The 72,089-nt window shown below is 47.8% G+C and overlaps 1 long non-coding RNA gene across 1 annotated transcript; it reads right to left on the bottom strand.

The window, feature by feature from the left end:
• Positions 1–33,811: 33,811 nt before the first annotated feature.
• Positions 33,812–50,590, bottom strand: LOC117018609 (uncharacterized). Its single transcript, XR_004422262.1, has 3 exons — positions 50,438–50,590; positions 35,609–35,765; positions 33,812–34,685 (listed from the first exon to the last, which is right to left on the bottom strand). It is a non-coding gene; the product is annotated as an uncharacterized LOC117018609 (long non-coding RNA).
• Between the last annotated feature and the right edge of the window lie 21,499 nt (positions 50,591–72,089).

The raw sequence follows: 72,089 nt of genomic DNA, 5'->3' as shown, positions 1-72,089 counted from the left end.
TAGGTTTGTCAGGCAGACAGAACAGGAGGACCCTGGAGGATTTTTCTTTCCTGAGAAACCAGGAGAAAGCAAAAACAGGCCTGTCCCCCTGGGTGGGGGTGGGAGTAAATGCATTTTCAGCAGCAACATAGACCGGAAACCAGAATAGTATTTGCAAACAGGTTACCTGCTCTAGTTCTGTGATCTTCCATTTCTGGTGCTGGTTTTCCCCCTCGTTAACAGCCCAATTTAATTTCTTGCCTCACCTGCATGGTAAAAATAATTACATGCAGATATTAAACCTGCACTAAGAGTCAACGTATAGAGATATTCCGTCTTTGCTTTTGGTCATCACAAGCCTTCGCAGCCATAAATAGAAAGCATTGAGATACTTCTCTCTGTAGACAGGCAAGTGAAACTTGTCACTAGCCTTGTAGCTGGAGAGAAGCCTTTGTATATCAACGCACGTCGAGGATCAGGAATTCAGCTAAGGCTCGAACATGGATTTCATGGAGTCGAGAGCCTGTTTGCTTACTACGTGAAGGGTGAGCACATGAATAAATGCTCTCACTTCGGATGCGGCTTCAATGGACACCAGGATTCTTCTTCATTACCTAGAGCTCAAGCCCAAACCAGAGAGGGGCATAAAGGGAAGCCTGGTGAGGCACTGCCAGCCCCAGGGCCGGACCCCGTCCACACAGCAGTGTCACTGCCCTCTGCTGCAGCAGCTCCCCCTGAGATCCATTCGAGGACTTGGGGTTGAGGGGCTGGTTTCATGGGGAGGGACAGACAGTGGTCATTTTCATGGGTGTCTTTCTAGCTCCACCCGGCTGGGTTTGGAGCATTTGAAGAGGCACTTGCAATATCAGGCCCCACCTCAGTGATTTGGAGCTGGCAGAATCAGCTGAGCCTAAGAAGCCTGCTCTGGCCAGAAAAACTGCCACTTAGGAAACTGGTTTTGAGGATTTTTAAGAGCAACTTGGGGTTTGCACTAACGTTTCGATGGTCATGATAGGACGAACTACCTCTCGCACCTTCCTGGTGCAGGCGGTCGCAAGGTGGACCGGCTGACGCACACACATCTTTGGGTAGTCATATTTCAAGTTGTGCCAACTAGACACATTGTGGATTAGTCAACAGGTTCATGGTTTTTATCTCTGTAGCTTGTTCTACCGGTACAACAAGGCTTCCCACTGCAAGATGGAGAGAGGAAGAACACCAGCTTTGTGTGGAAGACCACACACATTTATCCTGTGTGTGTGTGTGTGTGGGGGGGTGTATATGTGTGCGTGCGCTCGCGCATGACCCGCACAACATCCCAGGAGGCCACAGGGACAGCTGCCGTCATTCCCACCTCTCGTATGAGCACCAGCCATTCAGGGTGACTGGGCCAGGGCCATGGGGCTGACGAGGGGTGATGGTGGACCTAGGATCCTGCAGGTCCTGGGGGCCACCTCTGTGGGGGACCAGGTGAAGAACTACAGGGGACACTCAAAACCCCTTCAGGCCTCCTTGAAGAAGCCCAGTTTGGACGCCAGTAGAAAAATCTGATGACTGCCGAGTGCTTGTGCTTAGATTTCCTGCTGGTCCTTTTGTATTTACGCAAGAAGGCATCTGTTAAAACCACGAATGTTCTTTCTTTCCACAGAGTGAGTCCTGGGGCACAGATGTGTGCTGACGTCACCATAGCACTTCCATCTCCTTATCTGTGACCTGAGATGTAAAGGGAAAGTTTCTGTCACTTGTCTGCAGAGAGGGGCCGTGGCACTCTAGCGGACCAGAAGAAGGGGTGACGATGGGGATCTCTCCAAGATGTCCAGGCCGCGGGTTTGGTGCCCAGGCCTGGCTGCATGCTCTTCCTTCCAACCAAGGGTTGGCTTGTCAAGCCCCTGGCTGACCGGGGGACCTGGTGGCCTTAGGCAAGCACACACGTCTCCGATTGTCTCAGTTTCCCCATTTTGGTAGATGACATCTCTAACACATTTAGTGATTCCACAACTGAGAGCTATGGGAGAGAAACGAAAAAATAACTAGTCACCCAAGGCCATGCAGAGCAGCGCTGAAGGAAGAGTATGGTGGCAGATGCCATCAGCATTCTTGGGGGGGAAAGCACTTACTAACTCTGCCATTGAATGGGCTGCTCCCCAAAGTCGGCACCGCTGGACCCAGGGCTCAGTTCCCACGTATTCTACGTGTGTTCAGAGGTATGATCAAGCTACATAAGTATGGATGGTCAGTTATATAAGTGCTGGTTCTCTAACGTGTGGCCTCTGTGAGCCCTGCTCTCCATGCACTGTGTGCTCTGTGAGGACCACGGCTGCATCTTGGGGTCCCCCCAGGTCCTCCGTAGAACATTGTAGGACATGGCCTTATGGGGAATTACCGAAAATCTCTTCTTGGTGGACGGACATTGAGAGAAGGGATAAAGCTCCGAGAGGCACATAGTCTTAGCTGCACAGTCTGAACTCAGGGAAGTCCCTACAATCAGCTCCAATACAGCTCCTCAGACAAGCCAAACTTCGCCTTAAAGACGGCTGGACGTGCATGCGGCCTCAGAACCACATGGACCCACCCAAGCAGTAGCAATCCAACGCTCACCAGCCATCCACCTTCCCAGGGAGGAAAGGCCTGCCAGTAGACCAGAAAGTGACCCATTCAGTTGGACTGCTTAGTCACAGCCCAAATCTGGAGCACTGAATTCTGCTAACTGTGGCTGTTATTGCAGGGCTGAGCACATTCGCGTCACTTTATGTGCAATAACAGTGAAGAGACTATTTTTTTGTTTTTAAAGATAATGAGAAAAGTCTCTAATATTTAGCTAGAATGTATCCTTGTGGCCGGTGTGGATTTTTAGCCAAGTGATACTATATGTATGTAATCAGGAAAAGGCAAACATGTACATTATCTATGTCTCCTCATAACTGCATGAGATAACATAAAACTGCAGGAAGTATTAAGCAAAAAGGATACAAGCCGTCTAGTCAACCTCTTGTATGCCCTCCCCTGCCTCGCTAGGAACACCCTTCCGCAGATTAGGGTGGGCAAGCGGTGGACACACACCTTGTCACTACTGGGCCACCTTTTCCCTGCTGGGCCAGGCTCCTGTTCACCGAGTCACCGACCTCCTTAGAGTCTGTGGCAAATCTGCTGGAGTTTACCTCAGGCTGGTGCAGTGGCTCCAGCAAAAGCCACAGGCTGGCTTTGGCTGAAGGAAAGTGGTCCAATGTATGCACATTTAGTGGACATTCCCGATGGGCAAAATCCCGTGGAGGGGAATGAGACCTTAGGGAGTCCACAATCAAGCAGGGGTCAAGAAACAGGATGGAGACCGCCTGCCTTAGTTCTTGGGAGAATGGCGACCTGTGTGTCCCGTGATTATGGAGAATGGTGCCTCATCTCCAGGTGGGGACTCCTGCCCTGACCTGCCAGGTACTGTTGGGCAGGGCCTGGTTCTTGTCAACGATACCCCCAGAGGTGTTTATTGTACACCCTGCACCACAGTCCATGGCAGTTCTGCTCTGCCTGGCCCAGGATGCACTCTACCTTCCTGAGACTCAGCTTTTCCAAAGGAGCAGGGGGCAGGGAGGAGGGGGTCCCAGGCACACCCAAACCCAGAGAAAGTCCATCCCAACTCCCAGGGCACAAGCTACAGTTATGTCTTAGGCCATACTTGAGGCTTCCTAAAGAAATGTGTGGATCAGCTCAATGAGACCTGGGAGATGGTCCAACTTGAAGGTAGGGAAGCCATCCTGCACTGCGGCCCTCTGCAGACCACAAAATAGGGCTTCTTACTGAGAACTCATCCCTCAGAGTGACTCTACGATGTGTCTGCTTCCTCCAGGCAGCCTTCTTCGCCATGTGGGCACACCTATTGGTGGCTCTGGATAGCCCAGGACGCAGCCTTCGGAGCTCACAGGTGTCCTTCCCAGCATGGGCAGGGCAGCCCCAGTCTTGCTTCTCCGGAGTCATACAGGCCCCAGAGTGGACGGTCAGGAAAGCCTGGGACCTTTATCGTGCAGAGAAAGAATGGAACAAGCAGGACCAAGCAACTGCCCGCCAGAAGGAACCAACAACAACACAACTCCTTACTTACACTGTGTGTGCTTTACAACCTCCAAAACCTTGTCATTATGACAGTCACAGTCAGAGAACGCACACCACTGCTGACGTTCACAACCAAATCGCCAGAAACATGAAGAGAAAACAAAAAGAACCACCGCGCACCAGAAACAAACCAGGCAACTCTCCATGCTCCAGCTTTTCACTGCAAACCTGGCTCTGACCACGGCAGCCTGGAAGACACGCTGCGTCCATTCTGAGAAGGACGACGATGAGAAGAGAAACCCTCTGCCACCTTCACTAATCTGATTCTTTCACCATCGAGGGGGACATGGTAAGACCTGAAGGAGAAGGAAAAAACAAAAGAAAAGAAAACAAAGAACACAAGCAACTAGCAAAAGCTCAGACAGTGCTGGCCTGGTGCTGAGTCATGCATTTAATGACCCAGGCCTGTGGCCTTACCTGGTGACAAACAATACAAATCCAGTAGTCACTGTTTCTGGTATCCTCACTAGTGAACAAATACAAGAACTGGTCTACTTGTATATATTTACATCTCTAAGATTCATTGGAACTCACAAAAATATTAAAACACTAACTGGTAATTACAATCACAAAATTAGAACAGCATCGTAGACAATGCTTTCAAATTTTAAATGGAAAAGCATTCTCCCAATGCCTCTTTAGATGTGCGATGGGTGTTTTGGGACAGGAAGGGACCTCGACCTGGACTTTAAGCCATGTGCAGGTGGCCAACAGCACTGGGCCTGGGGCCTCAGCAGGGGTAACCCTCTCGGCCTTCTTACTTTGTCCTCCTCTCCATCCTGGCTTGTCTCTACCCACTGTCTCCCTGCATCTTTCCAGTTCCTGATTCAGCTTCTTTGTGCCCTCGGATCCTTCACAGGATCCTTCCCTGCCTCGAGCCACTGAGGAAAACGTCCCTGTGAACCCAACTCGGCCCCTGTGCCCAGAGGCCAGCTGTATCTCCTCAGTAGTGGGAGCCAGCCTTCACTGGACAGGGGTTAATTAATACCCACCCTCTGCCGGGCCCCCGCCCACCTGGAGAGATGGGAGAGCATCAGTGCCTGCTTCCAGGGAGCTCCCAGTCTCGAGGACAGAGACCGAGAATGAACGAATAGCCACACGTTCCTGTGTGATAACTGCCCCACAGAGAATCAGGCAGACACAGGAGAGAGCAGCTGGCGGTCAGCGAAGGTCTCGCTGGAGAGGTGACCTTTCAGCTGGGTGACAGGAACAGCCAGCTCTGCAAGCCTGGGATTCCCAGAGGAGGGAAAAGCTGGTTCAAGGCCTCAGGGCAGGAATGAGCCTGGCATGTGAGAAAGAGCAAGAGTGATGTGGGAGGAGGGCGGCAGCCTGGAGGACGCGCCGTGTCCATTCTGAGAAGGGCAGTGACGGGTTTGCTGTACAATTTCAGACACCGTTTTGATTGTTGTGTGGAGGAGGTGTCTAAGAGGAGCCCAAGGGAGAGTCCCAGAGAGAGAGGGGGCTCCGACAGTGGCTCCACGGGGACCACTGCTGCCTCAGGGCACAACACTTGGCGATGCTCCATTTAGTTTGGTGTGTCACAGACCCAGTCAGTGCCACCCCATATGTCATCCTCGGAGCGCTGCGACCACAGAGCTTGATCAAATCCAGTTGAAGACAGATACGCTGTACCACAAAGACCACAGGCCCTGAAACCCAGCAGGCCTGGTTCGAGTCCTGTCTTGGCCACTTTCTCACTCAGCCGTTCTGGTCATGTGGCTCAGCTCCGCAGAGACTCAGTTTCCTCATATGTAATATGAAGACAATTGTTGCCTCACAGGGTCGTGTGTGAACTAGTGTGTTATCTCACCAGCACAGAGCCTGGCACACAGTAGGTCATCAACATGGTCTTCAGTGGGAGTGGCTGTAATGGTGGTAATAAAATAATACTCATTCAACAACTATTTATTGAGTGCCTCTTATGTGCCCAGGACGCACCAGTGCAAAAAATAAATCATCCTGTGGAACTTACATCCTAGAAGAGAAGACACACACAAAGGAATAACCATTTTTTTATAAAGTAAATTCATAGTTTGTTAAAAGATAATAATTGTTATAGAAAAAAAAAGGAGCAGAGTAACGGGGTGGGAGTGCTGGTGCTCTAAGCAGGGTGGTCAGGGTGTCCTCTTGGTAAAGGCGACAGTTGAGCAAAGACTTCAAGGAGGAGAGGGAGTGGGGATCTCTGGGGGACAGGCGGTGAGGTCAGAGGGTGCAGCCAGCGCACAGCCCTGAACAGGAGAACGCCTGGAGCGTCTGAGGGCCCACAAGGAGGTCGCTGGTGCTGGTGGGGTGGGATGTGGACAGAAGAAGGTGACGTGAGGAGTGGTGACTCACTCAGCTTGCAAAGGGCCTTGCAGGCTGCTGGAAAGACAGAGGTGGTCACGCTGAGGGCAATGGAAGCCATCAGAAGGCTGTCCGGAGGGATAAGATGCCACTCGGGTTCTACCTGGACCCCTCGAGCTGTGGAGTTGAGACTGGGCTGTAGAGGTGAGGGCAAAAGGCCAGTTAAGAGGCTGTTGCAGTAATTCCAGGCAGGGGTGATGATGGTCAGGGTAGGTGACCGTCACGAGGTAGTAGCAAAATTAACAAAACAGTTTCATCCTAGTTTTCAAGTATTATCTTCAAACGTGGACTCAGTCATTGAGTGCCCCTCGGTCATTTCGGGCTTTAAATGCCCTCACAGCAAAGAAACCTTTTGCCAGAAGTGTCCCTCGTTTAACACAGGATGCACCACACGGTCATTTCTTGACTTCCTGGACCCTCCTGTTTGACTTGGCCCGGTGGCGCCAACACTGGGCACCAGCCATGTGGGCAGATATAGCCAGGCCTGGCCTGACAGGTGAAAGTCTGGCTGATGGAAGACAGGCAGGCTGGCTTCAGGGGTGAGACTGGCAAGAGGGAAGAGGCTCACCCATTGAAGAAGGAGGCCACAGAAGAGCGAGACACTTTCCCCTACAGATTTCTAGAGGGCGGGACTCGAAAGCGATTGTCAGAATAGTAATAAACACTGCCACTCACTGAGCATCCCCCTGTGCCATTTTGTGTCCTCTGGTCTCACCACAATTGTAAGGCGTGGGGATTGTCCCCACATGAGGAATGAGCATCAGACTGCTCTCAAAATATGTCAAGGAAACACGTCCCGCTGTGTGGAGAGAGCTTCTATGCCAGACCAGTGTCTGCAGAGCCTGATCCCTCCCTTACGGCAGCGCCTTCAAACGGCTCCCACGTCGCTGGCTGATGTGGGAGTATGTCAGAGGGTCTCAGCTCCCTTTTCCAAAGAGAATCAGGAGAAGGAGGCTTGTCCCAGCCTGGCCTGGGCCACAGCCCATAGAAGCCTGTGTCCACTTGCCCTGGTTTCTGCGTTGGTGACAATGGGCATTTGAGTCTTTTCTGATTCCCTTAGGTTCTCAACTCCTCAGGGAAGGACTGAACCATTTATCTCTCGTTTCCGGTTTGCTCAGCTCCAGGCTCTGCGCTCTGCACCCAGGGGCACTCAATGGCTGCTATCGACTGGCTGACCGAGGCCCTGTCTTCCCACACGAACCATCTTACGCAGCTTTGACTGAAATGCTGACGGAGTCAGTTAAAGCCAAATAAGCAGCCTGGTCGATTCTCATCTCCCTCCCCAGCCCCGTTCCAAATGCTGCCTGGAGACGCCTGGGCCTCCTGTACTTCTGTGGGAATTTGTCAGGCGACCCTAGTTCTCCAAAGTGAGCCAGCTCTGGGCTTACGATGGTCCTTTTCCCACCATGCTATCGGTCTTCACCTGACAAGTATTTTTGAACACCTGCTCCCTGCCAGGCAGAAAGAAACAAACACAATCTGACTCTCTCTGTCCCTTCTCTGTCATTCTGGCAAAGGACAGGAGAGGAAGGTGATTCTTAAAATGAACAAAAGAGGTCTGTGATTACCCCCAAATTTACTTATTTAGTGCATTTGCAGACATGCGAGCAGGTATAGACTTCATTAGGAATGTAAACTGGATGCAACATAGGTCAGGGTATGTTCACGGGCTTGGACCTTCTCAATCCAGAAATCCTACTTTGGGGGAATCAATATTAAAAGGAAAGAGAAAATAAAATACACAATACATTTGCAGTGAACACATTAAATCTCTCTGATACAAACTGATATTGGCTGGCTTTGGAAGGGAACTGGTATCTGGGGGACATGAGTGGGAGGGAGACTTTTACAATAAATTCTTTGGAATATTTTAAATTTTGATAATATGAATAAATTGCTTATTTAAGAAATTGATACAAATTTTAAAAAGCAAGACCAGGGAAAGCAAAACCACAGAGGCATGAAATAATCCAAGCTCTAGACCACACTAACAAGTGATTCCCCTAAGACACATGCCATCCCAATGACAACCCTGTCACGTTCAGATTCAGGTGGCATTTGCCACTTACATTTTCTGTAGGGATCAACTCTTTAAGAGCTGGCAGATAGGTGCTTGTCTCAGGCTCCATTAGGCACAGACCAGACTGTGATCTTATAGAAAAGAAAGTGGTGAAGAGAAGGTAAGGGGACTGACCTTGAACTGCTGTTTGTAGCAACAACGGGGCAGACCATTGCACCTCCAAATGACCCCATCATCAAATTAGTCATGAATGGACCATCTTGACCTGGACTATTCAGTCATCCAGGAGGAGACTCTAAAAGCAAGGAAAGGAAAAAAAAAAACAACAAAGTGAGAGGCAAGGGAAAGAAGTCAAGGATCTAAAGGGAAGGTGTGGACGCTCAGTGTAGGGGTTGGAAGTGCTAATCTCACCTACCTGGTGGCCATCCTCCTGCCTGACCCACCTGAAGTCAAAGGGGGCTTTAAAAGCCTGCAGGCGAATTCCTGAGCCTTAAAGAAGAAACTCCCTTCAACATCGAGTTCCCACGCTGCCACAAGAGGACTGGCTTTTCCACCCGCCTGAGTCCCATACACGCACTGGAAGCAGACAGTTCTACACGGAGAACTACCTGGTGGTGAGGACAGGCGAGGAAATCTTTGGCACCCTTGGCATGTGGCCCAATGCCAAGAATAATCATGACCTGGACTTCAAGGAGCAGCTGTGTGAGCTGTCCTGCTCCACCAATGACCGGATGCACTGAGACAGTGCCTGGTTCCTCCCACCCAGCCAGGTAGGCCTTAGAGGGGCCCACGGGTTGTGGCACTCTTAGGTGGTTTGGGGGTTCCCCCTTCCTCTCTCTCCCTCAGAAGGGGGTTTTAGGGGCCTGGGTCTGGGTGGGGGGGTGGGAGAGGAAGGGCAAATCGTGACTGTGTTTTTCACAGCTTGTTTTTGTATGGTTGCATTTTCGCTTACAGCTGGGATGCCTCAAAAAACAAAACAAAACAAAAAGCAACAAAAAAAAACCTCCCTCATAGCAGCTAAGGTCAGAGGCTCTGGCTGGTTCCCACCCCTCCGTGGATGCTCCCCATAACCCCAGCTCCTTCCACCCCTTGTGAGAGAGTGCAACCTGTGAAGAGGGAAAAAAGGACTCGGTGGGGAGGAAATATCCCCCAGAAAAAAGGCTCCTCTTCCTTTCTTCCGGAAACTGTCAGCTTCAAGGCGGTGTCACTCATGAGCTGCTTTCCATTTACAGATAAAAAGAGAGTGGAGAGAGGAGAGAGTGAGAGAAGCAGCACAGATGTGAATTACTGGGGGATGCTGAGTGGCTCCCCTACTGAGCCTGTCGCCATGGCAACACACTCTGGTTATGGACCACTTTGGGAGGGGGTGCAAAGAACTGCAGAGAAACATCACGAAAAACAGCAGAGAGTTTGGGTCGCAGCTTTCTGTATTTCTGGAGGCATTCTTTGTACAGATGCATTTTTATCCTGCCCCTGGCTCTCCCCTGTGTGTTCAGCAGTCGTGGAATGTGTCCAAAACGCTCACACGTTCCAAATGGAAGGCATTTTCTTGTCTTGTTTTCCACCCTCACACCTTTCCATCATTTGGAGCACTCTCTAAGCCTGTCTTCCCTAAGAAAGCAGGAGCGCATTGGGTGTTTGCTCCAAACATGCTCTATTCAACTTGTGTATTCAGTATTACTGTATTTAACCTTGCAACTATAATATGGATTTACTAAATTTCCCGCGTCTATCATATTTATACTTTGATATAAGTCCTCTGAGCAACTTCTCTTTGTTCTGCATTTTCATTCCCAGTGTCCACTCCAGAGTGCAACCTGTGAGAAGGCAGAGATCCGTGTCTGTGATGCCAAGAGCATGGTCAAGTTTGTAGTGGGGGAAAGGGCAGGGGAGGAGCAGACGGCAACCTCACTGCAGTCACAGATCTTAGACATAAAGAGGCCTCAGTAAGAGCCTGGTCATCAAATATATTAAGAGGTTGCCCAAATTCTTCTTGAATACCTCTAGACATAGTTACCTCACTCCTTCAGGACAAGGCCTATTTAATTATTTAGCAATTTCCTTCTGAAAATGCTCAAAGTGCTGGTTATCTCATGGGTGGGATTGTCCTCTTGTGCCATCGGGCCCCTCAATGATATAGTGAGCAACTGGTAAAAGGAAGGCGTCCTGCATTTCATTTACCTCTTGCATGAATTCCATTGAGAAGTGTATTATTATCCCCAATTTACAGATGAGAATAGTGAGGTTCAGAGAGAGACATGCACAAAGCCACTCACTGAGCATAGTGAGCTGAGATGGAAGCTGCACTGTGCCTGACTCCAAAAGCCACTCAGCTCTGCCTCCGGAGTAAGGATGATGATGAAGCAGCCGGTTTTCAGCCAGTGGGAGAGGGGAGAGGAGGAAGGAGCCTCTCTGCCAGCCCTGACTTGCTCCAAAAGCCGAGTTTAAGTGGTGCGGGTTGGAGCTCCATGTCACCGAGCAGATTATTGCTGTGCCATTTACATGCCGTCTCACACCGACCTATCACAAATCAGAGCAACAACAAGGGTGGGCAAGAGGGAAGCATAAGGGGCCAAAGACCATTCGCCTGGTCCTCAGTTTATGGTCCTACTTGAGAAGCTGGGGCTTAAACAGACGGTCCTTGGCAGCCATTGCTGTGTTACAGCAGGTATTGGCCTATACAACAGTAATGACACCACCACTAACTACCATTTGTTCAGCGTCTATATACATCAGGACCCATCTCAGATGCTTTATAGTCATACTTTTATACAACTGGCTGCCAAAGTTAAAGTGATTTGCCCAAGGTCTGTAGCTAGGAAGTAGCAGGCCTTCAGCCAGGTGCACCTGGCTCTCAAACTCGTGCTCTTGTAACATTGCACCAACGCCCTGACCCATCAGTTCATTTGACAAATATTTACTGAGGACCCACTATGCAGGCATTGTTCTGGGTGCTAGGGATACACCAATAAATAAAGCAAAGATCCTGGACCTTGTAGAAGGTCAGGGGGAGTGCTATGGAAAAAAAAAACAAAATCCAGAGTGGGAGATGAGGGACCAGGAAGGCTGGACAGGCAGGTGGGGCCGGTGGCGCAGGCAAGTTTCAACAAGGTCAGGTGGGCCCACGAGCAGGTGAGAGCAGGGCGAGCTCCGCGAGGGTCTCAGCCAGGACCCTGTCGGGGGAGAGAGCTCCAGAGAGAAAGGTCCTACAGTGGGAGTGAGCCTGGCTTGTGGACTAGGGAGGCGGGGGCGGTGGGTAGCAAGGAGGCATATATGGCTAAATGCATACATGGCCTATATGCAGTGAGATCAGGCCTTCAGGTAGAGAGATGGTGGAGGCAGGCCTGATGATTTCAGCCATTTCCTGGTGAGCCAGAAGCCTCACCGGGATCTGAGCAGGTGTTGTGATACCTGCCTTACGTTTTCCAATGTTCACTCTGGCTGCTGTGTTGAGGGTAGAGTGTAGAGTCAAGGACAGAAGCAAGGACACTCTTGGAGGCTGCTGCTGCACTCCAGGGTGAGGTGTGGTGTTTCAGGGTGACTGCACTGGAATTGGGAGCAGTGGCCAGATTGTGGATATCTGTGGAGGAAGTAAGTGGGATTTCCTGACAGTTCGAATGTGGGGTATAAGAGAAAGCGAAGTCAAGGTTTGGGGCCTGAACATCTGGAAGAAAGACGCTCCCACCAGCTGAGAGGGGCAGGTGTGGGCGGGAGGGGCTGGGAGGGCGAGGAGCTCAGTTTCAGACATGCTGTGTTTGAGGTGTCTGTTAGCTTTGCGGAGATGTCAAGAAGGCCTTGGGGTATATTTTAAATGTGGGAAATATCTTAGAACATCTATAAATAAGTATGACTTTTAAGATTTCAGGTGTAAGCTTCATTCACTATGGGAACAAAAACAGATATCAGATTTTTTGTTCCCCATAAGACGCCTCATGCATTAAGTGCCATAATATTCGGTGCAACAGAAATTCCTGGCCTGGGTGGACAGGGGTAAAAGGAGAGGAAGCTGGTCTAGGATTAGTAATTTTTGCTCCAGATAATCAAAAGCTGGCTGAATGCATTCAAAGAAACCTTATGTCTGAGGAACAAAGTGAATTTGAAGTCAGTAATTTATGTAAATGGAGAATTCAAATCTAAGTATAGATCTGGAAATAAAAAGCCTGATAAGCTTCACATCAGGTTAACAAAACTCTGGGACCTAATAGTTAACCAGAAGTTAACCAAAGGGCCCAAAGGTGAATTATTGGTGATTCTCCCCTAAATTATAAAGGAATCAACCGCATAAGTGTCCTCTGTTTGCTCCTCTCCAGATTTACTTAGAGTGTTACCTAATTTCTTGGCCAATTACTACAAGTCTCCGGAAAAGGACAGGGTTGTCATCCAATGACTGGAGCTCCTGTTTTAGAGAAGTCCCCACCTGCAGTGCCTTTCCTCTCTGAACCTGAGCTGCCCACGTGCCTTCTGATAGCTCTACTTTTTGATGGAAATGAATCTCGTCGTTCAGTTGCTGGGAAATCACCAGCCAGGGCTGTGAAATTTTGAGTATGAAAAAATCATGAAGACAGTGAGAGTAACGTGCACAATCTCAGCCTGAGCAGAGTTCAGCGAGTTCCCATAAAGTGCCAAGAAGAAGCGCTTCATGGCAAGGCACAGCTGAGACTGCCACGTGACAAGCAAGGCTTCCAGCCTTGTCGGAGAAACTGGGGGCCCTCATCGTGGAACCACTGTGTAGACATCTCAACGCTCTCCGTTTCTCCTGGGCTCTGGATTCTGCTGATAAAGTTCTCGTCATTATTGCCAGTAGCATTTATGATTAAGCGCTGGGGTCTGTGTGCATTGAGTTAAACAGAGACAGCCCCCAGCCCTTGTGGGCACTGGCACCCTTTTTTTTGGAAGAAGAGTGGCTGGGAAACACCTTAGTACTTCATCTTGACCCTTTCACACACAATAGCGGTAGCTTCGCTGTACTTAAGCGGGCAGCTCCTATCGCTGTGAACCAGCTTAGAACACGGAAGTGGGTGTGTGAGCTTCTAAAGAACCAGGGGCACTGCTGACAGAGGGTGACGGATGTCAGACCACACACACACGCACGCACACACACACAACGCACGCACGCACGCATGCACACACATACACACAAAGCACAAAACATTCCATTGAGCACCAAGTGTCCACTGACGTGACTCTCATTACTGCCATATTTGGAAACCAATTAAACCTGTTCCATTTGATAAACATTACATATATATGCTTTATATCTGACAATAACTGTCTGACTGCATATCTCTTTGCTCTCCAGACTATGAATCCCTTAAAGACAAGTATGGGACTTCCGACTTTGTAGCCACAGCAGGAGGCCTTCAGCCTGGTACACAGTGGGTGCCCAAATGAACATTATGGACTGAACTAGGAAACTGTGGCACAGGTCTTGTCCCGGGTCATTACAAGACCCAGGTCTGGAACAAGCTCAGACTTTCCATTTGCAGACCAGTGCTCTTGCCAGAGGGTCGATGAAAGCTTGTGCGCCAAACTCTGCATGACCCACAAAGAATTTTCTCTAAGCTCATTTCTAAGAAGGGGCCAAAGACTAGGCGTCTTTTTCCGCTGGGAGTCAGGCCTTTGTGTGTCTGCCCAGTGGATACAGCTCGTCCGCCATGAAGGCTGCAGCCCCTCATCATATGTTTGGAACATCCTGGCTCTCGCTGCTCCCTGAGCGGCAGGATAAATGTCAGAGAGGAGGGAACGCTCCTGCACTCACCGGCAGACTGCATTCTACTCATTCTGCTAAGGCTCAAGCTTTGAAAATATCTCTAATTTTGTTTTCATAGCTTGTTAACCTTTTCCTTCCCAAAACAATGCCCGTGTTTGTTTTGGCTTCTCTCACGTACTGAGGACGGGTATGAGTTGGACGCACAAAAGCATTTTTTCCCTTAATCTCATTACAAGGGGCCTCAGTCCTGCATTCTTCATGGGCTCGCTTGCTGTGAAGTGATTTCCTCTTGGAATCCGTTTCTCTTTGTGAGGCTGGGAGAGCAAGTATGTTTGGTTTTGTAGGGAAACGGAGAGAAAACAAAGACAAAGACAACAAAAGTAAAAACAAGTAGAGCTGTGATGTACTGGGAGTTCTGATATAAATGGACCCAGCCCAAAGTTGCTGCAATTTAGAGCACCAAGACCCAAATTCTAATTTGAATGAGGATAGCAGACTGAGGTCACTCATCTCACTGTTGTCTCTTACCTACCTGAGTCTGTAAAGTGCGGTGAACAAAGGGGCCAGTGCTCTCACAGCTGGTATTTCTCATGTGTGTTCCAGAATCTCATTTTGTTCTCCCCCCCACCCCGCCCCGAGTGGAACTGGGTAAACTTACAAATAACAACACCAACAAACCAGTCGGCAGTAGCCTGAACCACTGACCAGGGACGCCGGTGAGGGCAACGCTTGCCCTGTTGCACATGGTAGGAACTATTGAACAATGTATCTAGATGCATTCATGCTATCATATGGAACGGAAAAACATGCCTTCACCTTTTTGAGGCCCACATTTCACTTTCCACGGTAGTTAGAGAAATGGTGCAACCCAGCCTTGGAGAGGCAGTGTGGGCAGTGGTCAGAGCAGGTGTCTTCCTGGGACTGAACTCCAGCACCTTCTCTTATCTATAGGATAAGGTTAATAACAGTACCTACCACTGGGTACTGGGTACAGCTAGCACCCTTCCTCTCCCCTGAAGCATAAATTTGGACATGGACTGAAAGAGAAGAAACATAAAACACAAAGTCCCTGCTCGTCAGTAGCTTAGAAGCCAGTGAAACTTACAAATATAAAAGAAGAGGATGCAGCAAATTCTTGACAGCATTTCCCATGTACTCACACATTTTTCTCCACTGTCTCTTTATTATATTTCATGTAAAACGCGTGTGGGTGAGGAAAGGATTCTGGGAGGCTCCAGCTTCCTCCAGCCGCTTATCAGTCGCCATTAGTCTTGGAGGCTCACGGCCCCCCTGTGTGCCCCTGTGCTGAGGAGTACCTCATCCTGCCTCCAACAGCACTGCTGACAGTTAATTGAATTCCAGAGCTAACGTTCTTCTTCCTACCTACAGCAATTCTCACAGCTCAGAGCTCAAGATTGCTCTAAGCAAGACTGCTGTGTTTATGAGAGAGAGAGGGGGTGCCCTTTTCCAGTGATTGAAAGGTCATGTTTATAGGTAAGATTTCATTTCTCTTTGACTTTCAGTCTTAGAACTTATGCAAACTTGGTCCAGGAGAAAATGGACCAGACGGTAATTATGGCCAAAGATTGCTGTTAGTTTCCTACTCCGAGGCAGAGGGCAATGACAGACCAGCGTCTTTATACTCCTAACCTAGATGCCATAATCACAAGCAGCTGGCCCTTTTTAATAATCTTTTATCTTCCCAGCAATGACCAAAGGCGGTCATAATTTTCCGAGTGCCTGGCTGCTGTTTAGGACAGTAATTAATGCATGTGTAGAGAATTTTATTGAGGAAAGATTGATTCCTAGTGTCCCTTCACAATGTGTATATTTCAAGGGGAGAGTGACTATGCAAAGCGAGGAAGACAATTATTTCTATTCAGAGCATCAAGTATTGGCCAATTGGGTTGATTGGTCTAAGGTCTAGTGAAAGTCACACTGTCATGAATTAAGGATGAAGCAGGTAGTAAATGAATGGAGATGGCAGGAGATGATTCATTCCAGTAGTTTAGCAACTGTCTTAGAGATCATGGGCACACAAAAACAAACAAAACTTTTTGGGAGATTCCAAATTTGGCAACGGGGTCTGGGAAAGAGACGCCCAGCATGGAAGCATCAGCCCCCTCCAGATGGTTCTTCAGAAGCTCTGTTACACAGCAGTGGTTTCTCTTGGTTGGTCATTGACTCATTCTCTCTGGTTCCTGCTTATACAGGATTCACCTGAGGCCAAACGACAACATAGGCCAACTTAGCTGTCCCCTGCTGAAGTCCTCTTTGTTTCTAGCAGGGCCCAGGTCAATACACAGGACACAGCCTGCCTGGGCCTGTCTGTCCCGAGCTGAGAGCTGACCACCTCAGGCAGCAGCCAGAAGCTGTAGGCCTGGGAGTGAGTGGGCAGTGGGACGCCAGTCCGTGGTCTGGCAGAGGCACAGAACGGCAAGTCTCACACCTTGCAGGAAGACTTAGGGGTCCCTCCCAGTTCGTAATGCAGACAACTCCCTTTCTGACTATGGCCCGGAAGACCAGAGAAGGACACTGGTTTACACTAGCAGAAAGCTTAATGAGCTCCATCTTCAACCCTCTCCTGTTTCAGAAGAAAAATCTGACACATGTGTTCAGAGTAGAACTCCGAATTCAATCCCTATTCTGATTATTCTAAGCCCTCTCAGACCACAGGCCAATGGTGTGTTGGGGACGGGATGGGAAGGAGCTTGGGAACCAGCCGATTGGTTTGGTAGCTCTGGTCTTCTAGATACTTCTATCCAGTAGAATCCTCCTCCTTATTCTTCAACAACAGGTTGAAGAGATTCATTCAAGAGCTGCAGATTTGATTCCTGGCTAATTAAATTTCCTTTGGAAGGTTCTTAACTCCTTTGGGTCTTGGTCTCTTCCCCTGAACAATCTGGAGTAGTAGTGATGATGATGATGATGATGATATAATAATAATAATAATAATAATAATAATAATAATAATAATTAGTAATAGCAGTAATACCTGACTTGCTGAGCTGTCAGGATCACCGTGAGGGTCTAATGACATAATGAAGATGAGCTCACTTGAAAGTGTAAAGTCCTCAAAAGCGCCACGTAGTGTATTGATGATAATAATTTCACTGCATTTCCATCCCTTAGGAACAAACAAGCAAACTCTATTTCTATGACTTATGAGAAAGGCTCTCTCTCTGACCTTTATACTCTGGGTGTTTTGCGAGTCACATGAGTTTGCCACCTATTGGGCATAAAGACCACCGTTATCGGAAAGTGGGCTGAGTCCTGACTCTGGTATCACCCTCAGTCTGACCTAGTCAAGTCCCTTACCCATCTGAGTTTCAGTTGTTCTCCTGAAACACTGATGTGATAATTCAGAGGCGGCCAGACATTTTGCCTCGCACAGGGTAGACGCTAACTTACGCTAACAGCACCCCAGCACCACGTAAATGTTTGATAGGCCTGTTATGTGTGTTTGAACCTGCTCACAGGTTTCCTACCGTGTTTCCCCGAAAATAAGACCTAACCGGAAAAGAAGCCCTAGCATGATTTTTCATGATGACATCCCCTGAACATAAGCCCTAATGCGTCTTTTGGAGCAAAAATTAACATAAGACCCGGTCTTATTTTCGGGGGAAACACTGTAGTTGGGCATTGCCGGCCCTCCATGGTCTAGCCTGTCCTATCTTCCCAGCATTTCTCACGCTCTGCTCCAGACCTATCCACCTACTACTTCCAACCATGTCCTGTGCTGCCTCGGCGACTTGGGTCACCTTTCTTCTGAGCCTGGAATTGCCTTCCTTTTCTACCTCTGCGTCTCCATCTCTGCCTCTGTTAGGCCCTATGCTGTTGGTCCGTCATGGCCTCCCTGTATCCAAACCCTCCCAGTGTCTGAGGCCGTGCGTTTGCTCCTCTACTGCGGGGGGACCCCCCTGAGCTTCTCAGAGTTTTCATAGCCCCTCTTCCGAATTTCCTTCACACCACATTTCACTGTCTGCCCTGTTTGAGAGATTCACGGGCATGTCTTCTCTCCTCTCTAAAATAAATATACTTGCTGAATGAATGGAGAAATGTGTTTCCTCAGAATAACTGATTTATGTTTGTTGCTGCCTTCATAATTAGTTTGTAAGTCTTAACAGGCAGGGGCCACATCTTATCCACAAATCAAGTTCAACTAACTGACAGGATCCAGTGTGACATAGCACTGGGTGAGGTGCTCCAGGGTTGGGACAGAATATGGAGACACATGCCTGCCCTTGAGCTCACAATTTAGTTGGAAAGCAACAACAGAAAAAAAGAAAAGAAAAAAATAGGACTAAAAAACCCTAATGTCCATTAACAGGGAGAAGGGTAAAAAACAAAATTATTGTGTTCATGTGATTAGTACCCCTTTGCAATAAAATGAACAAACTACTGACACACTCAGCACTGATGAATCTCAAAAACATTATGTTGAACAAAAGAAGCCAGACACAAAAGACTACCTACCACTTGACTCCGTTCCCATGACGTTCCAGAAGAGGAAAAACTGAGCTATGAAATGGAAGTCAGATCAGTGGTCACCTGGGTTGTTTGGTGGGGGGTGGGGGTGGAGTGGGGCTGAGGGCAAAGGGGCCCGTGGAAACTGTCTGAAGTGAGGGGATGTTTGCATCCTGGTGGGTGGTGGTTACATGTACACGTTGGTCATCAAACTGCATGAACTTCAATTCTGTGCCTTTCACTGTATGTAAATTATACTTCAATTAAGTTGATTTAAAAATTGATAGAGAACTAAACAGTACTTTAAATGTAAACATAGTAGTTCCCCCTTATCTGAAGATTTGCCTTCCGTGGTTTCAGTTACCAGCAGTTAACTACGGTCCAAAAATATTAAATGGAAAATTCTGAAAAAAAAAACAATTTGTAAGTTTTAAATAGTGTGCCACTCTGAGTAGTATGATGAAATGTCCATGCTGTATACGCTCCTCCCCGTAGGTCCCTGAGAGGCCATTATCAGATAGACAATCCCTGTGTCACAGTGCTTGTGTTCATTATTTTATTTAATGACAGCCCCAAAGTCATTCACATACTTTTATTACAATATATTGTTATAGTTCTATTTTTGTTATTAGTTATTGCTGTTAATCTCTTACTGTGCCTAATTTATAAATTAAACTTTATCATAGGTATGTATGTATATAGAGGAGAAACAGTCTACATAGGGCTCGGTACTATCCACGGTTTCAGGCATCCACTGGAGGTCTTGGAACACCTCCCCATGGGTAAAGAGGGACAACTGTAACAGCTCAAAATGATAACGGAAGAGATGTAGCAAGTCATGATTAATAGTAAAGTGTAATTATATAGACAATAATTATGTTGAGGGTTCAAAGGAGGGCACTGTCCTTTCAGGTCATGTGGTTCTGAAATCAGGGATTGGAGAAGGACCTTGAGGCTGATAAAGGGAAGGGAGAGTGTGTGCACCGTTGTATTGACCACAGCGTTCATCATAGACCTACAGCCCCAGAAAGCACTCGACAAATAATATTTTAAAACATCAATGAGCTCAGAAGAATGAGTTCTTTCCCCCTCTGTTCAGGAAGTGTAGACACACGCCCAGCCAGGGCCATCTACACACAGAGGCTGTGTGCTCTTCCCGTCTCTGCCCCTTTGCCAAGCTGTTCCCTCCACCTGTAATTCCCTCCCGCCTCCTTCTGTGCCTGGAGTAATCCTGCTCATTTCTCAAGACAGGCTCCTCCTCTGTGGAGCCTTTGAGGACCCATCCCTTCTGTCCCTCAAGGCAGGGTTGTCTCCCTGGGTCAGGCTCCCATAGTGGCGAATTCTTTCGGCTTCCCATCTTTCCCGGTGTACCACGGTTAGCAGCCTCCAATGTGTCTGTGAGCAACTCCTAACTACTGCTGGCCAAGTAACCAGTTACTTTCCTAAACAGAGTCATTAAAAAAAAAAAAAAATGTGTGCAAGGAAATACCAGGTATTCAGTCTGCTATTTGGTGGGACCTCAGCCTTCTAACGGTTCACCTTTGCAGGAGGGCTGGACTGTGTTCATGCCTGACCCTCAGCTGGCCCAATGACCTGCAGGAACAATTTTCTAGAAGGGTCTGAGTGTCCAGCATTATGGACCTAGAGGGCTGTGAAACGTCTGTCGGCATGCAGGTCTGCAAGTAAGATATTACATGTGGTGAATCCTTGTGTCAATCAGCCCTAGCTGTCTTGGGGCAGGAGACCAGAAAAGGGGCGATTGCTCACAGAACCATAAGGTATCTAATGGTAGAAGAATCTAAAATGATCATCTAGTCCAACAGATGGTGAGGTTGAGATGTAAAAAAAAAAAGAAAGAAAGAAAAGAACAAAATAAAGGTGAAACGATACACTACAGGACCTTAAAAAATGAACCGAGAAGCAAAGAAACCCTTTTTGTCCTCCTCTAAACACAGGGAGTAGGGGGGGTGGTGGAGAGGAAAAAGAATCAGTCAATCAAAGTCACCTGGAGCACAACCCATCAGTAAGGAAAGACATACTATTTTCAGGTTTCTCAAAGGATATTAGTAACAGTGTGTATGGGAGGGGGAGCCCACATAAAAACTGCCCTCGATAAAAGCCTTTTGAAAGCAGATAAAGGTGTTTTTTGCTGCCTGGTGGCCTGAGCCTTTTCACTCGACTCTGTCCAGCTGGGTTTGGAGGTTGAGGTCTGGGAGCGTGATTGTGTATTTGTTCCAACTGATACCAGAGTTGTTTGCTTTGAACAATATGACTTTGTTCCTTTGTTGGCTGCAGCCGGCAGCATAGCTATTGCTTAGGAAAGGAACAAACACATGAGGAACTTGCTAAAAGTAAAACGAGGTTTTGTGTGTTATACTTTGGCACAAGTGCCGTAGTGCTGGCCGAGGCAGCCGAGTGTGGCTATCAAGACGGAGATTTGGCGATCTGGGTGGCAGGGAGGGAGATGCCTCGAATGACACCCTTTTCAGCACTGGCCCTGGGTTATCTCCAAGGTGCTTGAGCAATGTATCAGAAACCAGGAAACAGCGTCTCGTGTTATTAAAAAATCATCTGCAGTTTGCTTCCCCAAGACAAGGGGGTCCACTGCTGCATTCTGAAGGGCAGGGGGGCTGGAGCTGAGAGCCCTGGCTGGTAGGAGCCACAGCTGCCCCATAAGCACCCCTACTGTTGTGCCAGGCCCCATGCCCAATGCTGTCTCTGCCTTACCAGTTAAAGCATCCCCATGTCCTCACTGGACAGCTTCGGGGTGTGCTGGAGCCAGCTCACAAAGACCACCGAGTTCAGTGACGTCATGGTGCCAGCTTGAAATTGGCCATGATGGAAATATTTACACCATAGAAGTTGGCAAGTGCTATAGAAGTATAAGTTTCTTTTTGTGTATTTGGTTTTTTGAGCACTAGTTACCCAATATTTACCAGCACACCACTGGTTAGATATCCCCACTTTACAGATGAGAAACTGAGATCTTAAATAACTTGTTAGAGGGTTTTCCATTCAAGCCATCCAAAGATACAGCCTTCTGCTGAGATCTCCTGCAGTGTGCCTCTGCTTCCCAGAAGGACACTTAAGAAGAGGCTGGGAGGCTGGAAAGGAGGGGTAGAAAAAGCAATGTTTGCGGCTAAATTCTCAGGATGAGTGAGGGAAGTGATTTCACAGGATAACTCACCTGCCACAGGTGTGCAGGACTCAGACAACAAGATTTTGCTCAGAGACTTCTGGCAGCAGCAGGAGCTAATGGGGGAAAGAGACAAAGGGACATTCTGAAAGGAGGGTCCTGGGAGGGGCTCAGGCAGGCCTGAGGGCCCCTCCACAACCCCTGAGGGAGCTGGAGACCAGGAGGAGCAGCAAGCCCTAGGATTCCAGGGGGAGCAGGCTGGCTCTGAAGCATCCCAGAGTGGGGGTGTAGGGCTGTGCTCAGAAGTGAGTGTGGCCACTGCCCTGCTACATCGCCCCAGAACTAGCCTTCCTCACTTCTGAGTTTTCCACTCTCCTCTTTGGGACAGGAAACCGATATTCCATCCCAGCAATACTGCTAGTGCTCTGGTCTTTCCTGAAGTCACCAGCCTCTCAGAAACCAGGAGGCTGAGGTGTGGTGTGTCAGGACCTCCACATGTCCACCACTGTGCTCTGCAAACCACAGACCATCGTGCTGGCTGGGACAGGGTGGGGATGGGGGGGATGGAGGGGTGGGCAGGTTGTCAGCAAACTGCCCCTTAAATGGCTGGAAGTCAGTGCAGAAAAGACTGGAAGACCCAGACAATGTGGTGTTACTTCTGGGTCACCCACGGGGACTTGTGATATTGGGTGGGGGAGTGGAGTTGGGGTTGACAAGAGAACAATTCTGAGATGTCTTAAGTTAAATTACAGCTGGCAGAGGAATCAGAGAAAGATAGAGTTAACCAGTTAATAGCTGTGGGCCCACAAACAGACTGTCACATTCCTGAATGCATATTGGAGCTTGGAATCAATCTACATCCAGGTGTCTATTAGCCACCACCGTGGCCTCAGCATCCCACATATGCGTGAACTTTCAGGACTGTTGCCTGTAAACAATCTAATGTAGTAAATATTTCTTTCTTGTGGACCATACATCTATCATAAAATGGCCCCTGCTTCACCTTTTCCCATCCTCCTTATCTGCAGCCAATGTAAATTCTTTCAAAACAACTTACATCTTTCTTCCCTGAAATAGAATATGTATAAAAGTGCTGTCAGCTCCAGGATGGCGGCCATGTTTGTCTTCTCCATCCAGCTCTGCTGCTGGTGGTTTAATCTGCACGCCCCAGGACCCAGTCTTTTTCTGAGCATTTGGCTTAATAAACACTTGCTTTCAGACAAGCTTTCAGCAGTGAAAGTTGTTTGTTTAACAGGGTAAATGAGGGGCATTAGGAGAACCTGTGTGTCTGAGGGGAGGGATGGGGGTAGAAAGCAGAGCACTGCTGGTCAGGTGGGAAAGGGAGCCACCCTCCCCGCCAGTGTCTCCTGCGTCTCCTTCCTCCTGATGCAGACATGCCCCGATCCCTCCTGCCCAGCTTGGTCATAGCTCAAGGGAAGATAGTGGCTGCTGAAGCTGATTGGCAAGTTTCGATGGCTTTTTCTGGAACAGAAACTCCCAGTCATTTCAGGGGCCACCTTGGAACCCTACAGCACATGTGCCTGGTATTTAATTTTGACTCAAAACTGAGCTCTAGAAAATTCAGACTTGGGTCACTGAGAAATCACTACATTTCCAACAAAGCCTGTGACAAACGCAAAATGCTATAGAAACACTGTTTAACACCATTTTGCCCCTACTGTGTAAATCAGAACAGTTATGGGTACCATTATAAATTGCCTCTTGTGCATCAATAAACTTTACAAGATAATGGAGATGGAGTAGTGATATTGTTGGAGTTCTTTTTCCGCTCCCTTCTTAACTTTCTAAATCTTCCCTGGCTCTGTGGAATCGTTGCCTAGCACAGTAGTAAATGATGTATGAAATGAAGTATAGCTTCCCCCAGCCAGGCAATGGCTTTGCCGTCATTGCTCCAATATTTATTATTTGGAGTTGTGTTTGGGTTGGCTACAGTCAGAAAAGCCCATCGATGTTAAAAAAAAAGAAAAAATGAAAAAAAATAGACCAAGAATGGAGATGGGGAAGGAGAAAAGCAAGAAAGATTTGTATGATAAAAAAAGTAGACTGGGTCTGTAATACCAAAATATTGGATTGACTGACTGTTCCCTAATCTTTTAAGATTACCCAAGTACCACTTCTCCACCACCATTCTGTATCCTCCTCTGTGGGGCTCATCCCTCCGTCTTGGTCACGTCACTCTCATCAGACGGCTTACTGCATTGGAGGCCAACATATACAGACCTGGTTGTGTTCACTGTGTAGCCAAATATCACAAAATGTGTAACTATCTTACTAGTTGTATAACCTGAAAAAATTCACTTCCCAGCGCTCGAATTTCTTCTATGTGGAAACATATTGTGGCATGTAATGTCCTTACAACAGCTATTTGTTTTTTTATTTGACTTCAGATATGGGTCCCTTCTCCCTCGCCACCCCATGCAGACTATGAGTTTCATGAAGTCCAAGATCATTCTGCGTCTTTCTCACATCAGGTGTAGACTCGAGCACAGTGTTGGTGTTTGTTGATCGACAATCCATTTTCCCAGCTTGGAAATAGCAAAACCTATTGCATAAGCTCTCTTTTTTTTCTGTCGGTTTGGATTTTAGCCAGGACATTCTTATCAGCCAAACAATTACTAGAGTTACTAGGAGCAACACAAAATATGCTCCCAATTCAGTAAGCAAAAGCAATAGATCTAAATGACAAGCTCCGTGTACCAAGGGAGGCCACACATTCATCTTTCTGTTTGATCGATTTGGGGCAGATGTGATATCACTTTTCTTGTAAAACAAGCAGTGATTTTGTGTTCCATGTAATGGATGTATTCTATTTCTACGTTTTGAATCAACATGGGTTTTACGTGCATTTACTGTAATAGCTGCATTTATCGCGTGCCTACTATGCAGGGGGGTGCTGATAAATCGTCTGGGGAGGGGGGACTGGGCCTGCTTTGTAGCATTTGCTGACTTCCATGGAGAAAATGCTCTTGCCGTGGCCAGTTTCAAGCTACCAGCAGGACATCTGAGCATCCAGTCAGCCCTCGTCTGTGGTAGGAGCCGCTCCCACCAGCAGCCCTACAATGGCTGATGGTATCCATGTGTCAGCAATAGTTTTCACAACAACACTTCAAGGAAGATATTATTGTTCCCATGCTGCTGATGAGGAAACAGGCTTGGAAAATACTTTGCCCCAAATCACATAGCTAGTAAGAAGTGACGTGGGGTTTAACACGAGGCCTTCATGACTCCAAGCACACTGCCCCCAGTACGCCACACCTTCTCACCACACTGCTAAGTATGAGTGGATGGATGGCCACGAGTCACCAATTCTGGCAGGGCTGGGTGAGCAGGATGGTGTCCAGACAAAGATCTGAAACTGGCCAGGAACTGCCAACCCACCCGCGAGAGACATGGGCCTTCTAGCAGCCTACAAGATGGGGGCCTTTGGGTCAGTTGGGCAGTTGTCACCTTGTCTAGTTCTGGCACGTTTCCATGTGAGGCAATCAACCCAGCCACGTGGTACCTACTAAGTGTCCAATGGCACCTCGGGATGTCAGTGTGTCTGGAGAAAATGTGGAAGGAGGCTCTCATCACAGACAGGGCTGAAGAGACACGTCACTCAGGCCCTTCCAACAGCTGCTGAGCCGAAGAATGGTAGCTTTCATTGATCCCAGGAAGGGCATTTGCAGCACATTCCAAAGGGCGTTTCAGATAAGTCCTGCAAAGTTAGGGTTCTTTCTTTTGGTACCTCCAGGTCTGCCACCTTCTCCCTGTCTTTAAAACTGGGGCAATAAGGGGCCGGCCCGGTGGCTCAGGCAGTTGGAGCTCCATGCTCCTAACTCCGAAGGCTGCCGGTTCAATTCCCACATGGGCCAGTGGGCTCTCAACCATAAGGTTGCTGGTTCAATTCCTTGAGTCCCACAAGGGATGGTGGGCTCTGCCCCCTGCAACTAAGATTGAACACGGCACCTTGAGCTGAGCTGCTGCTGAGCTCCCGGATGGCTCAGTTGGTTGGATCGCGTCCTCTCAACCACAAGGTTGCCGGTTTGACTCCCGCAAAGGATGGTGGGCTGCGCCCCCTGCAACTAGCAACAGCAACTGGACCTGGAGCTGAGCTGCGCCCTCCACAACTAAGACTGAAAGGACAACAACTTGAAGCTGAACGGCACCCTCCACAACTAAGACTGAAAGGACAACAACTTGAAGCTGAACGGCACCCTCCACAACTAAGATTGCAACAAATTGACTTGGAAAAAAAAGTTCTGGAAGTACACACTGTTGCCCAACAAAGTCCTGTTCCCCTTCCCTGCCCCCCCCCCAAAAAGTGGAGCCTAATTCCTCTTAAAAAAAAAAAAAACTGGGGCAATAGAGTTCATCTCTTTCTTAACTGTGGGGGATAAATGAATTAATGTCTGTGAAGACTGTAAAACCCTGAGATGGCAGGAGGCATAAAATGCACAGTGCTTTTATTTTCCTCCTGCGACTTGCTTTTCTGGATGTCCCACGTTGCTATTGTAAGACCCACATGTAACCAAAACAAACAAAAGAACTGCATTCCACACTTACTGTTGTTTTAAAGGGGTCCTGTGTTGTGAAATAATAATAATGACAAATATAATAATACCTTGTATTTAGGTAACTCCTTTCTTCTGAGGAGCTCAAAGCACTTTACAGATGCAAAGAGAGTTGTCAACAGACAATTTATAGGGAAAAAACTGACTCATGTTTTAAGAAGTTACTCTGTGGCGGTTAATGGTTCTGTTATTTTCACAAATCAACCTACAAACACAGTATCTATTTCTGGTTTAAACCAGGAATAAAAATGTCAATAACTACATATCTATCTATAATTACTTTAAATGTAAATGTATTAAATGCTCCAATCAAAATATAGGGTGGCTGAATGGATAAGAAAACAAGACCCTTACATATGCTGCCTACAAGAGACTCAGTTCAGATCAAAAGACACACACAGATTGAAAGTAAAGGGATGGAAAAAGATATTTCATGAAAATAGAAACAAAGAAAAGCTGGGGTAGAAATACCGCAGACAAAATAGATTTTAAAACAAAGCCTATAACAAGAGACAAAGAAGGACCCAGTGATCCGACTTCTGGGTACTTATCTGAAGAAACCCAAATGCTACTTAAAAGGGACGTGTGCACCCATATGTTCATTGCAGCACTATTACAGTGGCCTAGATATGGAGGCAGCCTGTAGTCCACCAGTGGATGAATGGATAAAGGGGGTGGTACATATACTCAATGGAACATTATTCATCAGTGAAAAAGAATGAAATCTTGCCATCTGCAACAAGGTGGCTGTACCTAGAGGGTGTTGTGCTGAGTGGAGTATGTCAGACAGAGAAGGACAAGTCCCATATGATTTCACTTATATATGGAATCTAAAGAACAAAATAACTGAACAAACAAAACAGAAACAGACTCATAGATAGCGAACAAACTGATGGTTGCCAGATGGATGTGGGGTGGGGGGCTGGGTGAAAAGGGGGGATGGGATTAAGAAATACAAGTCAGTCACAGGGATGTAAAGTACAGCATAGAGAATATAGTCAGTGATACTATAACAACAATGTATGGTGTCAGACGGGTATTAGATTTATCGAGACGATCACTTCATAAGTTATATAAATGTCTGATCACTATGCTGTACACCTGAAACTAATGTAATATTGTATGTCAACTGTAATTAAAAAAAATTTTTTTTAAAGCCAAGTATGTAGGAAGGAAGCAGGGTATTCTGGATAAGCAAGGAAATCCAGGTCATTTACCAGGACAGTCTAGACAGTTTGGGACACTTCTGACCCCAAGTGACCTCATGACAAAAGGCTGCTCAATGGCCTGGACATGAATGTGAAGGGACAACTGCCTGCTTTCTGGACCTTCCTTGGGGCTTCACTCTGGGGTCCAAATGATCTTGTTGGATCATCTCAGCACATGCTCAGAAGGAGGGTGACGCTGGGGACCTGTCCCCAGAGCACGTCTCCTAAATGACCAGTAGGAGATGACCCTGACTCTTACATATTTCCCTCCCGTCACTTGCCTGCGCCCTTGGAGTTTGCCTCCTAGCACTTACCGCACATCCATGAGCTGTGGACAGCTAGCTGGGGACATCAGGGGGACTTCTAGCTGTAAGGAACCATCAGGCTAAGGCACCTACGGGGAGGCCACTCTGCAAAGCACAGCCCTGGGCTGCAGGGGTGGGGAAGGAGGGCAGAGAAGGGGAGACGCACGTGAGGTAATTTAGGAAGAAATATGCCGGGTTTGTTACACGGACGATCTCGTTTTATCCTCATCAAAAACCTGATGATAGAGACATGTTTCCCCATTTCCATGAAGAAACCAAGGCTCAGAGAGGGTAAATAATGTGTCCACACAGCTATCGAGAGGCAGAACCAGCATTAAAATTCAGGGCAGTCTGGTCCTTATACCTCACAAGAGGTTTGGGAGGGGCAGGGAAAGCAGGCTGGGAGTGCTGGCAAGAGAAGGGGCGCCAGGATCAAGTCAGGAGTCGGGCCGAGAAGCTGCCGCAAACCTGGGGCATCTGTGAGCCACCGTTTCAGCGATAACGAGCAGTGCACTCAGACAGAGAGATGGGGGTGGCGAGGTGGCAGGAGGTTCCTGGATAAGAGATGAGGGAGCGTCACCCAGACAAGCAGGGAGGGAGCCTGGGTCTGAGGTGCATGCAGACAAGGAACTTCAAGGGTGGCGGGATTTCTGTGAGGGGTAAGAAAGAAGGGGTCAAAGAATGACCCAGGGTTTAGTCTTTGTTGAGTAGAGAACTCCTTTGACATTCAAACGAAAGCAGTGGCCCCTTCCCCAGAAAATGCAAACAGCCCACTCCCAAATACTGACGTTTCTGGGGGGCTTGCTGGTTCTAGGTTAGGGACCCCTGCTCTGCATAGGAGCCTAACCGAGTGGGGACATGGGTGCCATGTATTTTGGGCTTAGAAATTGTACATCTATTTTCAGAGGACAGAGGAAAGCTCTCTTCAATTAGAAATTTAAAATTTTATTTATTTATTTAATCATAAGGGAGGGGTTGCTTTCCTTTTCTGTTGAACTTCTGGAACTCTGATGGCAGGACAGTCACAGACATTACTCAAAGTCACTTCACAAATCCACAGATTCTTCTAGGCTTGGGGATGCCTATTCACAAGCAGGATATAAATCCATCTCTGGAGGTGAAATATTTGGGGACAAAGGTCAACAATGAGGGGAACAGGATGGTTCCAAAGACCTGTGGGACATCTCCAATCCCAGCGCTCCCGGAATGTGAAGCCTTAACACAGCCACGAAAGATGTGTGCGTCCAGAATACGGAGGGTGTTCGCCATGTGGCAGTTGTGTAAGAAAATGCCACTTCAGTCCATGAGAAAGAAGGTGCGGCACAGCTTGGCCAGGAAGAGGGAGGAGTCCTTGGATATCCCTGGCAGGTCTCATCCTACCCTTCCCACAAAGACAGGGGAAGAGAGGAAGGAAAGTAAGGAAAGGTAGGGTGCCTGGCGAGGAAGGCAGGCAAAGTGCACTCAGCAGCCCTTTGTATCTACGCGGAGGAGAAAGAAGTCCACGAACCCAGCTTTGACCCCACTTTACTTCAACGTTGGTGCTTCCTGGGCAGCGTGGGGCAGGCTGCCTGCGTGAGAGTTGCCCACGCATCACCAGCACTGTCCCACCAGGGAGTTAAAATCCAGGGATTCGGGGTGGCTGGTTAGCTCAGTTGGTTAGAACGCGATGCTCGTAACACCAGGGTTGCTGGTTCGGGCCCTCCACAACTAGATTGAAACAACTACTTGACTGGGAGATGATGGGTCCTGAAAAAACACACTTAAGAAATAAATACAAGTTTAAAAAAGAAAAGGAAAATACAGGTTGAATTGCCTTCAATAAAATTTTTAAAAAATAATAAATAAATAAAATCCAGGGGCTGAGAAGGGCAACTGCACCCGAGGGCCTGCCCAGCCCAACCCCACACACTTCTACTGGAAACCCTCCTGTCTCAACACTTTCCACTCCGTTTCTGCCCAAACGAGGGCTGACCCATCAGCTTATTTCACAGGCGTCGTGACCGGGCAGATGGGTCTTATTGGAGAGTCGGGGATGGGAGGTTGAGCCTGGTGAGTGTTTCTCCACACCTTGGCCAGCGCCGTGTTCCAGGTATGTGTGTGTATGTAAAACAGGGTGTGAGTGTACGCACGCACGTATATGTGCAAGCCGTCGGAGTGGGCGAGCATCAGAGGTTTTCGTCACTGAAACGAAGAGTTCCTGTTGATAAACACTTGCTCACTATTTATATATGTGGGGGAATTAACCACAAAACATGACCTACACCCTCAGGCGCCCTGTTTCACATCCTGCCCACCACACACACTTTCTCTCTCTACCTGCAAGCTTCTGAATAGAAAATAATTTCTCTACATGGGAACTATAACCAAAGGGAATAATGAATCTCTACACAGACTTTGGGGGCCACAGAGGGGGATGGGGAGACCCTCATGCCGGTGATGACTGACTTGTGGAACTAACTCTGGGAGACGTCGTCAGAGGGGGGCACAATTTGTGCCCCTGTTGGTTAAATAACCCCATTCACTGTCCCTCTCTCTAACCTTTTCCTGTCCCCCAACTTCTGTGTGAAATACTTTGTAGGATAGGGGTCAACTACATGTCACGTTTCTTAAGGAGGTGACAGTGGCTTAAGGCATTCATCTTTCCAGGACTTCTGAAGCCCCCACAGACTTTGAGACCCAACAAATGTATCTCATTGGAATATGAAGTGCCATTTAGGTGGGGAGGCAAAGCGTTCCTTTGTTGGGAGAGAAGCACGGAGTTCCCGGGTGAGGTTGACTAATGTCTGTGTGTGCCCTCCACACTGTCAGGTGGTGCCATCTAAGTACTGTGTCCTCTTGCGGCCAGCCCCACGAAGCCCCCCAAACCAGCTGTTCCTTCACTGCCACCCCCATCAATGTTCCATGGAGTCTGGACCAGGACAGGCTTCACACCTACCACACCAGATCGCAGTACATTTGACCAAATAATACCAACCCAGGGTTGCTTGTCTAGAAACTTTCATTGATGTGACACCCCTTTGATGGAGGCTGTTTAATTGGGACATATTAGAAATAATAGAAGCCAATGGACATTGAGCATGTAACATATGCCAGATTCGGTGCTAAGTGTTTTACATGCCTTACCTCATTTTGTCCTTAAAACAGCCCTAGGAAGGAAATACTATTACTCTCCCCATTTTATGATGTAGAGAACTGAAGCTTGGAGAAGTTGAGTAGTTTGCTCAAAGTCACACGGTCAGCACCAGAGCTAGTCTGATTCCAAAGCTTCTGTTCGTATCCTCTCCACCACACACAAAAATGTTTTTTGGAAGTTTTCAAATCTTACTTGCATCCAATCCTAGATAAAGTACAGAGAAGCCTCTTCCATGGCAGAAAGACCTGGAAGGCCCAAAGGCACCAGCACGCAGAGCCAACAGAAGATTGGTGGCATCTGTGAGGGGACAAGAGCCTGACCACACTCAGCAGGATGGCCCCGCACACAGAGGGCGCTCAGCGAGCAGCCTTCCTCTCTGGAAGGGTGGGGTTTGAGGACTCTCCTCGGACGAGCACAACTGCCTCTCTGAAACGTTTCCAGCAAGTGCTTCCAGCACGTCCTCTCTCCCACCTTTCCCGTCTTCCTCCTTCATTCCCAACCCTTTTGCTATTCCCGAAGGACGAGGTGCGGCTGGACGGCCGTGAGAAACTTCCTATTCCTCGCGGGGTTTGCAAAACAAGCAGAGTGATTCCTACCCTTGGAGCGGTTGTGGGAAGTACACATGTACAAAAATGAACGGAAAGGGCTGAGCACAGAGCAGGCAGGTGATCAGAAGACGTCAGCGCGCTTCTCCCGCTCTTTCTTTTCTTCTTTCCTCCTTTATATTTCCCTGTCCTTCTCTGGGCAATGGACCATTGTGACATTTGGGAACTCCTGGATCCTTCGCTCACTTCTGCAATGCTGTGAGCCCTGGACAAGGGGGATTAGCCATGACCGCCACCTGGCATTTTCCTTTTGTAACTAACGACCTTGCTATCTGGGTGCTAAACTCAGTCCAGCTGCTGACGGAACACATATGCTGTAAACAAGCAAAAGTTTTCAACTATTTTCTGAAATAGTTTTTGAATAGATTTTGAGTTGGAAGGAAATCTCCAGTCTCCATGTTCCTCGGGCTCTGCTGGGAAAAACGATGAACTGATTCGGCGATGACTGCAGCTGCCTCAGAAGCAGCAGTCGTCCTCCCTGGAGGGTCCGTCTGGGCTGGGACACAGCCTCTCCCTCGTTCCAGCAGCATCCTTAGGAGACGGGCAGGTGCTCAGCCCTTCTCCCCTGCAACTTCTCAGCCTCACTGTTGGTGGCAGGAGGTTCTATATCACAACAGCCACTCTGGGGCTTGGCTGGTCCCAGGAGAAGGGGACTTGCCATGTCAACCACAGGAGCAGAATGAGGCTGGGACCCTGGGAGGTGGACAGGGAGGGACTTCCGGGCTCCAGGGTTGGGAGGACTCTGGAAGACTGAAGGTGATTTGAGGAGAAGAGCCCTGGAAGGAGGGGTGCTGTGTTTTGTTTGGTTTTGTGCACCACCCGGGGGACTAGTAAGATGGTTCTGACGATACACTGAGCCTGCAGGGTTTCCAGCTTGGTTGGGGGCACGCCAAAACAAGGATTTGAGCCCTGGCTTCCAGAGTCCCCTCAGGAGGGGTAGGTTACCCCTCACACCTTCCAGGAGAGCAGTTGCCTTCTCTACTTTAGGTCTTAGAGTCTCTGGTAGGAAGAATTCTATCAGCAGGAGAAATTTGGGAGTCTCTGGCTGAATGATATCCAAGGCTTCTGACCCCAATTTGAAAGAGCTCTGTGCTTCTGGACTTGGTGGTCCCCTCGTCACGCTAGCAAAGCAGTCAGCCCCCGGGAAGCACCAGGGATCGAAGCTGGGAGAGGTTGGACTTCCCAACGTGGAGATGTGGGACAGCAGATCCGCAGGCCGTCGGGGCCCAGAGGTGCACTTTTCATTTAAAAAAGCTTAAGAAAAGTTGTGCAAGGGGCAAATGTAAGGGAACAACTTCTAAGGGCCCAGTGTGTTCACTGCGGACGGTCTGCTCATGAGCCCTGAGGGTGGATCCTGGGAGGAGCTGAGGAAAACCCCGCATGAGTCACCACACACCATGTCCTCTGGAGGGGATGGGCTCATCGTCACTCTTCAGCTCTCGCCTGGGTGGTGAGGAGTCAGGCCGTGTGTGTCTGTGTGTGTGTCTGTGTGTCTGTGCGTGTGTCTGTGTGTGTGTCTGTGTGTTTGTGTAGGGTGGTGACCCACCTTTGGTTCTAATCTGCTGAGGGTGACATACAGAAGCTCACCAGAGCTATAGCTTAGAGAAAAAGGTTGTCCAGGCTCAGATTAGGTATCCCAGACCCAGGAGAGACTGCTCCAGGACACCAAGGCCCCAGGTGGTACTCCAGGGTCACTAGGCCCCTGGACCTGCTTCTTGAGGTTCTTCCCTGAGTCCAGTTCAGAGCTGTCTGCACTGGCACAGAAACATAGTCACGCCAGCTCTGTGCCCAGGGCTACACCGAGCAGCGTAGATAGAGAGGCCACTGCCCTCAGCTGCCTATGAAAGGCAAGCACCCCCAAAAGCAACTCCCTCCCTCCCCGGGCCTGCAGCTCTCCTGGACTCCCACAGATGGTGCCTCGTCCATGCCACTCTTGCAGCCCTGCTTCTTTCTTTGACCATCCCAGATCTTAAAAGGCATCTCTCCCACATCCAATGAGAAGCAGGTGTAAATGCTGGGTGGCCACTTCTCCAAACAAACAGGAAGAAGGACTGTGGGTCTGGGATGAATGGAGAGAACGGGGGTGGGGGGGGGAGAGAGAGAGAGAGAGAGAGAGAGAAGAAGAAGAAGAGGAGGAGGAGGAGGAGGAGGAGGAGGAGGAGGAGGAGGAGGAGGAGGGAAGGGAAGGAAAGGGAAGAGAGAAGAGGAGAAGAGAAGAGAAGAGAAGAGAAGAGAAGAGAAGAGAAGAGAAGAGAAGAGAAGAGAAGAGAAGAGAAGAGAAGAGAAGAGAAGACAGAAGACAGAGGGGAGAGGAAGCATGCCAGGTTTACAGGGCAGTGGAGGGACACGCTGGGCTCTGTGCACGTGCCGGCCCAGGACACTGCCGTGTGGACGGCTCAGAGGCTTCCTTCACTGGACATTTACTGCCAAGTTGGGAACGTATTTCATCTTCCTGTTCCTTCTGCATGGCAAATATATGTGTATATTGTATTCTGTGTGCACTCACGGGGGTGTGTGTGTGTGTGTGTGTGTGTGTGTGTGTGTGTACCCTTACAATCAAAACTTTTCCTCTGTAGTATAAAATAAAACAGCATTAATTATGTTTTGGATTGACTTCACAGAGATCTGGGAGCATAATTTAAATAAAACTACACTCATGACTCCAGTGCTATTATTCTTATTTGAATTTTAACCCTAAGAATTTTCCATCCTGTCAGCCAAACCAATGCTTTGGGCAGATTTACAGTTTCAAAAGCTAAAATTATTCCTGTCTTCTCCCACCTACGAGGAGAAGTTTGGGATCTGGAGCTCTGCGTGGCTGTGTCCCCAGCTGCGGGCCCTCCCCATTTCCTGTGCCTCCTGCCCCGTTTGGCCTCAGGTGGGCGAGAGGCCTTGGAGTCAGTGTGTGTGTTTGGGTGCTGCTTGCTCCTTGTTCCTCCCAGGGGGTCTCCTTCCAGTGGGCCCGGGGCCCCTGACGCAGTTCACAGAGCCCTGAGGAAAGCGCGTTTCATTCTCCTGCTCTCACCAATCACCAGACCTGTCTGGGGCAGTCAGGGAGAGTGACTCCCTCTGGTCCGCATTTGGAAGTCCCTTGCTGACCCCTGAAAAAGATCAAAATGTCCCTGAAGCCTGCACAGGGTGCATGGGAAACGCTGCTCGTCAAAGGACTGACCAAGAATCCCAAATTCCATCAGGCTTCCCTGGACTTCTTCATTACTGTGAATAAAATTCTCTATCATCTACCTATCTATCTATCTATCTATCTATCTATCTATCTATCTATCTATCTATCTATCTATCATCTATCTATGTCTTCTGTCTATCTATCCAGCATCTATCTATCTCCTAATTTATACATGTGGTACATATATGTATGTATAGTGTACACACATACAGGCCCAACACATATACACATAGTATACAACACGCATATGTGTTGGGATGGTGTGTTCCAACACAGGGACCCGCACAGCCACCGTGTCTCCATCAGCCGCAGGCTCCCTGATGTCCTCCTGGCCTCCTCGTACAGTCATTATTGTATTTGCCGCACTGCTGGGTATATTCCTGACAAGGGGCCAAATTCCATTTTGACGAGGTATCAACGGAAACAGAATTCTCTCCTTATGGTTTCACACATCTGATGACTGAAACTCTACAGACCGGATTTGGCTCCACTCATTACAAATTCCGCTTCAGCTTCCCACAGGCCTGGTTCTGGACATGGACGCCACAGGATCTGTCTACATGGTGATGTGACCCCAGGCCCTGTGCCGCCAGGTGACAATGCCACATGAGCCAGCACAGGAAGCCGTTTCTACACCAGAACACTGGTAATGACTTAGCATATGCTACAGAGACTGCAGCTACACAAATGTCCCACTAAATCCAAATTAAATATCTCCCCAACTGAATTTTCCCTCAGCCAGAGTCCAAATGCTCCAAGCCACTCCAATACTACAAGAAACGAGTGCAGCTTGTGGAGGAAAGCTGGGATGGAAAGAGACAAAAGTCTTAACCTACTTACCTCGCTTGTGCAAATTTTACAAAAGACGTGTTCACACGAACTGATGGCTGGGGCGCCTCCAGGTCCATGCAGGGGACGATGCAAGTGAGGGTTCCTGACGCTTAAATTTTATTAACCTTGTGGTCAATCCACCTCGGCCAACAGGACTTGGCAACTGCTGACAGAAGGGATAAAGGAAATCAAGCATCCCAGCTGAAAGGCAAAGCCTGAGCACAGAGGTGGAATGCTCTGGGCTGTGTGATGAGCAGGGAGAAGTTTGTCTGGCGGAACATTTGTGGGCAGGGAGTGCGGCAGACGGTGTGGATCCGAGAGGCAGGCCAAGTACAAATCACAGAAGGTTGCAAATGTCGGGCTAAGACATCTTGATGCCAACTGTACAGCAAGAAGCTTTGAAGACCCGAGGCAGTGACTGCGAAATGAATTTGGCACCCCGGGCACCTGTGACAGTTGGGCCTATTCTTTATGGCCAGTGCACATTCTGACTGGCCAGAACCCTTGCCACAGTGATACTTGAATCCTTTTTTTATTGTGGTAAAATATATATAACACACAGTTTACTGTTTTATCCGTTTTTAAGAGTACAGTTTAGTGGCATTACGTGCATTCACATTGTTGTGCAGCCATCCATCCCCAGAATTTTCTCATCTCCTCAAACTGACTCTGTCCCCATTGACCTCTAACTCCCCATTCCTCTCATCCCCCAGCCCCTGGCAGCCACCCTTCTACTTTCTGTCTCTATAAATTTGACTATTGTAGAAACCTCACATAAGTGGAATCATACAAAGTTTTCTTTTGTGACTGGCTTATTTCACTCAGCGTAATGTCCTCAAGATTCATCCGTGTTGTAGCTTGTGTCAGAATTCCCTTCTTTTTAAGGCTGACTAATATTTCATTGTCTGTTTCTACCACATTTTGTTGACCCTTTCATCCACGGATGGGCACTTGCATTGTTTCTACCCCTTGAATAACGCTGCTGTGAACACAGCTGTATAAATACCTGAGTCCCCCACTTCCAGTTCCTTTGGGTATATGCCCAGAAGAAGATTGGCTGGATCATATGGTAATTCTATGTTTAATTTTCTAGAAACTGTTGAATATTTTTAATATCACACCTTTTACAAAATATGTACAACTGTTACTCGACATCTCCACCTGGGTGCCGGGTTCACATCTCAAAGTCAAAATATCCAAAACCAACGTCTTCTTGTCCCCCAGTCCAGCACCTCCGTCAACAGAATCACCACACGGCCAGGGCTGAGACCCTGCTCTTTCTCTCACTTTTCCACATCCAGCCATCAGCAAATCCTACAAGCTCTACCCTCAAAATATAGCCAGAACCACGTCCTTTCTCACTGTGTCTGCTGCTACCAGTGGCCCAGCCTGCCATTCCCTCCCATCCCACCGTTGCAATAGCTTCCTAAAACATCTTTACTTGTGCCCTTCTACCATCTAGCTTTCATATGGTTGCCAGAGTGATCCGTTTAAAATATCAATCACATTACTTCACCTCTCTGATCGAAGCTTCCAATGACTCCTCATCGTAATTAGAACACAACCCCCCAAAACCAGTACCGTCGCATATAAGATACCCCTGCAGCTGGCCCCTGGTCCCACCACTCTTGCCCCCACCTGCACCTCTCTCTTCCTCAGACATCGATTAGGTCCTGCCTTGGGGCCTTTGCACTGGAAGGTGCATTTCACAAATCATCACACGGATTATTGAAAATGCCACCCCTTCTGAGAAGGCTCAACCGATGACCCAGTGTGAGGTAGCAGCTCCACCATCCTGTCCCCGGGTTCCTGCTTCACTCCTCACACACCCAGCACTGCCTGACCTTATGTTACCTGAATGTCCATCTCTCCTTCCAGAGTATAAGCTCCATGAGGGAGAGGTTCTGATGGCGGCCGTACCCCCACGACATGGGACAGGCACCTAACTCTAAACTTCCGTGGCATGGGAAGGGTGGCTCAGCACCCCCCCCCCCGTCTCAGGCCAGTTCAGTTCTTTGGACACAGGAAAGGAGGAAGTGCTGGACTCCACTCCCAGCACATGGAAAGAATCAGTGCTTCGGGGTTCCCAGTCACTCTTAACTTGCAGGGTCAGAGGACGGGGTGCACGCAGAGATGACTTTAGGTGCTTTAAGAACAGCTCAGGCCCATGAAGATCTCTACGTCTATATCTTAGGTTTTACTATTAGTAATTTTTTTCTTTGTTTAGTCCTCTCACCAATCATATGCCCATTTGCCTCAAGAAAAACCCAGGTCTTTAGTCATCCAGCTCTGACGTCCAGGTCTTCTTCACCAGATCAGGCCACCTGCGAAGGCCCCCCAAGCTCCCTTTGAGTGCAGTTACTCTGGGATAGCTCTGTGCAGCACTTCCCTAAAGAAATGTATTCTTCAGAGCGCCAGTGGATGGATGCTTAAGGAGGCAGCGGCTGGACAGGCAGAATCAAAACGGCTCCCACCGTGCTGCCTGGTTATGTGTGGTTTGAAAACTCTTTGTTCTCAGAGCCAGAACTTCCATGTCAGTCTGGCATCAGGAAGCGGTAAGACCTAGGACACACCGTCCTGACTGGGAAGCACTCTGAGCTGCTTGGAGAGAAAGTGCTGCAACGGCCATGATTCTTTCCGAAGCGCGTCTCCCCTGTTCCAGTCACGTGAGCTTTCAAATCAGTCGTCTGGTTCAGCTCTGCAAGCGTGACCACGTTGTTGAAGCAAATGTGCTTTTGAGGAGGAATGGGAGGTACTGTCATAGTTACGCTAGAGCCACAGCGGGGATTGACTGCCCAGGCTAACGGGATGCAGTCCCCTAGCTGTCTTTTCTCACCATGAGGAATTGAGTGTGACCTCGCATTTTAATGCACCAATTAAGGAAGCAAAAGTCCCAGCCCTTCCTGAGGGTACAGCCTCACCACTGCCACCAGTGTGTCCGTCTCCTGCGTCTTCTTTCCTGTGGCCTGGGTCTAGTCACTGCCTTTTCCCTAAAGGTCTATATCCTCCATTTGCATCAAATATCAGCAGGGGGGTGCCTATTTCAACTACTCTTTCCCAGTCACCACAAGCTTTCCGCTGTAAAAGGGCCCCTTCCGGGTGCTCCGTGCTCTTTGGCTCGCCCACCAGTGAGTTGACTGTCTGGTGAGGGAGTGTGGCCCTACTGGTGCTGCCCTGAGGCCCTGACCTAAGCTTTGGAAAACCCTCTTACGTGAAGCTGCTTAAAACTCAGTTCCCACGGCCCAAGGAGGGGCTGAGCCCCCCCACCCAGATGCAGATGCAGTTCCCTGAGATCAAAGGGAGAACTTCTGCAGCTTTACGTCCGCTTTTACCCACCATGAGCAGAAGTGACGGTGAGCAACTGTGCAGAGGCCAGCAGGCAGGCAGCCCAAGAAGAGCACTTCTTGCCGCTTGTTCTATCACCTCTGTCAGTGGGCAGAGACTGTGTCTGCTTCAACACACAGCAGCCAGACACATAGTAGGTGCTCAGTGAATATCGGCTAAGTAGTGGAATGATGGTCTTCACGGGCCATGCTTGGCCTGAAGCGGCCGAGTCAGTGCAGTGGGCCGTGGTCTGGGGCTTCACAGCAAATTCTGGAGCTTTAGAGCTAAAAGAGATCTTAGAAATCATCAAATCCAGTACCCCTCAGTTTCAGATTAGAAACCCAGGTGAGAGCCCTGAGAGGCAAGACAACCTGTCCAAAGTTTGCTAATGTCAGAGAGCACCAGGCTCAGGTCTCCTGACAGCTACCCCTCTGTTCCTCTGTCTTTACCAGCTGGCCCTGTAACCTCCCCAATTTGCCTGATGTCTCAGAGCTATGACTCAGAGGTCTGGCCTCAACACCAGGTGCCGGCTTTGGCCTGTAAGCTCAGTGCCCTGGCTGACCACTCCCACATGCCCGCAGCCCAGCAAACCCACTCTGTCCTGCTTCTCAGTGTGATTCATATTTCTGGCACACCACAATTGTGTCTCTTTCCCTGGCTGTATTCCCAGTGGCTCAAAGGGTATCTCCCTTTCGTACGATTTTACCAGGAATGACATCTGTTTCATCTTTGTTTCCCTAATGCCTCAAATATACCTAACACTCATTGATTATATGAATGAATAACTTGCTGTGTGGCCACGGGCCAGTTGTTCACCATCTCTGGGCCTCCTCTCGGATCTGTAAAATGAGTACGATGCTGTTGACCCATCACATGGTGTGGCTGGGCTTTAATGTGTATGTTATTGCATGCCGGTCTTGGAAATGCAGAGCCCAGCAACTGTGCTGAGAGTATTTCTTGGAGAACTTGAAAGGGGACTTTTCAGTCTGTGATGAAAGGAGCAGAAGATGGCTGTGGGCAGTTCTAAGCTTCTGCATACTTTGCATATCTGAGCACCCAGCTTGGAGCCCGGTGTCAGCTTCGGTGGGGGAGGAAGGAACTTGGTAGGGTCTGAGGGTGAAGACGCCAGCCAGCAGAGAACAGCCTCGCCTTCTCAGCTGGCCTCTGAGCCCGCAGATGGAGCGAGGGGGTAGCTGCTTTTACTGAGAAGTCCTCCTTCCCTGGTTTCCACTGGCAGCCAGTTTCTGAGTTGCCCGTACCCTCTGCTGCTTTCCAAAGGCAATTTTTTTAAGACTCTAAACAGTTTGGAATAAGAAAGGAGAAAGCTAACATTACAAGAGCTGAGTGGTGGCTTCCGCTGGCTTCCTAGTCATGTGGAGGTTGTCAGAGGGATGGCTCCACTGTCCGGGCATGGCCTACGGGAGCCTGGTGTGGCTTCCTCATCCTATGTCACCAGCTGTACTTGCAGTCATTCAGCACTTGCTGTTTGCCAGGCCCACAGATGGACAAACATGGTCTCGGCTAGACAGGCCCTCAGGTCTAGAAGCATGACTAATATAACACTAGTGCCGTGACAGACAGAGGTGTGGATGGAGCACCCTGAATACAAAGCAGGACAAAGGAGGAGGCAGCAAGGCAACATGTGACTCAGTGGGGCCTGGCAGGGAGAACACAGCCCCACAGGCGCTGATCTGATTAGAACCCGCTCCCTCCCAGGGCTTGTGCAGCCCATATTCACTTAGACCACAAGGGGCTGCGTGTAGAATGCCTGTCAGATTTACCAGACAAAATTCAGGATGCCTGGTGACATGTGAACTTCCGATAAGCAACACATAACTTTTTAGTGTAAGGACGTCCTAAATATCACATGACACACTTTTTTAATATATCGTTTAGGACATATTTGCACTAAAAAATGATTCATTGTTGATGTGAAATTCACATTTAACTGGGTATCCTGTATTTTATCTGGCTATTCTTTTCTGAGGTCAACAGAGAGTTCCAGACCATAAACCAAACAGTCCACACTACCCAAGAGTGGGTCTCATGAAATGGATCACATCTGGAGGAGATCAGAAAAAACAGAAACAAGAAAGAGAAGGATGGCTGTCCGGTGTCCCAAGGATAGAAGAAGAGAGGGTCCTAAGTCCTAAAGACATTGAATTGCAGGTACTTAGGCTTGTTTTATGACAGCAGCAACCAAGGGGAAAATGGCAGAGATGGTCCCAGGCCATGGCGCACCAGCCTGGTCTGCCCAGAGGCCAGTGGCTTGACCAAAGAAGGAGAAGGAAGGGACCTTTGGGACCCGTGTCCCACGCCATCAATTCCCCACCCTCTTGCTCCTACGGTTCCTGCCATGCTCTCCTTGGATGCTCCACATTAGCCCTACCCAAATTCGTGCCATGTGGCTTACATTGTTCATTTCCATTTAGCTCAAGTGTAATGGTACTTGTGAATGGTTTCCGAACATAGAGAACTCTCAGACATCAAAAGAATCAGATTAAGAACCTCTGCACTGGAAATTAGAAAGTTCTAGAAGAACACGGAAGGAGAGGCAGAAATGGGAGTGGAGAGGGGAGGGCAAAATCTCAACAACCAGGGTCCCTTTCTGGAGGAAGTGGCTGAGTGGAGTCTGGAAGAAGACAAGAAGGACCTGAAAACCAGCCCAGGCTGGAGCGGTCTGCGGAAAGGAGAGGCCCCTTGCCAACCCCCGCCCTGAAGGCTCAGGTGCGCCCCTCAGGAGGAAGGAGGAGCGCCTGGTGTTCCTTGTACCCCGGGCTTAGGCTGTGAGCATCTCTAGCAGGTTTCCTCTTATGTAAGTGATAATTAACAATGCACTGGGCCCACACGGTTGGTAAATCAGGCCTGATACTTTAAACCCTTTCTGTTCACGGAGCGTTTTGTGCTTTCCCTTTGTTCCCCTCTCCAATTTCCCACTTCAGGAGCTGAGATCTGAAGACCTGCACGTGGTCGACAGAGAAGTGGCTCTGGAGCAGCTCTGAGAGGCCACCCCTTGCTCCCGCACAGCTCTGGTTTCGTCTTGGATATCAATTATGGGCTTTCACATTAGGAGGCTAATGCATTTTCAAAGCGGGCAGATCACCCTCCCATGTTTTGACAGTTTGGCTTTAGTTGAAATATAATTAAACTTTTCGAAAACAAGGGCTTTGAAACTCAATCTCCACACTGTTTACACGTTGTTGTTTCTTTTCCTGAAGGGTTGCGTTTTTACTTGCTGCAGTACAATTAATTCGTCCTTCACTTTCTGCACTCAAAACAAACATTGGTTTTAAGCACTCCGCTTTTATAGCGCTGCATAGCTGAGAGTGGAAAAAATAACATCTGAAACAGGATGGGCTTCTGATGATACCTCCTATGACAGACACACTTGAAAACCACCGCTAGTGAGTCATTTGCACTGTGCACACCCCTCCGAGGAGCAGGAAGTGCGGGTATTTTAAACCCTGAGGCCAAGAGCCGTTTTTCAGATGCAGCTTAAAGCGCTGGGCCGGCACCCGGCACCCTCCCTGGGAGCGAGTTCAGTGGCCTTGCTGAGCGCGGCCCAGCCTCTGCCAGCCTCTGTTTGTTTGTTCTCTTTGCCCCGCTTTTGCTTTTATGCTAGCAAACTGAGTCTAAAAAGCACAGAGCTAGCAAATTTATAAAACCAACAAAAACTTGAAAAAAAAAAATCAGCGGCAACAATCCGAGCCGGGTGGTTGGCAGGCAGTGGGGGCAAGCAGATGGTGCAACAAGATGTCCTCGGTGACTCGCGGGGACCCAGCTTCAGGCCCTGCGGCCAAAGAGAAAGAAAAGACGGCCCCAGCCAAGCGCTTCCAACCTCTAACGCAGGTCGTTACTGTGGGTGACGCCCTCAGTGCTGTGCTCAGTATCTCCAAAGAACACAGGGGGAACAACAAAAGACGTGGAACTGAACTGAAAAGAAATGACTTTAGATGAAAGATTAAAAAAAAAAAAAAAAAAGGACTTGAGGGAAATGAGCCAGATGTTGCCATGAAAGAAGTTATAAACCCTGACCTTGTTTGGTAAAGGAAGGAGGTCTTGGGAGGGAGGGCGGGCTCTCCTTCCCGCCCAGAGCTCCTGACCATGGTGAGCCCCCAGAGGGAGGCTCCCTCTGCTCTGCGTGGAGGGAGCAGAGGGAGGGAGTCTTTCCAGAACATCAGCCTCTGATGTCACCAGCAGGTGAAGTGGAGGGTAGTGCAGGCATGCAAGAATCCATTTTGCGTGAATGGTTTTATTATTATGGACAGTTTTCTTACAGAGACGGAGTCTTTTGGGCAATGGAAACCCAGCCTTGAGCATTCTTAGCTCAATAACGTGATGAGGCCCCTGAGGTGGTTGGGAGCAGTCTAAGCCCTAGAAGCATCCCAAATATTACACAGTACTTCTATTGTCACAGGTGCCAGATTAAAAAATTCATCGTTGGAAGAAAATCCTAGATTCTTAATAAGCAGCTCCAAACGAGATTCAATGGCTAGTAGCATCACATATTCGTGGAGGGTTTATCCAGAAACGCACACGCCACAGAATGGCACGGTGCGTGGACTGTGGGGGTGTTCCAAGAACAGCATGGGCAATTCGAAGCAGCTGGGATCAGTCACAGAGGCAGAACGGGACACACAGGAATAACTGGGTATGAGACTCCTACTGCCGCGGTAACAAATGACCACAAACTTGGCGGGTCCCACTGGGTTAAACCAAGGGACAGCAGGGCTGGCCTCCTTCTGGAAACTCTAGGGGAGAATCTGTGTCTTTGCCCTTCCAGCTTTCAGAGGCTGCGTACATTCCTTGGCTGCTGGCCTCCTTACTTCACCAAGGCTGCCTCTCTCTGTGCCGTTCTTCTGCCCCCCCTGCCCCCCCTTCCCATCTTCCACCTTTAAGGACTCTTGTGATTACATTGGGTTCCGTCGGAGCATCCAGGATAAACTTCCTATCTTAAAGCCAGCTGACTAGCAGCCTTAATTCCTTCTGCAGCCTCCGTTGCCCTATGCCATGGGAGGAGTATGTGGGCACCTTTGGGGGCCAGTATTCCATGAGGGTCTGTGCTATCCTTTGTCTGCGAGTCTCACCAAGCATGAAACAGTTTCTCATTTATAATAATGGAATTGACATAATACACGTGTGTTATCTGCCCGGCATTGTTCTAAGCACCTCATGTGACAGTTCCAAGAGGTAGGTACTATTACTTGCTCTGCTATACAGAGGAGGAAAAGTACCGAGATTGCTCGTGATTGCTGAGGGATAGAGACCAAGTTAGCACACAGTCTCTGTTCCAGAGCCCAGGTGCTTTACTCTGAATGGATAAGCATAGGGGCACTGCCTTCTAAATACCAAGACAAGAAGCCTTCCTGGCCCTTGTTCCCTATAAGTCTTCCTACGGGGAGAGAGGGTTCCCTCTGTTATGTCCAAGGCCCTGCACAGTGGTGGTGGGGGGTCTTGTGTTAAAAAGCTCTGCTCTTCCAAGTCCTGACCACGTGAAGTTGAGTTTCCAGCTAAGAGTTTGGAGGAGCCAGAAACACATCCAGTCTTACATGCTCAGCTTAGACCGTGACAGTGGTGACAGTAGGAGCCCAGTGATAGCTGACACATGGAAATCGTCCTGCTGCTGTTTTCCACAAGTAGAGAGGAGCTTCTACAGAGGAGAAGAAATGGTGTCAGAAATTGGAGTGTGGCCCCACACTGCAGGGAACCCTGAATTATCAGCTCGAAGGGGAGAGAGTGAACACTCCCAAGGGGAAGTTGGCTCTTGCAGGTATCTCCACAGCAGTCTGGCCCTATGGCAAGGAGCGGGGCTGGCCTCTGCAGACGGGACCACCCACCCACCTGTGGGCTGCTTAACATTCCCGCAATAACAGAGGGGAGGCAGTGCTGGAACCCCAGACCGGGGGTGGCTTCTAGAGCCCTTGACGGTCTTTGAACTCATTGCCCCCTTGGTCCAAGATGCAATGGTTGGGACCCAGGTGGCAAGATCAGCTCCAAGCTGTGGAGAGAAAGAGACGAGACGAACCGCCACAGGGCCCAGGGAAGTAGAACTGAACCTCAACCGCCAAGTTCCGCAAATTTCACAAGTTAATCACAAACCCCACCAGTGTTGTTTGGTTGCTTAAAAACGATTTAATTTGTGCAATCTCCCAGAGACAGGGTGCCCCAAACTAAAAGTTATGTTTGAAAAACAGCAGGATGAATGATGGCTCTTCTGCGAGGGGAGCCAGCAGGAGTGAGAAGCACCCAGGTGCCAGAGCTGTAGGAAACCCTCAGCTCCCACTTCTGGGTCATAAGTTGCCTGTCCCATCACGGAGCCAGTGCTCCCAGCATGTCACTGGAATAGTCACCTCCTTGTGCCTCACCCAGAAATCTGTCCGATTCTCATCAGAACTCTGCACATCAGGAGAAGGGGCCTTCTGTCATGGGACGAGCTGTGGCATCAGACAGGCCTGGGTTTGTCACAGCTCAGCCACTTACTTGCATTGTACCTCCGACAAGATACTTAGCTGAGCCTCCGTTCCCTCAAAGGGAAGGTAAACGGTGCCGACCTTGTGTCATGGGGATGCTGAGATGAGATGATTATGCTGTTAGGGACATGACAGCACGACAGATGGGACTCTGTGGGACCTCGAGAGTGGGCGCTACCATCACGGCTGCTGCTCATATCATGACCGCCAGCATTAACATCGTCGAGGTGGCTTTCGTAATAAGAGGTCGTCTACGGCCCAGGACCCTGTTGACCGAGTGGTCAACACTCCTAATACAATTCTGGTGAGTCCAGAGGACGGGGCCTGGCTGCATGGAGCGTGAGGCAGGAGAGCTCTGCTTAGGTCTAGGAGGCAGGCTCTGCGTGGCCAGGGGTCAGCATGGCTGCCCTTCGGCAAACAGGCTTGACAGACGGCCCTGCTGCAACTGCAGCATTCGTGTCTCCAGGAGCCCCTCTTGTGTGCCCTTCACACCACTAGAGAAGCAGCGTGCGGGCCAGCAGGGAGGCTACCTCCACAGCTGGGCCTAGAGCGCCCGGAGGGGGGCACCCACCTCGTGGTGAGAAAGTCAGCACCGCACACTGTGACTTGCTGAGAGGCAGGCTGTCACCACTGCTGCCACAGGCACCCTGGGGGGCATGGCCAGAGGTGGTCCTTTCCAACTTACGGCTCAGAACCTGGCCCCACATTTTATAGCTTAACACCAGCTGGCTGTGTTGACTGAGTCGCTTTTAACATATTTCAATTGCTTTGCTGCGTAACGTCATTCAGGTCACCTGTGTTTCCCCAGCAGCGGCCAAGCACACATGAGGTTTGGTTGTTTTCATGAGGACAGCCCTCCCTGGCCTGCAGAAGCTGCAGCTGGCTAAGAAGCAGGCTTTGGGTGGGTTTGGCAGCATTGGTGGTACACTGTGGCTAGGAGGGAGGGAAGCCAGTAGGCTCCAGGTCTCCCAAGGGAAACCAAGTCACTAACCACCTGGAGTGCTTGACACACTGACCTTTCACCCAGGTAGTAGACAGGACGGCTGAAGGGAACCCTGATAGGCCTGCAACAAATAACAAGTGACAGCACCCACTCCCGTGAGCAATTGTAAATCGCATGGGGGTCTTGGTAACTTGTTTCTGTTAGTTAAATGCCTCTCTTCCAGGAGCAATTAAGAATCTATATTCACCCCTGTCATGGACGAACTTGGGCACATGCTCAGTTCCAGAAAGGGAAAAAGGCATAGCAGACAAGCTGCAGGCGAATCAGCCTGACCGGCTCTTGAGCGTGTGACCATCTCAAATGTCACAGTCAGTTGTGCAAAGAGGAGAACAGCACAAAGAGACTCTGAGTAGATAGCAGCAGTAGCACAAATGATGCTAGGCACTGTTTGGAAAGCTTTGTGTGTACTTACTCACTTAGTCCTTACTACAACCCTACAAGGTGGGTACTATTCTTATCACCCACTTTTCAATGAGGGAACCGAGGCAGGTTACACAACACTCCCAAGGTTACAAAGCCCATAAGGGATGTCACTGGGGTTTGGACACTTAGTCTGACTTCTGACTCCAGGGGTCTGTGCACTTTGCCTTGACCCTAAGTTGGATAAATACAGGGCATCTTACAACTCCAAAGATGTCCAACCTCTGCCTTTGCCGACGGGAAAAGGATGGTCGCAAGCAGCATGGAAGAGGACAGGCAGGTTTACAAGCTGGCTGTCCTCCCAGGAAATACCCTCTTCTCTCCAAGTCCGAGAGCACCTGGTCAGACTTTTTTTCTTCTCCACAATGAATCTCACCAGAGCTAGAAGAACACATCACCCCCTCCCGTTCCCCAAGCACTGTCCCCAGCCCCATTGTGCAAGCGCCTGTTACAGTGAGTTGTGGAAGCCACTTTCGTGGTCATGGTTTTCAACTGCAAATACAAGAGGAAACCACGTGAGAAAGAAGCACATCTTACCAACCCCACATTGGAGGGTGGAGGAGCCCCTGATGCAGACGAGTCTTTGCAAGGGCTGGAAGGCTGGGGCAGGGGTGGGGCTGCTCTGTGAAGGATGAGGGGTGCTCAGGGCTGAGCTGGCTCTGAGACCACCAGCGGGGAAGGCCTGGCAAGGAGCAAGGAAGGGAGGCAGGCACTGAGGAGGGCTGCTGCTCCACAAGCTGAGCCTTCCTCTGAAGAGCAGGGCGCTTCCTGGGAGCCACCTGCCACCCTGGAGTGGTTCTAGGGTGTGGGGTCTATTAGGGGAAAGTTCTCAAGAAGACAAAGATCTTCTCAGCAGGAATCTAAGGGGACAGGCATCCTGGTTGGGAAGAACATGGCCTTTAGAGCCAGACAAACCTTGATTTAGTGTGAATTCCAGGCCGTCTGTGTAGACAGGGTTTGGACAGCAGTGTCATTGGAAGGGAGGTGGCAGGGGAGACACATGGGGAAGCTGCACTGTGCACCCTACATGCTCTTCTGACTTAGGTTGTGCATTTATTTGGGGGATTGTGAAGAAGAGGCTGCTGGAGATGATGGCTTCCACAAAAGCCTCCCAAATCACCCCTTAATGATATGGTTGTCTTGATTCAAACTCGGGAACTACAGCTTCCCATCTGTGCAGCCTTGGGCAAGTAACTCAGCCTCTCTGAGCGTCTGTTTCCTCAGTTGTGAAACAGGAATAGTAATTCCACTCTGGCAGGGTTGGCGTGTGTGTTGGGGGATGGTGGGGTTATGTGAGAGGACGTATGGGAAAGGCCTTAGCACAATGCACGCACCCAAGAGGCACTCAGCGTAAGCCAGTTCCTTCCATCGCTGGTCCCCAGATGTCTGAGGACACTAATGAAGTATCCAGATGGGGACTCAGACCTGGAAAGTTTAAAAAAAAAAAAAAAAAGTTGGATTTTTGTGGGGGTTTGCCTTTGGATTTTGTTGCCCACCAACGAGTGTGTTGCAAGAAGATGTCACATCTGCCCTCCACATTGTAAACCCGGGACTCCCAGCAGCTGGCCCACTTGAAAGGGAGTGTCACAGACCGAACTGTACAGGCAGCGCCAGTCCTGTGGGTGAAAAAGTCGCCATAGCAAATGAATTAGACCAGCGGTTTTCCTCATGTCTGCAGGCAACAGAATCTCCTTATAGCGCGATTCCACGACCGCCGTAACAGGCGCTTGAGCAATGGGGTTGGGCGCAGTGTTTGGAGGAACGGGCGGGGGTGGCTGTGTTCTTTCAGCAGTTATGAGATTCAACTCTCACAGGGGGACATCACAAGCACAAAGTACCAAGATCTTTGCAGAGAACCTCCAGGCGCTCCTTGTAGAAGTTGGTGGGGGGGTAGGGGAAGACATTGAATTTGCTAATGGCCGACACATGGAGCTCACTCATTCATTCATTCCAGCATTCATTCAGGAAGCATTTACAGAGGGAAGCCCACAACTTTCTTGGAGATGTTAGGATAATACACAAGATGGTCCCATGACTTGTCCCAAGTAACAATGCCAGCTCCGTTGGGAATAGAAAGTTACAAAATTATCTGCCTTGAGATCTAGGCCAGTGGGTGGCAGAGCCACACACCTGGTCCGTTGCAGGGAGGCAGCCCTCCCCTGAGAAGGCAGGGGCCTGACTTCTGGTCTACCACACCCTTGGTGGGGTGCAGTGTCAGCCCGGTGTCTGGCTCACAGCGGCCTTAGTGAATGAATCTCAGGATGTCCTCTTTACTGCCTACAAATTACAGCTTCCATGGATTGGGAGTAAGGGGAATAAGTCATTTTAACAAAATTGCTTTTGAAATACAGATGAGTTCAAAATCGAGAAGAAAGGGTGCTTGGCAAGAAACGTTTGGATTGTGGCAGATTCTGCAGCTCATGTTGTTTGATGCGTTCATAAACCAGCTGCTTCCACCCTTCCCTAAACATCGGCTCCCAAGGGACCAAGTCAGCTCAGGGCTTTCTGGGCTCATAGGCTGTCTTCTAGAAAGCCTATCCAATCAGCACTCAGCATGCAGACTCCCAGGGAGTGGAGCACCCATCCAAATGTTTGCTTCTCTTTTTTCCATGGTTTCCCTAACAACACATCACACACACACACACACACGTACAAATAGTGTTAGTTCAACTAAGCATGTTTCCCAGCAATCCACACAATAGATTCCTCACCTGGGATTCCAGAAGCCCCTGCCTCAAGGGGCCACTGGAGGCTGTGGCACAAGCAGCTAGTCCTACAGACCCTCCGTCTTCTCTCATCAAGGGAAACTCATCAGCACTGTTCCCCAGCCCATTCTCTCCATGCACATGATCCTTGGCTTAAGGTGCTCAGAGAACCTCAAGCCAAAAAGATACCTGCCGTCATCTCTGACTCCAGGGTTCCTTACTACACCCCTCCCCCACCCCAGTTTATAACCAGCTCATAGGAAAACACAACCAAGACTCTACCTTTGACTGGCTGTCACCCAGCAGCCAATGAGTCAACTACTGGGATTTTTATTTCATTAGTCAAACGGGATCCGAGGATTCTGGGTAAAAGTTTGTGAAGCTCAGCAGGACCTAGCCCAGGCCTCTAAGGCAGGTGGCTGCAAGTAGCTGCAGGGCCACTTCTGGAGGTCTGCATCAAAACGAGAAAAGCAAGCCTCTCCCTCGCAGTCTGCGGCCCCATGCTGTGTGGTCTTAGAGCCTCTGGATCAGCAAGCAGGCCCCAGGCCAAAACCTGGGCTTACGCCTATGTACCCAAACGGATAGGTTTTCGTTATGGTGAAAAATGTATCAAGTTTAGTGGATGTTTAGAGTTTGTTTTTGTTTGGAGAATATTATAGGGTTTAATACAGTTGTCTTGAGGGTTTAGAAGAGAAAAACATCTAGCATAGTTCTTGGTACCTAGTAGGAACTCAATATATGAGAGCTATTGATTTTTACCCCCCTCGGCACAGCCAGCGGTCCAGCCCTGCCCAGTGGGGACTGACCCCTCTGGAGCGGCTGCATTTCTCAGAGAAAGCTGCCCTTCCCCCAACTCAGGCGGCTGGCAGTGCTGGTGGAGCTCCCCACACCTGTAACTGGGTCAGGTCTTACTTACATGTCTTGTACTCAGGAAGAAATCAAATGGGAGTGTTAACTGAAGACCAGGCCACTCAAAACTATTGCTCTTTTCTGGCATGTAAGACAATCCAGACTCACCGCAGGGTTCCCATGTCACCGAGAGTTCCCAGCGCTCTGTGGCCCACTCGCATTCATTCCAGACAAAGCAGAATGAGCCGCAGCAGCTCAGATTTCCAATCACATGGCCGCAGCGCCCGGCCCAGTGCAGCCCTGGGCATTTCTGCGGTGCGCTCCATCTGAGGAGCTCAAAGGGTTTAAACAAAACCCGTTCTTTATTTGGGAAGTATTATTATCTGGGTTTTACAGAGAGAGATACCGAGAGGTGAGATGACCTGCTTTCCGACCACACAGTAAGAAGGGGCTGGGCCGTGCAGGGGGCCCAGCAGCCGACTGTAGCTCTTGGCCAGGGGTCACCAACAGAAAGCTGCTTGCACGGAGCTTGTCGGGGCCCTGTGGGGACTCAGGGAGGTGACTGAACTCAGAAACAAAGGCCAGTGCAGAGGAAATTGAAAAGCACCAGCAGAGGAAAGGTGTACAGAGAGCTGGCTCATCAAGACGCTAGGACTTGGGTTAGCAGACATTTCTTTAGTACCTACCAGTGCGCAGTACCTGCCTTGTGGCTTGACCCGGAGAGGATATTTTGTCACCCCTGACCCCATATGACAACATTATTTTTAGTAATAATCATAAATGCAACAACAATAATGAGGGGTGGAAAAGAAAAGCAACGAGTGAAATTTCTTTGTTTCTGACCTTTCTATAGGTGGTCATGGCTGTCAAAAACTAAAAAATACAATAAATATTATAGTACCAAAAAATGTAATGGGTTAGTACTTTTAGTTCCATTAATTACATTTTAGTTAATGTATTTTTGAAAAAAGGAAAAACATACCTATTTACATATTGGTCTTTTGTAATAATGACTAATAACATTACAGTTTCTGTTTTTGGTGCTTAACTTCTTTACTTTGTCCTTGACTTTGTAAAATTGATCTTTATATTTTCATGCTCAATGAATAGACAGCCAGATTTATCCATCTACCTTTGCTCCTGGTTAATCAAAGAACACTGTTTATTAATTTTAACTTTGAAAAATGTTTTTCAGATAAAGCAAAAGATATATAGTTACAAAAAATTTTAAACAACAGACTACGTATGGCAAAAATTCAGAAAAATCCAATTTCACAATAAATTCTAGAAATTGGGGGAAAAAAAGAAAAGAAAGCAATTTCAGTAGTGCCCATATCTTTGTTTCTCCAGGATCCTTTCTGTTGTCTTTCAACTGTCTCCATAGTTGAAAATTTTTAAACACAAATGAAAACTCCAAGTGGTTACATAGATTGACAGAATTGAAGTAACTCAAGTTACTCATATTTATGAGTAACACACACACACAGAGGGACAGTAACATGGTAGACTATATAAAAATAAAGAATTCGGAGTTAGGGAAAAGAGAAAGAAGACAGAGAAGTCCATCCAGGGAGGAAAAGTCACGTTCAGTCTCTCTCTACACACTGACGTAGTTTGACAGAGTTGAACTATAAGTTTAGCTCTGCACTCTGGCAGCCAAAGGAAAAGGGGAGGTGTTTTGGCATTCACACTGAGAGCCCTAAGAGCAGCTTCTTTCCCTGCAGAGGATCCCACTCAGGGGCCAGGCAAGTCCAGCAAGGGACAGTTTGAGTCTGCTTTTGTTTACCCCACATACTGGTCTCAGACTAAGAAATGATGAATTTGGGGAAGGAGTAGCAGGGGTCCCAGAGTTCCTGTGAACAACCATCAGAAAGGAAGTGACACCAAAAGATTAATTTTCTTAAGACATTAAAAAAATTGTGTTTAGCACATTTTAAAACTGAGGTTAGATAAATGGCAATGCTTAATCCAAAGGACTAGATCAAGAAAATGAGGAAGATAAAGGAGGGAATCTGGGCAGCAAGGATGGCTTAACATTCCTTTTGAACTCACATTTGGCCCCCATTTCTCCCCCCACAGCTCCACCTGCCACCAGGCGGCTTTGGGTCTGGGTCTGGGCATGCACAGACCTGTGGCCAAATCCTGGCTCCGGGGCATTTTCCTGGTGGTGAGGGCTGACTGGCTCATCTCACGCTGCCTTCTTGCCAAGAAGACTAGATAATGTGGACCAGATTTTTTTTTTTTTAAATCAAGTTGAAGGCATCAAAAAACTACCAATGCAGGAAGAAACCAAGGAGTTAGGATCTCAGAAATGAGGTATGAGCAGAGAGGTGAGTTTTAGCCTCTCTTCTCCTTGGCACCTGTGCATTCCCAGGCAGAAGTGGAGTGCTGGGAATCTGGGAAGTCGAGTAGAGCTTACAGGAGTCTTATGGGGCTAGGGTGACGAAAAAGGGTCCAGCAAGGAGAAAGGGTCAGGTTAAGTACCAGGTGTTCAGTTGGGACTCCCTCTAAAGGAGGAATCCAGAAAGAGATCAGTCTGCAGAAAGCCTGATCCACTTTTAAAGAGCTCTGTCCTTGATTGGATTAATGCAATGTGATATGAAGGAATACATTTCTAAACAACCAATGAGTCAATGTAAAAATCACAGTGGAAATTAGAAAATATTTTAATGAAAAGGTAATAAAACTAAAACATATCAAAACTTATGGGATATAGTCAAAGCATCCTTAAAAGAAATTTATAGTCTTACGTGTGTCATTAGAAAAGAAGAAAGGATGAAGAAACAATGAACCAAGTTTCCATCTTAAGATTTTAGTAAAAAAACAGCAAATTAAACCCTAAGATTAATACAAAGATGGAAATAATAAACAGCAGGAATTAATGAACTAGAAAATAATAATATAACAAAGAAAACTAATAAAGCCAAAACTTTCCTTTTAAAGAGACTAATAAAATTGATAAGCTCCTGACAAGACTGATATCTTTTAAAAAGGTTGAGGCACAAATAATCAATATCAGGAATGAAAAACAAGACATAACAATATAGCCTACAGCTATTAAATAAGATAAGAGGCTGTTCCGAACCAATTTATAGTCTTACATCTATTAAATAAATGAAATCCATAATGAAAAATCTTTCCACAAAGAAACTTCCAGGACCAGATGGTTTCACCAGTGAATTCTTTCAAACACTTTTAAGGATGAAATAGCATTCATCTTCCACAAACTCTTCCAAAGATTAGAAAACGAGTGAACTCTCAACTCATTGTTGGGAACTATATTACCTTACTATCAAAACCTGATGGGAAAGAAAATTCCAGGCCATTTCTTTCTCCTCAACATAGAGAAACAAAATATCATCACACTGGATCCAACAATATATTTAAAAGGATAATACAACACAACCAAGATGGGTTTTATCCCAAGAATGTGAGATTTTTCCCAATGTTCAAAAGTCAATCAATGCAATTTATCACAGTAACAGAATAAAGAAGAAAATGATTGATCAACTCAATAGATTCAGAAAAAAAGCATTTGTTAAAGTTAAATCCCTAGTGATAGCAAAAGGAAAAACCTCTTTTAAGAAACAAGGAATAGAAGGGAAATACCTCAATATGATGAAGTATCTTTAAAAATGATATGTAAATATCATACTTATGTTTAAATATTAATATCTTTCCCCCAATATTGAGAATAAAAGAAGGACGCTCCCTGTCTCCACTTCTATTCATTATTATCATGGATGTCCTAGCTTTTGTAATAAAGCAAGACAAAAAAAATAACATTTTAAGAATTGGAAAGAAAAAAGTTCCAATTTACAGACTACATGATTGCATATGTAGAAAATATAAAATTGTTTATAGCAAGACTATTGGAATTAATAAGTAAATCAAGCAAGATTGTTGGATAAAAATGTCAATATACAAGAGTCAATGGTATTTTTATATAACAGAAACAAAAAGCAGAATCCAAAAAGAAAACACTGATAAAATGGAAAACATTAAAATTTGGACCTTCTTTTGATTTAAAAAAAAAACAAAAAAAAAAAAAACTAAGAATGAGAAAGAAAGCCACAGAGAAGATATTTGTGATCCATATAACTGCCAAAGGTCTCATATCCAGAAAATATAAAGAACTCCTACATATCACCAAAAAAGATAGACAATCCAATAGAAAAATGGGCAAAAGACCTGAACAGACCAATAGCTATCCACATGACCAATCACATTTGAAAAAGTGCTCAATTTCATTAATCATCATGGAAATGTGAACTAAACTACATTCACCAGAATGGCCAAAATAAAAAAGACCAACAATATCAAGTGTTGGTGAGGCTGTGGATCTGCCCAGACTGTATTAGGAGCATGAACTGGTATAGCCACTTTGCAGAACCACTTAGCAGTATCTACTAAAGCTGAATGTATGCATACCCTATGCCATATACCCAGCAGTTCCATCCCTTGATACATACCACACAGAAATGTATACACCAAAGACATTTGTGACATAACATTATTTGTGGCGGGTCCAAATTAAAACCTACCCAAGTGACTGACCGGCATCACATGAATACATTGTGGTACATTCATACTATGGAAATTTCTATAGCATTAAAAATGAGATAACTACTTTCTCTGATGCTGGTAATATTCTCACTTTGGATTCAGGTGATGGTCACACAGATGTGTTCACATTCGTGGTAACCCATGAAGCAGCGCACTACAGCTTTTTTCATGTACATTAAACCTCAATCTTAAAAAGTTGATTTCCTTGCTAGATGTGTGACAGTGGCAAGTTACTTAACTACGCTAAGTTTCTGTTCTTATCTGTAAAATGGGTATAATCGTAAGTACCTCAAAGGATTGCTCTGAGATGCAAATGAAATAACATACGTGAAAAGTGCTGCACAGGATGGGCTGAGTAAACGGTTCTCACTGTCAAGGATTTCAGCCATTTCATTGTTTCCTTCCGGGAGTATCTGGGCTTGGCGCTGGCAACAGCAACCAGGTCCCTTCCTGGGCACTCCAGTCAGCAGCAAGCCTGGGACACTGCAAGGCTTCCTGGGATACAGCCCCCACCCCTCACATCCACAGAGGGATCAGTTGCCTGGGGGGTGTGGTAGGGATGGGGCTGGTATCATCCCAAACAAGCTCAGGCCTCTGGCCTCCCCAGAGGACTCCCAGAATTGGGCCTTCAGGAGGCCCTAAGACAGGGAAATGGAGTCATTTGATCCAGAAGAAGTCAGTGGAGCTGAGGTTTAATGAAAGAGGGAGGGAGTGCAGGCAGCAGGCTGCCTTTGCAGACTGCCTGCCTCCGAGAAGGGAGAGTAGGAAAGGGATAACATCCAAGGAAAACCCACCTGGGACGTTGGGGGACAGCAGTTTGGGGTGCCTTGATGAGAATGTGCGTATTGTGATGGCGTCCCAAGGAGCACTGGACTCCATTCATCCTGTGGATGCACAGGGATCTGCAGACTCAGCTGTTTTCTGGAAGTCATGGGAAATCATTAAATATGGGCTACAACTGCTTTTTGCCAAGTCACATTTTTTTAAAGGCTCACACTGTGTTGTCCTTGCCTTTTTGGCGCAGAGCCCCTCACTTAGACCTAAATTTGTCAAGTTGCTTCTTCGCCTTGAGAGGAAGAATCTTTAAACCCAGACTTGGCCCAAATCTTTTCTGATTACAAAAATCACTGGGGTTCTGCTACAAATACAGATTCCTGGGCTTCCACCCCGACCCACCCAGTAGAATCTTTAAGGAGAGAGGCCTGGGAATCTTTGGTTGTAAAAAAGAGCCCTAGGTGATTCTGATAATCACTCAAATCCAGAAAACCATCCTCCTACCTGGTAGTCCCTTTATTTCCCAGGAGCTTCTCTGGAAACTCTTCCCACTTGGAATCCCTTCCCCTTTTTTAACCCAAGTTTCTCTTTTTCTACAGAATAGGCTCTCCTAATGTGATTCTGAGCTCCGTCTGCAGAGTTATCTCACTGTTGCTTTTGTTCAGGCCCAGAGCCTGTATTCCCTCCACCTCAGCTTCACACCCCACCTGAGAGAACTCTGACTAAATGACATATTATGTAATTCACACTAAAACTGATTTCTTTTGAGAATTTTGGGATGATGGGTTAACACCATGAGGTAACTCAAAACTATCCCACCAAATCACTTCAAACTTCCAAAACAGTGTTTTGAGAGTTACCAACATTACCCGTGACCCCGTCCTAGGCCAGGTAACCCCATAATACGCCAGGTAACAGTGCTTTCCCTAGTTAGTGTTTCTCAGTAATCACTTGTCCAGGAGCTGCTGCTCCGCCTTAGGAGTTTGAGTCTCCTGAGTCTTAGTCCAAGTTCTGATATTAATGAACCATGGGAGAGACCTCCATCTGATTGGGTTTCTTCTTCTTTAACATGCACGGGTGAGAATGGTTTACTGGTTTTCTAGAGTTCTTATCATCAAATGGGGCCAGAGAAAGGCCTGGTGTGTAGGTGACAAAGGTTTAATTGGAGGAACGAACGAGTGAGTCAGTGAATGAATGGTGCTACATTGGGAAAGAGTTTTACTAAGAATAATTAAGAACAAATGTTGGAGCTTTAAAAACAATAAATCCCATAAGGTATGAGGCCGGGCTCGTCTGAAGTGGTGCGTAATGTGGGGGTGGAGTTCCGCCAGGAGAATGTTCTTCTCTCCAGGGTCTGTGCTGACCCTCTGTGCAATCTGCTGGTTGCCTGAAAAGACACGTTGACGATCTTCACTTGGGTGTCTACTTCTTTTGTCTCTCGGTGCATCATTGGAGTGGGACTGCCAGGGAGCAGAATTTGGTGACAGCTTGCGGGTTTCATTTGCCAATGAGAGTGTTTGGCGGGGGATGGGGTTTCTGTGGTGTAGCTGGCCCTGGCCTTGAATTCCTTCCGGTTTCAGTGGGCCCACTCATTACCCAACTGGCCTCTTGCGAGTGAGGATGTGTGTGTAAGTGTGTGTGCATGCACGCATAGAGAAGACAGTCCTCAGAACACCAACCTCGTGGACTCCTGGCCTTCAAAACGATGTCAGATCATTCTTGTCGCCATCTGCAGACCGGCCTCCAGCACTCATTGGGTGCAAAGCGCCATTCTGGATGCTATGAGGAGTGCAACGAGATATGGCACCTTCCACGGCCTTCAGAAGTTTACAGTATAACTTAGGCAGATAAACATATATACAGGGTTAATCAACCGTATCCCATGTATGTCGGTCCAGTTTCTTGGTTGCATGCCTTAGAAACGTACTCTGGATATCTTAAGCAGAAAATGGACTTATTGGGAAGGCTGGAGGATCAGGCTTCGTAAATGAGTACAAACCAAAGGATCCAGGAAGCAGAAACAACTTTATGCTATCAATAGGCCGTGATCCATCATAGGCTGCCTCCATCACGGCTCTCAATTCCAATCTCATCATCTCTTCATCCTTAGTTCATTCACTGAATAAATAATTTAGTAGGAGGTTGACATTGGAACTGAGGATTCGGGCATGAACCCGAATCCTCAGTTCCAATGTCAACATCCTAGCGGTGTCGTCTCTCACTCACTCAGGTTTGGCCACACTTGGTCAGATGCTCTTGCTCTGGCTGCTCTGTACCCCACAGTGAATTCCTGCAACCTGGGCATCTAAAAAAATGATAGTTTTCTACTATCCCATACGTTTCCATCAAAGTAATGACCACAGAGGCATTCAGAAGTGGTCAAGCTCTCTTCCAGGGGGGCTGTAACAGGGTGACATCTAGAATGAGCCTTGAGAAAGTTAGTTATTTGGGGTGTAGGGGTGTGTCTAAGGGTCCAATTGGGAAAGTGTGTTCCAAGCTCACTGTATGAGAATTCACAGAATATAACTGCAAAAAAGATCAAAACAAAACTCCCATTCTTGAAGGACAGGGAAGAAGAGTGTTTAGCCAGCAGCTGCTTGAGACCATGTTGTTGAAAGAGCAGTTTTAAGTGAGGCGAAGACTGCTCACGTGTGACCTCCTCCCTATCCAGAAGCAGCCTGTATGGGCTCCCATAGGATGCAGAGGACACGTGGACGCCAAATGACCATCATGGCACCGATCAGTAGAGATCCTGGACTCCGAGAGTAGAAATTAGTCTGCAAAATAATTCTTTGCCCTTCAACAAGACAGGGACATAATGCCATTAGAAAAACAGAGGTGGCAGCCAAAAAGTTTAATTATATCTTGGTGTCAATTTGTTCTTCTGTAAAATGGAGATATAAGACCCTTCCTGCCAAAAGCAAATGGATGTCAATGATAAACTGAGATAAGAGTAGTATAGTGGAAAGGGCCCAGGATACGAGAAGACACGGAGCGGGCATTGCATCCACGATTTACTAGCTGTGCGACCTTGGGCAAGTTACTTAATTTTTCTGAGACTTTTTGCTTGTCAATAAAATAAAGATAGTAATTCTTGACAGGTGCTGTAAGGAACAAATGAGATTATGTATGTGAAAGTCTTTATAAAGTGCACTGCCAGTATAAGGAACTATACTTATTCTCCTTTAATAAATGTATATGGCTGCAATCAGTAAACTGCAATGAAGGGTTTTGAGGATGTTCATTAAATAACTGATTCTTACTTTTCCTTCCCCTGTATTGCACATGAGCTGCCAGCTGCCCTGCTAAAGTCCTTCTGAGACCCTGCTCGCCTCCAAAATAAGCCAGTGGCCCGAGTGCACTGAAACCCTTTGAGCCGCACGCTCTCCGGGCCAGCACAGAGGTGATAAATCTTGTATATTGACCAGGAGAAAGCCCCATCAACAAGGCCCAATTTATTATCTTAATAAATCACAAATTGTTCCTGCAGCTAACTCCTGAAACTGTGCAAGGTATCACAGTCTCTAGGAAAAAAGAGGGAGGGCCTGGCTGGACTGGAGCTGAACTGGACCCATCAGGCCCCAGGAGAGTTAGCATGCACCCAGCTGACCACATGAAACAGCACCTAGGAAATGTAGCTATTTGGAAGGGAGGCTGTTCCCCCCATAATTTGAAAGCCTTCCACGCCTGCTACTTACATCCAGACTCCTTCCTTCCCAGACTGTTTGGCTCAGTGGGTTAGGAGGGTGTTAGGAGAGCAGTGCATTGTGGAGGCTGGATTTTTTTAACATCAGCCATTCTCCTCCACTCCTGCAAAGGACTGCCTGCATAGCCCATATTTCACGTTTAAATTATAGTGAATTAAAATTAATTTTGTTTGGGGGATTCCACAGCTTTCTCTGGAGATAAGTGAAAACCCCCTGGGGTGATATAAAATGGAGGCTAGGAATTGCTGTGTTGGAGTGCGTTCTAATGAGGTGAAGGTCAGGGGTTCGAGCCCCAAGTGAAGAGAGCAGTTAATGTCACTCTGCCTCCTGGCCACAGATTCCACCCTCAACCCTGGCCATCTGCCTCAAAGATGAGCCACTGGTCACCAGCAGGACAGAGTGACATAGAGGAGCCAGATCCATGCATATCCATCAACCCTGTAGACAGACAACCCCACATGACCCGTGGGTAATGTGCCAGGATTTTTAATTTTGCAGATGATAGCACTATTACATTATTACTTTATGTTAGCATAAAAATGTAAAAATATGGAAGGGTCAAATGAGTCAGATGTCACAGGGTCTATGCTCTGAGGCATTACGCTTAGGTCCCAAGAGTTTAACTAATTTATTAGACAGCTTAGAAAATGTGATGTGTCTCTGATTGTCACACAGATGATTTTTGTTTATCCTTAAGAGAGGGAGAAGTGGTGTGGATATCTCCAAACAAAAGATAATGCAAATATCACTTATATTTAGTTTGGAATAGATGATACAATTTGGGAACAACAGATTGCCCTCCTTAATTATGTTTTTCTTTAGCTAACAGTAATATTAGTTTGCATTCCCTGAACATGCTGACTGATGGCAGGACAGAGAGCCCAAATGCTCAGCAGGATGGGGAAAAGGAGGAAGTCCAGGATTAAGCATTTGTAAGGGATAATCCACAGCACAAAAATAATCCATCTCCACAAATCAAAAGCTAGCTGCATCCTGCTAATTATTGACTTACCATCATCCTTGCTGGAAAATAGAATTTTGTGTCATTTAGATTTCTCTACTTCTCTCTTCAACTCTCTCATGTGTAACCAGGTTCTACCCATTCCCAATTTAAGTGCAACCTTTGGCCAAGTCACTACTGGTCTCCTCTATCTTGAATGGGTTGCAAACTTACAGTATAGTCAGTCTTCACTTAATGTCAGTAGAATCTGTGACTTCAAGAAAAACGACATATAATGAAACCAATTTTACCACAGGCTGTGGGGACAGAGCCAGGAGTGCCGTTTCCAGGCTCTCGGCCTCACGTGGAAAGGTGCTGGCTCGGGTAGTAAATGGCCATCAACTGTGATTGGATGGCCATCAGCTGTGGCTAGTTGGCCGTCAGCTGTAACCAGTGAGCCATTGGCCACTAATATAACTGCCATGGCTACGCCAGCAGGAAAAAAATGGGGGCTAGCAAGAAGATGGTAGCTGAGCTAGCAAGCGCGGATTGCAGTTGGCAAGTGGGGTTGGTTGGTTGGCAGAGAAGTGGATGGCAGTTTGCGGGTAGTGTGGCTCCTGCTCCCTGTGTCTCCAACCCAGCCGCCAGCGAGAATATAGTGGTATGACTCCCCTATCTATGGCTCCATTGGTGTTCCTTTTTGGCCTCACTATATCCTGCGTTCTTATGTGGGGAGCGGGACCAAAGACCCTGCATGACACCCTACATGACACAGGCCAAATGATATAAACAAGAGTTAAGTTCCTACTGCGTATTTCTGGTCACAAAAACATCAAACTTCTAAATAAAGACCCAAAACACTTCTAATATTAGACATTGAAATAAATGTGAGCTATATACACATTTAACAAAAATGAATAAAAACAAGTCAGATAATTATTTTCCCACCCACTTATTCCTGTTCAAGGTTGAGGTGGTCCCATCCTGGCAGCTCAGGGTACAAGGTGGAAACTCACCCTGGACAGGATACCCTTCCATCACAGGGCACACTCACACCACACCCACACTCACTCATGCTGGGACAATTTAGACACATGCCAGTTTACGTCACGCACACATCATTGGGATGTAGCAAGAAACCAGAGTTCCCGGAAAAAAACCCACATAGACATGGGGAGAATGTATGAGGTCGGACAATTAAGTTCGCGAACTTTCCACTGTGCGCTAAAATGGTGGAAAGTTTGCAAACTTAATTGTCCAGCTGCATACACACTCCACACGTGTTCCCAGCCCAGAATCTATTGTTTTGCTGCATCAACGTTGAAAAAAATGATGTTGAATGAAATAATGTTATTAGAGGACCTGCCGTATGCACTAAATTATGGAATGGAAATTATGTCCCCTTAGTGCTTGAGGGTGAGGGTCAAGTTATAAGTGCCTGTCTCACAGGACCTAGCACAGCACTGAGCATATCATGGGTGCTCAGTAAGTAACATACCCACTAACTGATTTCACTAAGGAGCTTGGAATGAGAAAAGAATCACTGCCCTCCCCCAAATTTGACAAAATTCAACACCTATTCATTAGAAAAACTCTCAGAAAAGTAGTAATGAAGGAGGAACTGCTTCAGCTTGCTAAAAATCATCTATAAAACCTTATAGCTAGCATTATTTTAATGGTGAAACACTGAATGTTTCCCCCTAAGATCAAGAAAAGGAAAGAATATCCACTCTCACCACTCAACATTGTACTGGAAGTTCCAGCCAGTGTAAGAAACCAGAAAAGGAAATAAAGCCACACAGTTTGGAAAGGAAGAAAGAGAAGTTTCCCTATTTGCAGATCACATGATTACATGCATAGTCAATCCCAAATAATTTTTTAAAGCAAAAAAAAAAAAAAAAAACCCCGAAAAACCACCCTAGAACTAATAAGTGAGTCCAGCAACATTTCAGAAAAAAAGACAAACATGCAAACTCAATTGTATTTTTATATACCAGCAACGAACAAGTGGATACCAAATTTTTAAATGTAATTCTACTTACAATTACTCGAAAACAAAGGAAATCCTCAGGTGTAAATCTAAGAAAACATGTACAGTACTTTTATGCTTAAAATGCTGATGAAAAAGAAAAAACAGAAGAATGTAAATAAACGGAGAGAAACAACCATACTCATCGAGTGGAAGATTCAACATAGTAAAAATGTCAATTCTCTCAAAACTAATATACAAGTTACCACATTTCCTATCAAAATCTCAGCAAGAAATTTTTTAGATATGGACAAGATTATTATAAAGTTTGTATGGAATGGCAAAGGAACTACAATAGCTTAAACAATTTTGAAAAAGACGAATGAAGTGGGAGGAACAGTCCACCCAATTTCAAGACTGATTACTCTAGGCTATGTGGTATTAGCAAAGGGATAGATACATAGACCAATGAAAGAGAATCTAGAAATAAATCCTCACAAATATATCCAACTGATTTTAGATAAAATTGCAAAAACAATTCAATGGGGGGAATAGCCTTTTCAACAAATGGTGCCGAGCAATTGCCATACATAGGCAACAAAACAACACCTCAATCTAAAGTTTCATACCTTATACAAAAATTACCTCAAAATGGATCTTGGATTATATGTAAAACTATAAAATTTATAGAAAGGAAGGGAAAATATTTGAGATCAAGGACTAAGCAAAGTGTTTTTAGACTTGATACCAAAAGCAAGATCTATTAAAGAAAAAATGATAAATTGGAGTTTATTAAATGAAAAACTTTTGCTGTAGGAGAGATCCTGTGAAGAGGATGAAAAGATAAGCTACAGATGTGAAGAAAATATTTGCAAACTATCTATCTGATAAGGACTAGTATCTAGAATACATAAAGAACTCTCAAAACCCAACACAAAAAAAGAAACAATCCAATTAGAAAATGTTTTTCAAAAGACATCAGAAACATTTAACTGAAGAGGATATACAGATAGCTAATAAGGACATGAAAAGATCTTCAAAATCATTAGCCTTTAAGAAAATACAAATTAAAACCACAATGAGACATTATTCCACACCTAACAGAAGGGCTAAGATAACAGATAGTGACAACACCAAATGCTAGTGGGGATGCAGAGAAACTGGATCACTCATATGTTGCTAATGGAAAGTTAAAATGGTACAGTCACTCTGGAAAACAGTTTGATAGTTTCTTATAAAACTAAATATGCAACTACTATATGACCCAGCAATATATGCCTGGGCAATTATCCCAGAGAAGTGATAACTTATGTTCATAGAAAAACCTGTACATGCGTGATTATAGCAGCTTTATTTATAATAACCCCAAACTGGAAAAAAACCGATATGTCCTTCAACAGGTGAATGATTAAATAAACTTGGGTACGTCCATGTCACGGAATACCACTCAGCAATAAAAGGAGCAAGCTACTGATACACACAACAACCTAACGACTCTCCAGATAATTATGTTGAGTGAAAAAACTCAAGGTTGCGTGTTGTGTGATTCCATTTACATAAAATTCTTGAAATGACAAAATTATAGACATGGAGTGCAGGTTGTCAGTTGTCAGGAGATAAGGAGGGGGAGGGGAGGGGCGTAAAAGGAAGTGGGTGTGTCTATGAAAGATCAACCTGAGAGACCTTGGTCATGATGTGCATGTTCGTTCTGTGTCTGGACCGTCTCCATGTCAATATCCTGGTTGCAATATTGTGTACAATAGTTTCAGAGATGCTGCCATTGGGGGAACCTGAGTTAAATGTTCCTAGATCTTTGCATTATTTCTTGTAACTGTGTGTAAATCTACAATGATCTCAAAATGAAAATGTAATTAAAAGATAATCACCCCTCGTCTGTCCATGCTGGAAAGAGGTGTCACGCACCCAGAGATTCACATCTGTTCAGAACCCCATGACCTGGCCTTACTCTCCTCCCCGTAACATTCTCCTTCTTACGTTCCTCAGACAGAAACAACGCACACCTAGGAGTAGGCAGGCTGTGCCGAGCATTGCACCAAAGTGGTCATATGCCAGGCGGTGGAATTTGCCAGCTCAGGGACTCTGAGTAGCTGTGGCAGCCATGAGGGGGTGGATTTAGGGCAAGGAGTTGCGATATGGTACGAGGATCAACAGGGAGATCAGAGGACTGGATCAGCAAACAAGGAAATAATTAGGAGTCTGAAAATATTTTTACCAAGAATAGAGGGCAGTAACTTCACTGGAGGCTCAAGGCCGTGGCTTGGCCAAGCAACAAGGCTAGAGTTCAGGTCATGCTAGGCAAGAAGAGCCGGTCAGGCAGAACTGGTCACTTGGAGCTCACTGACTAATAGAGGAAAGAGAATGAATAGCAACAGTGCTTGGGAGCACTTTGGAGGAACACCCACCCAGACTCGTCAGAAAATGTGAGGACGTGACCTGGAGGCTGAGACCTGACCGATGAAGTGTGGGATGGAGAAAAAGCAGAATTCCTGCAGAGGGAAGAGTGTCACATAGCCCTGAGATGAGAGGTTACAAGACGACCAGCACAGCCTGGGTTCATCAGTGGTGGTTTCTCATGGTTCCACCAATTCAGGAATCAGGGGCTATGACTGGTGATCACGGGCAACCTCACAGGAGTAAAGGATGAAGGCAGAGCAGACAATGGAGGAAGGACACTCACATCCAGGGGATCAAAAAGGACTGCAGGCCACGCAAGGCCGGGACTCTGAATAACGGTTCCCTGACAAAGTCCTAACTCAGACAAATCTGTAAAGGCCCCAGAAGGTTCTTTTATGCTCAGAGCTCCAGGCCTCTCGGAGGGCCTCCTGCCCTTGCTAGAACTCTGAGTGTTATGTGGAGGAGGCATCCTTTCCACGTCGCCCCGAAGTCATGGGAACCCTTTATTCAGCAGATGGGAAGGTTACGTCGTCTAGCCTGATCGAGGCTCACTCTCAAAGAGGCCTTCAGCTGGATGGGGACTGTCTTCCCGTGACGTTTCGTTTCCTGGGGACACTTCATCCTTGGCCCATGACCGAGGCCACTGTAGTCCAAGTGAGCAGTGGACCAAGAGCCACCCGTCTTGGGACAGCAGACGTCAGGATGCCAGAGGAAAACAGGAAGTCCTTCATACCTTCAACAAGCATTTATTGATCATATGCCGTGTGTCAGCTTCTCTGGACCAATACGAGCACGTGCTCAGTGTCATCATGTAACCCACAACGTACTGAAGTCGGTCCAAGAGCCTAAGAAGATATTAGTTAGAACATAGGCTCTTCAGTTCTAACACCACTTCAAAGTCATAGGCTTTACATGACATAGAACGTTCTCTCTCACATATCAGTGTAAGTCGCCCAGAGCTCCTATGTCAAGACTGGGTGCCTTGCATCTAATTTCTGCCACCTCGAGTATGCTGCCCAATCCAAGATGGTTCACGACTAGATTCCCGTTCCAAGGAGCAGGAAGGACGAGAAAGGTCGAAGAATGGTCAGCACACACCTCTCCCCTTAAAGGCCCAGAAATTAGCCCCACGATGCCTACTGTGCTGCAAGGAACACGAGGACAGGTAGTCTTTACCGGGACAGCCACGTGCCCAGTCACACCTTCAGGTATTGTGGAGGGCAGCGAGCCGGGACATGGCAGCAAGCAGTAATCCCCAACCGGCAGGGAGGTGAGTAGCAAGGGCACGCACCTGTGCAAGAACAAGAACAAAGGTGTCCAAAGCTGAGCAGAAAAGGAAAGACCTACAAGTACACAGGAACTAACGGGCACAGAGAAGAGGGACAATATCAAAAACAAAGGGACGTTGACTCTCAGACCAGGCTTTGGAACGTCACCAGGAGACATCGTCTGTGTCCCCTTCTGAGGCAGGCGTCACCATGACACTAGCACAGGCGGAAAGCATGAGAGGGTGGCAGCCTGAGGCAGACATGACAGAACAAGATTCACAGGGGCCGGTGCTTCTGGTTGGTTCCAGCAGTGTCCAATATGAAAAATCACTAAGAAGACTAACGGTGCTGCCCGTCGGTGGTGCCAACCCTTTGCCTTGCCAACGGTCCCGATGGCCCATGATGACGGTGGCGTTGGTGCCAGATGAACTGTTTGTCTCACTGGAGTTAATAGTGAATTTCCTGGGCATCCCTGAGTGGAAGGTGCAGTGCCGCAGAACCCTTCGTCGGAGCTATGCTGGAAGGCCAGGGAGGAATCCACACACGTGGGCTTCGTCCCCAGCAAACCCACGCCCTTCCTCCGCAAAACCGGAGCGGGACCAAGCAGGCGCTGCGAGGTGCGGAGGCCTCCGGTCGCAGCACTTGCTCACCTCCCCTCAAGTCGGTCCCCATCGTGTTTCAGATTTATCTCAATTTGCATATTTTTATATAAAATGCACAATAATAGTCAAGAATAGTTTCCAATTATTGCGCCTCTTATGTGCCAGGCACTGTGCTAGGCCCTCAGCACAGTGTTTCCGTTTTATAAAATGCTTTCGCAGCATCTTAACTTGGTCCTTCCTCTGTGAGGTAATCCCGCTAGGAATCCGTTATTCCCACTGAATAGATGATGAAAACGGGATCGGTGATTTACCTAAGAGTATGTGGCCGGTCCACAGCCAAGGCTGGCCCAGGTCCCCTCCTCTCCTTGTCACTTCTGGTGAATCCGCCTCTTGTTCAGGCCAGTTTATTTTGGGATTTCTCGTCCATTTTGGTGCGCCGCGCAGCGATTCACTAGTCTAGGTGAAATCCCAGGGCAGGTATATCCCACTCATTATCTGTAAACGTTAACTTGTAAAAGCCAGAAATGAGAGGGTGACACTTGTCCTGAAAAGGGGAGAGGAGAGGGTTCACAGTACTCTTCCTTTAAATAGTGAGATTCTCTAGAGCAATTCAATATAATAGCCTCTAGACTAATTCCCTTTTCTTCTGTTTCCAGGGACACCCCTGCCGCCAGCGGGAAGCAGCCAAGGGAGACCTGCGCTTTGGGTGAACTGAAAAACAACCTTGGATAAGCAGACTGTGGGCTGGACTGGGGAGTTTCTGTCCCAGTTTTCAGCCTCTGTCCTGGGTCAGATACAGAGGGAGCTCACAGTGCACAACAGCTTTGGGCCACCTGGAGCTGGGCTGCCTCTCAGGCCTCATCATCTTAGGGAACCTCCTAGCACACTTTGACTCGGGGAACTCCCCCCACCCCCGAAACAACTCTTCCCCCTCCCCCTTCCCCCTCCCCCTTCCCCCTCCTCCTCTTTCCTTTTCTTCACTTGGCTGCAGTTCACCTGCCTGGTTGTCCTCCCACCTCAGTGATCTCATCCAGTGTCATGACTATTTTAAATCCCTTACTTACACCAAGGCCTCTCCCCAGCCAGGTATCTCCCCTCATCTCCAGACTTGGAGACCCAGCCATCTGCTGTCACCTCCACTCGAACGTCCGCTTGGCATCTCCAGTGTAACATGTCCAAAATGGAGCCCTGCTTTTCTCTCCCAAGGATGGCTCCAGTCGTCCCCATCTCAGTGAATGGCAACTTCATTTTCCCCGTTGCTGAGGACCGCTGTTTCTCTTACACCTCGCATCCAATCTGTCAGCAAACCCTATTGGCTCCCTTTTCAAAACATACCCAGAACCTGACCATGCTACGGCCCTGACCTAAGCCACCGTGTCCCTCACCTGCATTCTTTCCACAGCCTCACTAGCCTCCCTGCCTCCACCCTGTGCCCTCATGCTGTTCTCAGTCCTGCAGCCAAAGGATAGTGCAAAAATCATGTCACTTCTCTCCCATGGTTCCCATCTCCTTCAAAGTAACAGAAAGATCCTTGGGACAGCCTGCTCTGACTGTCTCGTCTCCTGCCGACCCCCTCCCCCAGCAACACTGGCCTGACGATTACTAGAACACACTGAGCTCCTCCCCGCTCGTATTCAGATGTCATCTTCTTGGTGAGGGCTTCCTTGCTTCCCCTCTAAAATTGCAGCAGCCCCCTCCCTCTGCTGCCAGCCCTCCCCCTCCACCTTTTCTATTCTCCTCTTCTCCTTAGCACTCACCAGCCTCCGACATGCCATGTATCCTGTTATCTTGTTTGCTGTTTTGTCCTCCCTCCACTAGAATCGAACCTCCATGAGAGCAGGGAAGTTGGTCTGTTTTGTTCACTGCTACTTTCCTCGCCCCTGGAGTGGCCCTGGCAGCTTCAGATGTCGTGGGCATGAGTACATATTGGTTGAATAGATAAATATATTGATGGATAGTCCTGTCACTCTCTAGCCTTGAGCAGAACACCTAATCTCTCGGAGTGTTTACATCTGTGAAATGCAGACATGGAGCCCCTTGAAACACATAACCCGAACCCAGGAGACCCAGACCTTTGAGCAGATCTCAAAACCTGGTTGATGTCTGGATTGGTTTACCAGTGAGCCCTGCCTGCCACTGGAGTGTGGGCCTCCATCACCACTCACTCAACAACTTGATTATAACTTATCCATCACGCAAGCAGTATTTATTGCTCCTTACAGTCTCTCCGAAGCCGAGGATCCAAAGAAAAAGACTTTGCCCCTTTCCTCATGGAGCTCATTGTCCTTCAATGAGGGGATGAACAGAAGGACGACTGATGTCAGAGTGCGGGCAGCCCTAGGAGGCTCTGGGGCCGGTCTGCGGCCTGCCCCACACCTCCCACCCCACCCCGTCCACACGCTCGCACACACAGACAGTGCTCAAGGTCCCAGACGATCATAAACGAAACAAGAGAACAAATGAACAGACACTGGCAGCAGCTGCTAAGATCCGAGTGCCCCGTATATTCACACCGGGCTCTTTCCACTGTGGCGATGGTGATTTGTGGGGGCTCCCCAAGCCCCCACCCAGCATGTGCACACCCACTGTTTTCTTGGCTCAGAAGGGAGCCAAGTCCTGATGAGTTCAGAACTGGTGCTGGATGCAATTTGCTGCCCTGGGTCACAGGACATAGAGCAGCCCACCACTTAGGGAGCGCCTGGGAATGCTCTGAGGGGAAGTGAGTCCTGCCGAGCCCAGGTGACTCCCCTTTCTCTGCCATGCAGGAGGGATTGCCACTGGGCCAGACACATGGTCTTTGATGTGCTCGTTGAAGCCTCCTTTGGGAGGAAAGCCACTGGAGCATGGCGGCAGCAGGGCCCGGGGTGCCAGGATATTCTGCAGGCTGCCACTTGCCACCTGCCAACCAGAAACCCTGCACTCCCCTCCCGCCCCACCCCCCAGCCCTGCCTTATCAAGTGGAATCTTGTAGGAACTGCTGGCACCTCAGCAACCTGGGGAAAACACCCTAGCCAAACAAAAGCTCTCCTGTGGCAGGAAGACTTAGCCCCTGGCTACAGCCTTGTGACAGCTCTCCTTGCTCAAGCATTTATGCATTTACGGGGAGCCACACACCCTGTCACTGAGGGCCCTCCCATATCCTCGGGTGACTCACTCCCCTGAGGCACCCATTTGAGGGAAGACCTTGCCCCACAGGTGAAGTGGCAGCTGGGAAGTGATGGTAGGGAGGTATGCTTTGGAGCAGGGCCAAGGAATGGGGGTGGATGCCAGCCCCTGCCTGTCCCTCATCATCCCCAACAGGCTTCCTCTGGAACCAGGCAGGAAGTTTCCTGAGGAGGCTGAGGGGAAGGAAGCTGTGTTTGGGGAGGCCCGGGATGCAGAGTGCTTTTCCCATTCAACAGGGAGGCGAGGCTTAGCCAGAAGCCTTGTTAATCCACCTCTCACTCTAGTTTTGCTTCAGAAAGCACAGCAGCCTCACTGCATGCACGCTGCGGAGATAGGACAGCAGTGCTCTCGTCCCCTGTCCTTCCAACTTCGCTGTATTCCCGCAGAGAGCCAAGGAGCTCGTCACCCGTCAGCTGGGCAGTAGATGGCCTGCAGGGAGGGCAGGAGAATTACTGAAGGGCGCTTGCTCCAAGGACGGCAGATGAAGATGCAATGCGTCACCGCCTCTAGCTCGGAGTTGGGCTTAGTCCACACTACAATTTTCCACAAATAAATGACATTAAAAAAAAAAAAGGTGGACACTCTGAGAGCTCAAATCAGGTCGTTTCCTTGTGCAGAGAAAGTTTCTGACTTTGAACGTGAAACCAAGAGAAGGTACATCCAGTCCTCATGTCAACTGTGCATCCCCAAGTGGCTTTGCCTGAACCCAGGATCTAAGGTAGGTCCCCGTTGCTCTCCTTTGCCATCATTCCTGGAGTTTTTTGTCATGGCACTCGCCACATCATCTATGTATACTGTGTTTGTAAAATTATTTGTTTCATATCCAGTTTTCCTCTGTACTCGTAGACGTGAGGGCAGTGATGTGTCCAAAAGCGCTGTATAAACTCTCAATCTATTCATCCAACAGTTGCTGAGTGTCTCCCACATGCAACATACTCTTCTAGATGTGAGGCCATGGAACCAGTAGACATAAGGTTAGTTTGTTAAATTAATACAAGACACTGAACTGGGCTATGTAATCATGACTATATTGGTTTCCCATTGCTGCTGCGACAAATTGTCACAATTTAGTGGCTTACGACAGTACAAATTTACTTGTCAGAAGTCAAAAATCAGTGTCACTGGGCTAAGATCAAGGTGTCAGCTGGGCTGGTTCCTTGTGAAGACTGAGGAGCGAATTTGTTTCCTTGTCTTTTCCAGCTTCTAGAAGCTCCTGCATTACTGCCCCTCCCTCCACCTTCCAAGCCAGCAGTGCAGCATCTTTAAATACCCCTATCTCTGATCTCTGTTCACGGGGTCACATCTCCTTCTGACTCTGAGCCTCCTGCCTTTCTTTTGTAAGGGTCCTTCTGATGAGGTTGGGCGCACCCCCTAATCCAGGATAATCTCATTTCAAAATCATTAACTTAATCACATGTGTAAAGTCCCTTTTACCATGTAAAGTAACACATTGACAGGCTCTGTGGATTAGGACACGGGCCTCTTATAAGGCCCACTCTTCAGCCTACCAGTGACCTAGGTGACATGTATTTAGAAATCGTTGAATGAAGGTGGCTTCGTAAATTCCAGCAGTTTCTTACTCCAAACCTCAAAATGTGAAGTGTGCACCCTGTATTTTGAAATCACATCTTGCTCATGTTGGAGCGATGTTTTCTCCTTAGCCAGCACGTTTGTGCATGCATGTGGCTATCTGCATTGGAGAAAGGGGACCCCTCCCACTGCGAGTTGAATTGTGTCCCCCCCAAAAGCTACGTGGATGGGAATCCTAACCCCAGTGCCTGTGAATGTGACCCTATTTGGAAACAAGGTTTTGCAGATGTCATCAAGACAAAATGAGCCCATGCTGGAAAGGTTGGGCCCCAAACCCAATGATTGCGGTCCTTATAAGGAGAGCAAGACTTGGACACAGACAGTGATAGAGGGAAGAAGTCCATGTGACAACGAAGGCAGGGGTTGGAGTGATCCAGCTGTGAGTCAAGGAATGTCAAGGATGTCCAGCCACCAGCAGAGGCTAGAAGAATCAAGCATTCTGCCCTAGAGCGTGGCCCTGCGACACGTTGAGTTCAGGCTGTTAGCCTCCGGAGTGGGAGAATACATTTCTGTTGCTCTATGCCATCTAGTCTTTGGCACTTTGTTACAGCAGCCCCAGGAACCTCACACATCTCCTCCCCTCACCCCCAGCCCTGACCCACCAAGGGGCGCCCATCACACTCCCTGGAGACCCGGCCAGAGCAACTGCAAAGCACTCCTGCTGACCCAGCTACGGCCCTTTCTTCACTGCGGCACACACTGGGCAAGAAGGCAAGGCTTTGC

Source organism: Rhinolophus ferrumequinum, chromosome 27 (genome assembly GCF_004115265.2).
Source record: "Rhinolophus ferrumequinum isolate MPI-CBG mRhiFer1 chromosome 27, mRhiFer1_v1.p, whole genome shotgun sequence".
NCBI classification, from domain to species: Eukaryota; Metazoa; Chordata; class Mammalia; order Chiroptera; family Rhinolophidae; genus Rhinolophus; species Rhinolophus ferrumequinum.
The sequence above is the reverse complement of the archived record's forward strand: the minus strand, read 5'-3'. Positions and strand labels throughout refer to the sequence as shown.